Here is a 66,322-nt window from a genome sequence, read left to right on the forward strand (position 1 = left end):
ATTTATAGGAAAATAAAAAGAATTTATAAATAATGAACTCTAGTTATATTTTTTCTTAATTTTTCTATTATTATTATAATATTTTATATTATTATGAATTATTTAAGTAATATATATTTGTTTCAATTTAAATACTAGAAATATTTATTATTATAGACTGTTACCTATTTTGTTAATAATAATAATAGGGTAAATGACAAATAGCCTCATGACAAGGGCACTTAATTAAAAGAGGGACATCCAATTTTTTTGTCTTTCAAATAAATCCAGTTCATTCAAACTTATTTGCAAATAAGGAAAATCCCTTCACATATACCAAATTACACCCAATTCATTGAAACCTAATTCAACTTTAATTTCATGATTTACACCCCAATTTAGCTCAATTTCATCAATTGACCAATTTTAACCCTAATTTCAATTTTGACCCCAATTTTGACATGCCACCACCGGAGACCGCCGGTCGCCGCCGTTGACCGGCGTTGACTTTTTTTTTTTATAATTTTGTTTTTTCTTAAAAAAAATATTTTTAATTAATATTACTGTCATGGCTGCTAAATTACTGTCCCCGACAGTTATTTATTTAACTGTCGGAGACTGTAATTTAACTGTTAATTGATTTTTTTTTTCTTCAAAAATATTTTAATTAATATTATTGTATTTGTTGCTAAATTACTGCCTCCAGCAGTTCTTTAACTGTCGGAGACAGTAATTTAACTGTTAATTAACTTTTTTTATTCTTCAAGAAAAATATTTTTAATTAATATTACTGTATTCGTTGCTAAATTACTGTCTCCAGCAGTTATTTAACTGTCGGAGACAGTAATTTAACTGTTAATTGACTTTTTTTTTTCTGAAAAAAAATATTTTAATTAATATTACTGCCTTGGCTGCTAAATTACTGTATCCAACATAATTTAACTGTCTTAGACAATAATATATATATATAAAAGAAATAAAAAAAATAAAAAAAAAAATAGAAGGCAGCTCGCGAGCTGTCGAACAACTAGATTTGGGCTCGAGCTCGAGCCTTTATCGAGCCGGCTCGGCTCGTTTACCACCCCTACCTGGGGGCGAGGCATTTCGCCTTTTTGGAGCAAGTAATTCCCAATAAATTAGTAACTCTAAATGATATTGAAAATCAAAATGAGTCAAATTTTTGAATTGTTCAAGTTTGTTTCAAATTTCAAGTCGTGTTTGAGTTTAGTTAGAATAATAATAACAAAATTAAAATCGAAAGTCGAATAAAAAACTCGAGCTCAAACAACTACCTTAATGAAGTAAAAACATGTATGCCGAATTTAATCATTACGTTAACAAACCAACAAATACTCGCTCAAAATACACAATATAATACGAGAAAACGGGAAATCCACCATCGACCATCACACAAGTACTACTGCTAATCCATACATCTACACCACACTCATCGCCGTTATATCAACGCATCTTACTAATAACTTGTATATGTTAGCCCGGTTCATTTATACATTTCGACCTACGAGAAAAAAAGAAAAAGAAATACTCACTCCACAACCTATATAAAGCACTATTATCCTACATGCTCACCAAAACCACCACTACGCATTACCTGAAAAAATAAAAAAAAAAGGACTATATCAGGCAAACGTATAACACATTATATATAAATAGATATATACGTATATATATATGTAGATGAATGGATAGAGAGATACACTTTTTCCGTAACTACTCAAGAGAAAAACTGATAGCTTAGAAGTTCATTCATCTGATCCTTCACAGCTTTCCATTGATCTCTAATTCCACGTCACCATTGTTCTCCAGTTTTTCATCCTTATGCTGGAATTCAGCTTCCTGAATAAAATCGAGGAAAAGAAAAATGAACCGGTTTCAGGTTACAAAGACCGAACAAGCAAATACGGGGTGCAATATATAGCTTTGGAATCATTTGACAAGCTATCGTTAATTTAAAAACCAAAGAAGCTAACCTCATTGTCCCCTGTGATTCTTTCAACATCAACCGTTGTAACTTCTTGAATTGTGATGATTTTATCTATATATACAGTGGTCTCTCCACCAACTGGAGTTTGATTGAATTGTGTGACCGTGTGCTCAATCTTCGATGCATTAGAGTACTTCTGTGTCGAGCTGCATAAATACAAGAGACAAATGAACTCGCAAGAAAAAATTGTATGCCAACAAGATGACCATAAAATAACAATCGATGAACTTAGATTTTCTTTTTTTTTTTTTCGGTACCTTGGGGTAGAATCTTCTAATCCATTCGTTGTCACGTCTTTTTCTCTCCTCCTTTTTTTGTTACTCTGTCTTTGCTCAAGAAGTGTATCAGCACATCGTTTGAGCCACGAGAAAGGAGCAGAGAGGGGAGAAGACAACTTGTCCGACTCTACTGTACCAATTGCAGCATTATGTCCAAAACCATTGTTAATATTTCCATTTTGATCCGAAACTAATTCGTTTTCTCGATTCACAATTTTTTTAGCAGACAACTTCAGATTGTTTGACCGCATGTTAGCTTGGTGCATCTCATGCACAGTAATGGAATCCAATCTATCTTTTAGATCCTCCAATTTTCTCAAAGTTTCGATCTGAGAAAGAATCTCCTCCCGGTCAGCTCGTAGTGACTCCCTTTGTTTCTCCAGTTTCTCTCTCTGCACCTTCAATTCCTCTATCGACATATTCAACTCGGCGCATTCGTGGGCCCTCTTTTCACGGTCCAGAATTATCTTCTCTGTTCTTTCAGAATAAAGTATCTTCATTTCAGATTTCAAACCTTCTAGTTCCTTTTCAACTCTCTCTTTGAGAGAAGTCATATGCTGAAGTTCCTTTTCTTTTCTTTCCTCCCATTCGTTCTCTCTTTCTCTGAGATAATTCTCCACTTCTTCACGTCTCTTCTCCATGCAGTCATCCAACTCCTTTTTCCGTGTCTCGATATCAAGCAAGAAATCTTCACGTTCCTTCTGAATCTTACTGAACCACTCAGTGCGTTCGCTCTCAAATTCAGTCATGAAAGTCTCTCGATCACGGGAAAGTAATTGGAGATCACGTTTATATTGCTCCCTCATAGCATTCTTCTCCTCTTTCAAGCTCTCGCGCTCTTCCTTTAGATACTTAGAGACGGTTAACCTCTCATCGGCAATACGCCCTGCTTCTTTTTCCAGCTCCTCTCTTTTCTCATCGATTAACTCCCACTCAGCTTCGAATTGTGCCTTCTCTGCTTTCAAGCGTTCTGCCTCAGCCTCAAGTTCCTGCTTCTGTGCACTAATAATATCAATCTCTTCTTTAAGTCTCAATTCAAGCGCCAGTAATTCATTTGTTTCTCTCTTCATTTCTTCCATTTTCTCTTCTGCATCACTGATATGCTTTTTCTTCTCCTCCAACAGGTCGGAAAATTTCTTAAGGTCGAGCTTCTTCTGGCGGATCTCTTCTTTCTCTTGTTCGAGAGACTTTACCTTCACCTCCAACTCTTCTTCTGCAGCCAAAAGGTTCTTTTCTTTCTCTTTAACAAAACGAGATGCTTCTTCCACTTCCTTCGCTTTTTCTTTAAGAAGTTCCGACTCAACATTCAGGTCACGTTCTCTTTCTAAGATTAAATCCTCCTTTTGCTTAATGTCTAATTCTCTCAACTCCCAATCACGTCTCTTGGCATCTAATTCATCTTCCAGAGATTTGCGCTTCATTTCCGCTTCTGCCTCAAAAGCAGAATTCTTCATTGCCAAAATTGCTTCGTGATTAGAAATCACTCGTTGAGCATTATCCTGCAAGTGCATCGAAAACAAATTGAATTAAAACAGGCCCCAAAGTAATGCTAATATATGTGAGCTTATAACATTCAATTGGTGGTAATAATTAGTATTGCACAAATAGTGTAACCGACTAACAATCTAAAAAATTTGATGAGAAACCACAGTGGCTTATCAGTTATCGCTAAAGTGCATAAATAATCATTAACAACCGTTTTCTAAGAAACTCATAGTCTATACGTACAAATGTATTAGCATATGGAAGCAAATTTGTGAAATTACTAAACTAAGCAATACATGTATAAAAATTAATCAGTGATTAAATGATAATGGGTAGTAAAAAAATGCATATAAAAATATGAATAATGACTCTGATCAATGGTTATATGCTCCAATTTCCATTCCATACAATTTCAACGAGAAACCATCTTAAATTATTTCACCCACAAGAATAAACTTACAGATTCTTTGCTCGTAACTTTAGCTTGTAGCAGAAGTGCCTGTTCCTCCTTCTTGAAGAGATCACATTCCCTTTTTATAAGAGCCTAAGCGCAGAAAAAAAAACTACATGAATAACACTCTTGAGGAAACTATAAATCGTAAGACAGCGTAATGTTGCAAGAATCAATATATTGAAAAATAAAAGATAAAACTAGTCGTAAGTTTACCTCCTCTCTCACTGACAAAGAACTTGCTTTGAGCTCCAGAACTAGTTTTTCTTCGTTTAGGGCGATACGTTCTTTATCAATGCTGAGCTTTAAATCCTCTAACTCCTTCTCAAATCTCTTCAACTCTTGATTTCTGTTAAAAATATGCTCTTCTCTGCTGTTCAGCAGAGCTTGCCCATCCAATATGGTTTCTTGGGTATGTTGTAAAACTTTTTGCCTTTCCGATAATGATTGCCTCTCCAGCTGAATCTCTTTCTCTTTAGCTTCAAAACTAAAACAATAAAACGAAAATAAGACATATTGATGAATTCAATACTAAGTGATTCATCGACAGGTGTTTAACAAAAACAAACAAACAAACCCAAAATATGGACAACAATGTAGAGAAGACAATATGATAAGACTAATCAACACAAGTATGTTCAAACAACTACAATGAGATATGGGCGAGGGTATTGAGTAACTTGAAGTCCTGCAATTTCAACTTAAGAGAACTGATTCTTTTTTGAACTCGTACCAGATCACTGATTTAAATCATTCAAAGAAGATAACTATATTTCGACATAGAAAACAATCTAAATACACCCAAGAAAGGAAAGAAAGGACACCCAGCCTTTCTGGAGATAACAAACTTAACATAATCAACTAAGGGGGAAAAAAAAAACTTACTCCGCTTTAGATGACATAATTCGTCTTCTTAAGTCATCTTCACGTTCTGCAACTTCATGCAACTTTCTTTCAGCCGTACGGTGATATCGACTGGCTTCTGCTTCTAAAGATTCTGCTGCACGTGTTTTTTCCTCAGCCTCGGTCAACTTCTTCAGGGCCTCTTCGACCATACTCTTTGCCTCAACAAATTTGCTTTCACCTGCCACCTTAACCTCTGCATACTCGGCACGCATCTCGTGCAATGTCTTCTCAATCTACATAAATTTTCAATTCAGTAAGACATCAGAAATAGATACATAAACAATCATAGATACGTGAAAAGAGACCAGTACATTTTTAACGCATTCTTTCTCAATGCCAAGAGCTTTCTTGAGACTATCTTCGCGCTTTTTGGCATCAGCCAAGTCAGAGACATGAGAAGCCCGTTCACGGTTAAATTTCAGCTCGGCGGAATCAGCCATAGATTGAGCTTCCTCGTACTTGGAAAGCCACTCCTTTCTTTCCAAAATGAGAAGACCCATGTGATGCTGGTGCTCGTATAACTGAAAGAAGTAGACACGGATCACATGAAAACTAAGAAATATAGGCAACATCAAACAGATTCAACACAGATATAGAAAACTCGGTACAGAATTCAACTCATCGACATGTAAAAGGGGACTCCTTAACAACCACTAGTAATTAAGGAAAATATCACCACTAAATACAAACCAATTCAGAAAGGAATTAATGAAATAAGTCCCGCCCCGTCAGTATTTTCGAATGGAACATTAAATTAGCGAGAAACGCTAACGTAAACACCCCTTCCTCAAATAATTGAAGACAAAATTGAGGAAGAATACTAATGAAGACAGCTATAACTAAAACCACAATGATAATCTTAAAACCCTAATCACAATCCCCTCAAATACATATCAACCAACACCACAACCAAATAAGAAACAATGCCTAAACTAGAAGGTAGGCAAGAGAAAAATCAAGCATCTACCAGAATCGCAAGTGAAAATAAAAATAAAAATTAGCATATCAAACCCACTGTAATTGGCTGAATAATTACCAATAAAAACATACTACAAAAAAAAAATACATAGTAGTTGGGAGAAACGATACCTCAGCTTCTACTTTAGCAATATAGGCTATAAGTGCGGACTTGTCTCTGCGTTTGATGGACTCTTCATCGAAGCCTGCTTCTATGAGGCGTTTCCATATGGCTTCATCGCTCAAAGGGGTTTTCAAAACCCTAGCCGAACCGGAATTCGGGGAGGACAGCAAACCGGTCGCGGCGCTCCTCGGAGTCAAGGCGAATTTATCCGACCGATAATTCGAGCTCGCCATCAACTGATTCGAATCACTGATTCTAGTTTTTTTTCTCTCTCTCTCTCCAAATCTCTGCGATGGTTTTTCTGAGTTGGGGTTTTTCTCTAACTTTTCAGTTTGTTCTTCTTTTTTCTCCACTAACACAGAAAGAAAGAAAGAAAGAAAGATTAATGATTTGATTTTAGGGAGTGGGAATCGTGTTAACTAAATCGTGTGAGTAAATTAAGCCCGTTGATAAATGATACTAATTGCCTTATTAGATTCTATTTATTTATTTTATTTTTAATTTTTTTAAATAGATAATTAACTTTCAAAAAGTTTGAGTTTGCAATTTACAGTCTGGATTACGGTCAACGTTTGCTGTCAACGTCAATTTATTATATATTTTGTTTTTTTGACCGATTATTAGGTAATTAATTACTAATCACTTGCAATGATATTCTTTTATTGTCTCTAATATATTTCGTTATAAATTTTGAAAGTTTCGAGTTTTTTCGGAATTTTTTAAAGGTAATTGGAATACATATTGATCTTGGTTTTTGATCCCCATTGGATTTAAATTTTCGAAAATAATTCCAAAAGTTACAACTTTACCAATTCTAATTTGATTTTTTTTTTATTTTGGAACAAGTTGTTTTTGTTGCAATTTATGATTTCCATCTCTTTGTAGTGGATATTTTGCTTAAAAAAGTCATCAAATAAGAAGTTTTGCTAATATTTATATCACGTGAAATTTGTAGTTATTAAACCAAACACATGGGGTAATTAATGAAATAGACCATAAGAAAGCAAAATTAGTGATTGCCCTACCCCTGCATAATATTTATAGAATGTGACCAAATAAGAAAATGAAAATTTTATTCATAAATCATAAGTAAATAAAATGAAACCAACATCTTATTAACTAAATACATAGCTAGGTAATATGGAATATTAATTCAAATGAATTCGACGTTATCGAATGACGTTTTAAATTTAAAAATTATTACTTGTACGTACAAAATATTAAATTGTGAAGGTTTTTATTTTACTTTGGAAAATATATTTTGAGGAAATAATTTGAAATGAAAGTAATGTTTGTTTCTATTTTGAGATGACAAAAAATACACTGTAGCAGTCAAATCATGTTTAAATGTGTTAGAAAAATGTATTTCAGAAGAATAATTTGAAAATTAAAGTTCAATTTTTCTTTTTTTTTTAGTAGAGATTAGATAGCCAGTCAAATTACTTATGGAGGAGAAACTTTAGAAATTTTTACGGTTATTTTTTTTTTAAAGCTAAACAAACATGAACGATTTCGGGAAATAATAGTGTTCGAATCTACTTCATCTACTCGATGTCGTCAGGACGATGTCAACATGATTCTTCTTGCGTCAGTTTCCAACATTACAGGAATCTCGGTCGATCGTCGTTCCTACAACACCAGGAGCAATATTCCGACCTAGAAACTATCAAGTTAGATGATGGATTTTATGTATTGGGCCTAGTAGCCCAATAGTTAACAATGGAGTTGGGCCGTACATAAATATGTTTGGGCTTAAATTGGCATGGAGGTCTGGCCAATTAATGTATATATACCAATGTTTTGAAACCCGGACCGGACCGGCCGGTTCGACCGGTTTAACCGCGAACCGCTGTCTTGTCCGGTCCGGTTGGCACTATAAACCCGAAAGTTGCAAAAAACCGGTTTAAATGGTAAAACCCGGATTTTTGGCCGGTCGAACCGTAAACCCGGAAACCGGCTAAAAACCGGTTTTTTGTTAAATCAATAATAGATCTGAGTTAGATCTGAGTGAGATAGGGGAGGGAAGAAGAAAAAAACGAAAATTGAAGAAAATCAGTCAAAATTGCCACTAAATCAGGCAAGGGGCTTGGATAGCGCTAGTTCTCAGGCTAAGCCATGGCTCTCGAGATGTTGGGTCGGTCTCCAATGGTGGCTTGATGGGTAGTGGTGATTGAGGAAGAAAAGAAGCAGCAGTTGACGGCAGGGAAAATAGAAAAATAAGGGTTTTGTGTTTGAGGTGGGTGGGTATGGGTTGACGACTATGTTTGTGTCAATTAGACGGAAGAAGTTTTTCATTTTAGTTTATTTTATTATAGTATATTAGTACAGTAGTGACAGAGATTAACTGAAATAAAAAAATAAAAAAAGAAAAATTTAAAAGAGTAAAAAAATATATTAATATTAATATTAAATATAAATTAAATTATTTATTATGCTGTAGCCTGTAAATGTTTAATAAATTATTAATAACTGTTGAATAGAAATTAATGATGAATATTAAAATACATTTTTATAAAGAGAATATATTATAATTATTCACAAATAATTAAAAATAGAAAATATTAAAAAATCCGGTTGGACCCCGGTTCAACCGGTCCAACCGCGACCCAATAGGCTATCCGGTTCTATGTCCGGTCCGGTTTTCAAAACATTGATATATACAGTACATTTATTTATATATTCTTTTTATTAAATTAAAATCTCAAGTATTACATAATAAATTCACATTAAATGGTTACAAAAATATTTTGATTTGAAGTCATATACCACCTTCCACGTGAAATAATTATATTCTAACAACTTTAGCTATGACTTTTTTTTTACTTTAAAGCTATTTTTTCAATAAGGACGAAACTTTTAAATTTCAAATATAGTCGGTAAAGTAATTATATATATATATATATATATATATATATATATATATATATATATATATATATATATATATATATATATATATATATATATATTCAAAATTATATAAGGTTAGGGGAATCCTATGAAAAAGGTTTTGGTGTTGTGGGAGTAAGACTATATTGTCTTAAAGCAATCATAAGAACACGAGGAATATATTGACATTCCATAGTTATCATAAGCTAAAAAAAATAAAATTTATTAACTTATTATTATTCAAAAAAAAATATTTAAAGTTAATTGCAAAGCAATTGACTTTTTGAGTCCTTTTTAAGATGAAAAAGATATATGCTCATAACATGAATCTGGCAATCTACATTATCAATTACATTTTTTTTTAATTCAAAACTATTAGTGTGACATACTATTTAAAATAATAATTTACTAGTTTTTTTAATTTTATTTTTAATTTTGCAGAAGGAAACAAGAGGGCAAATATTCGAATAATAAAAACACAAAAAGCAGGTATAGTATATATCCTCTGATGATACTGTACTTGGGAATGAAATCGACTTTATTCCATATTCTGTAGGCACGCCACACCAAATAAAAGTGTCACTTAAATAAATCATTGCATACACTTTTATCAAATATGAATAAATCAACGTTTGTAGTAAAAAAAAATTAATGTTTTTAATGTTGACTAATATTCAAGATTAAAACCAACGAATTAATTTAATGTATAGTTTGACATTCTCTACCCCTTTTATTCTTTAACCACTTTCTTATTAAATTCACAAATAATATAAGATGAGAAAAAAAATAAAAAACTATTCCCATCTCCTTTTTATAATGTGAAAAAAAAGGACCAGAATCCAATAAAAATGTTCTAATAATAATAATAATAATAATAATAATAATAATAATAATAATAATAATAATAATAATAATAATAATAATAATAATAATAATAATAATAATAATAATAATAATAATAATAATAATAATAGTAATAATAATAATAATAATAATAATAATAATAATAATAATAATAATAATAATAATAATAATAATAATAATAATAATTAATTAATTAATTAATTAATTAATTAATTAATTAATTAATTAATTAATTAATTAATTAATTAATTAATTAATTAATTAATTAATTAATTAATTAAATAAAAACCAACCATTATGGCTATTTAACTTGCATTTTGATGTGAGTTTAAGGGGGTGGGGAGGCTTATTTTATGTTACACCGGGTAGATCTTTATCATTGATATATATACATAAACACACACACCAATATTGATGTTTGTAAATCAACGATAAAAAATCACCTGATGTAGTTTTTATCGGGTCTAGCATAAAAATAACCGGAGAGGAGAACCCCATTTACCACCCAAAGAGTGAGCAAAATAAAATAATGATAATCAAACCCTAAGTAATATCTATTCGTTGACTTCAGTCATAACCCAACCAACAATTTAAAAGATTGCTACGACATCCTCAAATTGGGATCATGGCTGAAAATTAAACTAATCTACACGATATTCAATTTTAAAATCATTCATTTAAAGTTTGTTTGAGCTATAATGCACTCACATATCAAGCCTAAAACACATATTTTATTCAACGAGCTATGTAGTTCAGCTCGATCTCGATTCGTGCACGATTTGATTAAAATCCATTTGCACTCATCTTGACCACTAGTTATAAAACCAAGTCAAACACGACTCTAAGGTGGTGTTTGCAAATGCCTTTTGAAAGTGATTATGCGGTTTTTTTGCTCATAATCTGTTTTTACGTGTTTGCAAAATCAACTTTCGCTTTTGTTTCTCTTAAAATAATCTGCTTTAAACTATTTTTTAAAAGCACCCATAACCCTGTTTTTTCTATTTAAGTTCATTTTCTGGAATATTTGCAAACACCCCCAACTTTTAGAAATAAACACTTAAAACTAACTTAAATCATAATCACTAACTTCTACTTTTAAATAATCATTTGCAAACACCACCTAAGAACTCAATAAAAATAGCAAATTAATCTAAACAATCGATACATTCCTCTCGACGCAATTTATTTACACCGCTATAATTAATATAATAATAATTATTATTATTTATTTACTTTTGCCCCTTTTTCTCTTTCTAGATGATGAAAAGTCAGTCACTAAAAGTGGAGAGAGTCTCTCAACTTTTAAACGAAAGAATGATGTTTTCTATATGAAAGTCTGTGTAGTCCCACATAATAAAAAGTCTTGGTAAATTAAATAAATTTATGGAATAATAATTTTTTGGAAGAAGTATTTGTTAATAGTAACAAGATGAGGGGTTCTTTAGCAATTAATTTAAACGCGGGGGTGTTGAATACAAAAGTACCGAATTTCCATAGCTCGTAGTTATTTCTTGCATCCTCATAATTGCTTTTTCGGCTTTAATTTTCATGTAGCGTTTTCCCCATTTATTTCAAGAGTAAAATTTGATTATAGTTATGGTTGAGACTGGATTGAATTTTGTCGAAAATTTCAATCAATCCATTTATAATGGGTCGGTTTATGGTTTCTAATATCATCAAAAGTTGGTTGAACGATAATTATCGGTCAACCAACTAACTATATTAATAAAATTTTATTAAAATATTATTTTAATCTTTAATTATTTTGAATATATATACTTTTATCAAGTTGCTATTAATTATTTTGAATATTTATACTTTTACTCCAAATTTCGGATTTTCTTAAGTGAACTAGGTGATGCAAGCATACCTATCAATCGACTTATTCAGTACTAAATATTCGATTGTCAACCATTAATCGACTGAACTCAGTCTCAGTCCTAATTATAGTTGACTCAAAATAAGCTTGCTTCTTGTGTTATATATATATATATATATATATATAAAAGATGCATAATATTTGCTGATAAGGATAATACAGTTACATGAACGCGGATTGTGTGAGCAAAAATGAGGAGGGTGGGAGTAGATATCCAAAAAGAAAGTTACAATTAGAGAAGTAAAAGAAAAAAAAAATATTAAATTAAAATAAGGCTTAAATTTGGCACTTTGCACCATTGAAAATAATTTATGATACTTTGCACTCTCGGAACCTGTTTAATCGTTCAAACTGCATTCTAGTTTATTTTTCGTCATGAATTTCAATTGTCGACCTATTTTTTTACTATCAATAGAGTCATTTTTCGCTCGAAAATACATTAGCACTTTTCAACTGAAGAAAAAGTTAATTGAATAGACAAAAATGACCATGTTTGACGATCAAAAAATATGTTAAGGACGGAAAATTATTGCAGATAAATATACTAGGATGCACTTTGAACGATTAAACATGTTTTAAGGGTGAAAAGTACCATAAATTATTTTTAGGATTGCAAAGTGCCAAAATTGTATACTTTAAGGGTGCAAAGTGAAATTAAGCCAAAATAAAAAAGGGAGGGAAAATCAGTGAAATTGTGTGGAAAACATTACGGGGGGCTGAGCGGAAAGCAAGGAACTAAGAACGGACATCACGAAACCTTATCCTCATCAAATTTCTACCCTCCTTCATCATTGCCACTTATTAATCCTCAACCAAATCAAATTACCAAATCATTTGGTGGGCCCTCCCTCTTTTATTTCCCCACACGGCATCGTTTCTAATAATACAATTACTACTGCTTGCAAACTTAATGTAAATTACCTCCAACCCAAATTAATTGTCGTTTTGTAACTTTGTACAAATATATTATTCTCAATATACGTGTTTTGATTTTGGGAAAAAAAAAATTACATTATAAATATTCAAATAACTTTGATAATTAACGATTTTAAAATTGAATTAATAAGGTTAAAATATAATAAATTATATGTGATGTTGTATTGAAAATTTAAAGTGATAAATAATATAAAATATTTAAAAAAAAAAGACGGTGGAACAAATGGGTACTAAAATAATCATTATTATTAGGTAAACGCGAGTGGATAAAATCATAAAGACAAATTGCACTTCCCTCTAAAAAATGCATGCTTTAATTTGGACTTTCCCCCTTAAAATACAAAAATATAATTGTTTGTATTTAAAATATATAACTCGGTGCATTTTCCTCCAAATATATATTTTCGGTCTAATTCTTGCTGACTGAAGGGTGTATACGTCATTTTACATCTTATGCTTGGGAATCCTCCTTTCAAAGTTACTTAGGGTTCCCAAATCAACAAAATTCTCTTCCCAAATTGATGAAATTCACTTCAAAATTAGATGATTTTTCTTCCAAATTCGACAAAATTTGTTCTTTGTTCTTCGTAATCATTGTATAATATACGGTGAAAAAGGGTTAAATGACGTTTACAGCCTTAGAAGACGAAATTAACCTTCCAATGTACTCAAATCCGACTAAAATTAAACCGGAAATACACATTTGAGGCAAAGTGCATCAAGTTGTATATTTCAAAAGGGGACAGCCTCTTTTTCGTATTTTGATGGGGAGGGGGGAGTGCGAAAAAAGGCATTTTTTAGGGGTGAAGTGCAATTTGCCCAATCTTGAATGATCAATTGTTAATTTTGAAATAATAAAAGTATTATTATATCCATATATATATATAACGAAATAATTACGGAGAAATCGATTAGGCCACATTGCATGCTCGTTATATAATAGGCAATTAAACGTTATTGAATGTTTAAGGACCACTAATAATGTTAATGTGTGCGACTTTTGTTACACATGAGCGACAAAAAGGCTGGTTGTGACGTAACTCAATATCCAATTGTTTTCATTTATTAATTAATTAATTAATTAACTTAACCAAACTGAATAAATTAGATTTGGATTAAGGTTTGATTAGATCAGAAAATGATTAGCTACCACCATGGAATTCGTAATTTCCTAATTGCCCCGATAAAGGTCAAGTTAGGGGGGATTCCATTTAATTTAATCAAATTTCAAAATACGTCAATAATACATATAATAAAGAAAAAAAAGAACAAAAATTGTCACGATGTCAATTATGGCAATTAATTAAAAATTGCAGTATTTTTTGGTGGCCGAATACAAGTTCGGACCCAACTTTAATAAATTCCAATAAATAATTCATTCAATAATTTAAATTTTAAACACACACATTATTATAATAATGATGGTAAAAATTAAGAAGGGCAAAATCGTAAATAATAAGTAGTTGGAGGCAAATATTAAATTGAGAAAGTGAACATAAACTACTTAAATTAAATTAATATTATTTCTAACATCCTTAACCGGTGGCCTAACTTCCTCATCAGCACAGCCGACAAATGAATTATTAAATGTGTGTGTCTATGTGTTTATGAAATCTTACAGATTAGTAGGGCCCCCAAACACTCCCTATCAACTTTCTAGTTAAGCAAAGATCCTCATTCGTGTTACTGAATCATATTCCATCACCATTATAATTTATACATACGCTCCATATATCATTAATAACTAATAAGTATTAATTACTATGAAGCTACCCACCCCCTTATGCCCTGTTTGGCCTACTTTTTTTTCTTTTTCCCTTTTTACTCTTATCCCCACCTAAAAAAAAAAAAAAGAAAAGGACAATGGATTAAGCAATGATAGTGCGCATCTATATCTCATCCTCTAATATTTGACAGTGGGACAAATAGATTCCATCGACCACAAACTTGTTCATTAGAAAAGGGGAAAGTGTTAGTCATCACCTAATTAACTAAAGATTTAGACAGTCCGCGTATGAGACGGTGTAAATATGTGTTAATTGATTCAGATTCAAATTTTGTTCATAACAGTTGCTAGGCCGTGTTTGATTTACGTTTTTCGTATAATTTGCAAGCTATTATACAAGAGTATTGTATATGTTTACCGGGTAAATTACAATCACCCCCTGAGGCATGATCAAATTATGAAACCCCCCTCTTATTTGGGCAATTACAACCACTCCTCAACTTTAAATCTTCTTACACGTCTACCCTTGCGGTTTCAAATAATGGAGTCTTCGAGATTATATGGAATATTATCACTTTTGTACCAGTTTTATCCCATTCGAACTCTACATTTTGAAGTAAGATGATTCGTAATATGTGTTTTTTGGCTTGTATATAACAGATTGTGGTGCATCAGAAACTGTATTTTTACACAAAACGAGTACAAACTAGAGCATTCCACGAAATCTAGATGATTATGTTGAATTTGAAACCATAAGGGTGGCAGTGTAAGAAAAAATTATAGTTGCGGGGTAGACGTAATTATTCAAACAAGAGGAGCTTTTTCTTAAATTAACTCAGGGATGGTTGTAATTTATCCATATTTACCCAATGCACTGGTATGGTTGGGTGACCGTGCATTTATTAACTGGAAAAAAGAAAAGTAAGATTTAGACAGATATAAAACCAAATAAAGCAGACATGGTGGTAAGAAGAAATGTCATGTGGTCTGCTAATAAACGGTGCTATGATTCACATGAATCGACCTTTCCAAACATGGGATTGCTTATCTTACATTACTTTGGAGGATAAACCTTCCTACTTTTGCTTCTTTAATTAATTTAATTCTTATCCACTCTTAACCGGCCACAGCTAATTATTAACTAGGCTACAAATTAAATCAAAATACATTTGCTTGAACTTCTTCGATTTTATGATATTTGATTTATTTTAATACTTTATTTTAATATATATCGGAATTAGATATCGATCCCATTTTCCTTTTATATGAAAATTTATAATTTTAGAACCACTGTTTGCATGCATTTCGATTTCATTTGATTATTTCGAAAATAATAATTCCGGTCCGATTCATCTAATTTCTACTGGTAACCACGATTCGGTAAATCAAAATTGAATTCTTTTTTAATTAAAAAATAAATTTAAATATGGTAGTTTATTATGCTATAATTGTTTTTTTTTTTTTGATAACACATGTCAATTGTGTGCATAAATTATTTGTCATACAAAGTTTGAAATGTTGTCAAAAATAGAATTCATATGGAAATATAAAAGTATGACCAATTTTAGCCGAAGAAAGCGCAAAGCACAAATATGCTGACTCTTTTTTTTTTTTTTTTCTTTATCTTTTTTTAAAATGATTGATGCAAAAGTTTAGAAGATTAATAGTAAATATACAAAACCAAATGGCCAAATAATGATGAGAGATTGAGAGTAGAACGAATGAATTACGCGTACATAAAATTATAAATTATTACGTACATACATAAAAACATGCAGTGTGAAACCTAACTTAGAATATACAATATAAACCGGTAAATAAATAAATAATTAATAGTATAATTATTTGGCAGAAGAATCATTCTCTTGATGTGTGTGTGTTTTCCATGTGAATCCCCACATATTATTCATTCTCTTACATCATCGATTCGACTTATGAATTCTCGTCAAGAAATGAGTGTATGCTTCTTTTCGTTTCCTTATTCTTGGTCATAATTATTGCACACACCAACAATATAATAAGTGGGGCTCAACATACACATTTGGTCAACATTAGTGCTGTGTGCGTGTGTCTTTGTGTGTACATGTGTGTGTGAGAGAGAGAGAGAGAGAGAGAGAGAGAGAGAGAGAGAGAGAGAGAGAGAGAGAGAGAGAGAGAGAGAGAGAGAGAGAGAGAGAGAGAGAGAGAGAGAGAATTTTCAATTATCATAATTTCCTCACCCAAAAATTCCTTTCCATACTTATTGATGATGATGATGTTGATTAGTAATGATAAGAAAATAGCCACCACCCACCCACCAAATTAGCTAATTAATTCACCTCCCAAAAAAATATAAAATATTTTAGTTATTTTTATTTTGTGTCAATATATTATATATACTCGCAATATATAATTCTCTTCAGACACAAAAACAACTACCACAATTTTTTTTCCTCCTTCCCCACCAAAACCATTTTTTTCCAGACAGCAAAAACACAAATGGGTATGGAAGATTTATGCAGTACAGGATTGTTTCTAGGGTTGGGATTTTCATCACCGTCAAACGGAAATAAAAAGCCAATTAATAATAATAATAATAATAATAATAATAATAATATCGGCTCCGATCACGAGCCATCTCTGAAACTGAGCCTCTCCGGCGAGACCTTCGATCAGATTCATGCCGCCGTGAAGAAGGTGGTTAAATCCGACAGTGAAAAGGGCGGCGGTTTTAATGATTTGTACAGACAAGACAGCGGCGGTTCATCTTTCTCCGGCCACGTCAGCAGCAGCGTGAAGAGGGAGAGAGAGAATTGCAGCGGCGGCGAAGAGGGAGGTGAGCTGGACAGGGTTAATTCGTCTAGGGTTAGTGACGAAGACGATGACGTAATCAACGGTCGGAAGAAACTCAGGCTTACCAAAGCTCAGTCCGCCCTTTTGGAGGAGAGCTTTAAGCAACATAGTACTCTCAATCCTGTATTAATTCTCTCTCTAGATCTCTCTCTCTCTCTCTCTCTCTCTCTCAGATATACTCATATACATATATTATACGGAGTATATTATATATATGCTAATTAATATACAATTTAATTTGTTCATCAGAAACAAAAACAAGATTTGGCACGGGATTTGAAGCTTAGGCCTCGCCAGGTTGAAGTCTGGTTTCAGAACAGAAGAGCCAGGTAATTAATAATTTAATATCAATTCTTTTAAATCTTCATATAAACGACGTCGTTTGATTCTCAAACTAGCCGTTTTCTATGATGAATATCGCGTTTTGACGCCACGTCACGCTATCCAATTTTCTTTTCTAAATTATTTTCCTCCGCAATATATATATATATATGACTTTATTATTCTTTTGATTTTTGAAAATCAAATCAAATCCAATATATATTTCTAGGGCCCAGGTGTTCGTTAACCTTTAGTTACTAGCCATTATTTTGTGGACACGTGTTCCGTTTGTCCGAGTGAAAATTATATTATTTAATTTAAAATTTTCTGAAAATAATGATTAAATTTTCATCAGGACAAAGCTGAAGCAAACCGAAGTGGACTGTGAATTCTTAAAAAAATGCTGCGAAACCCTAACGGAGGAGAACCGGCGGCTGCAGAAGGAGCTGCAAGAGCTGAAGGCGCTAAAATCGGCTCAGCCGCTTTACATGCAGCTTCCGGCGGCTACACTCACTATGTGCCCTTCTTGTGAAAGGATTGGCGCCGCCGCCGCACCAACAGAAAACTCCGCCAAGAGCTCTTTTGTTTTGGCTCCGAAGCCGCCGCACTTCTACAACCCCTTCACCAATTCCTCAGCCGCTTGTTAGTAAATATTAATTAAACATGGAACCGTGCCACAAACCATGCTTTTTAATTCGGTTAATGGCTTTACTTAGGGCAAAGAAAAAAAGAAAAAAAAAGGATAAATTCAGCTAATTAATAGAAATTAGGAAATTACTAATTAATCATCATGTTTTCTTTTTTAATTATGTAATCGTTTGTATATCATAAATTGTTTTATTTTAATAATTAATTAAATATTGTGTAAGGGATTATTTAATTATTGTAGTGTCGTCTTTTTGTCGCAGGATGTATCTTTTAAATTGGTTGGTTTATGATTTGTAACAGATTAATAATATTTTATTTAAATTATTATTTAATTCCAATTTGTGCTTTTATTTAATTTAATTTAAGAAAAATGTATAACTACAAAAAAGTGTTCCTATATTTTTCCGAATAAAGGCTTAGATGTTAAAGAAAAGGATATAATTGTATTTATCTTATAGCCTTATGCTTTGTTCTACACTCGTAATGTTTTATATTTGTATAAATCTATACATATGTATTTATGATGAGTTTAAATATTAGTCACATGCAATAATATAGGTTTTCTCTTTTGTTTTGTTCAATAGATTATTAAATCTTGTCATAGGTTTGAATACCCATACCTTGTATGTTTGAAAGACCACTAAATAATGTGAGTAAGAAAGATTATTAAATAATGCGCGTAAGATAATGTATATGGAGGGTCAAGTTCATTGAATTCCTTCTCAAAAACCAGTCCCTTTTTCTCTACACATGAACTAGTATATATATACTACTACAACATGGGCCCTTTTGGACTTGTTTATATTTCCTAGGTACAAAAGCCGTCATCCTATCTATTCTGCCACGTGGCGAATTCTTATTAGTCCTTTTCACTATTCCTCAGTCGGTTCAAGCCTGCCACCTATCCTTTACTTCTCAGAATTGTCCCCTGCACGACTTTCGAGATGCCGACGTAACGCTTACTTCGTTAGGCGTGGAATTACTTCGTCAGCCTATCTCGCAGGTTTTATACTTCGTTAATTACCCTTTGCGGTCTATTATGATTTTGCGGTATTGGTCTTCCTTCAACTTGACTTGGACCCTCCCTCTGGGCCCGAGTCGGTCCTGAACATTTAGGTTTCATTTAATTGGGCTTGAGCCTTTCCTCTAGGCCCAAATTAGTCCGAATCAATTTATATAATTATAAATATTCATTTAAATATTTTGATCTCAAAGTGTGAAAAAAATAGTGAAGAGATAGAGGCGTGTACATCAAGAAATTGGTGAAAAAAAGTTCTCATTATAATTCAAATTTAATTTCTTTTAATTTCAACCGTTGAAAATAGGAAAATAAATAAAAAGTTAGAGAAAACAAAAAAACTATAATGTAGGAAGAATAATTGGTGGAATGATGATGTTCATGGGGGTGATGACCCCCACCATTTCAGGGGACCGGTAGGTCACGCCCCACGTGATGTTCTCGTGGCACCCCAAACCCCGTCCCTAAACTATATTCCCAAATTAAAATCTTTTTCTCCTTCATAAACTTTATTAATAATTTTCTTACTATATATTATTATTATTTATTTTATTTTATCTTTTTTTTTTTTTAAGTTTTAACGTTTTACAGTTTTACTGGCATATTATTTTTACCTCAAATATATATAATTAAATCTTTACCTCAAATATATACAATTAAATCTTTATAAATTAATACAATCGTGACAAACAAAATTTTATTGATTTAGTAAAATATTAAATTATCATATTAATAGTTTAATAGGTTTTCACTGAATCGGAATCGAGGAAATTATTGTTCAATCAAAATTATTAATTTATCGAGATTCTATCGTGTCTGATAGTATAGCTAAATCAGTTACCAAATTAGTCATTTAGACCAATTGTTGTGGTCTTTTTATGTGGTCTACTTTAGCGTTCCTTACAAATTGTATTTTTCATTTTTACTTATAAAGTATTGGTTTTATTTAGGACCTTTAAGTATCGGTAGTGGTTCGTGGACCAAACTAATAATCAGGTGAATTTCATGGAAGCTACATTTATCGCCAATTAACCTTATGAGTTATAAGGGAGAGACATACGTGTATTCCAAATTCACCTTACTCTCGTTACATTACTTTAAATATGTATACATTGTTTCTTCATGATTTCGATTTACTTGATCGTCAGGAGTATTAACGAAGAGAAATCATTTCCTGAAATTTGTTTTTGCATGTCTCTGGAGATAGGTGGGCTTCTTCTTTGAGCTTTTCTAGTTCCAAGTCCATCCCGTTCCTTTATCTTTAATCACTAGCGGATTCAATATTTTAAGTTCGCGAGCTTTTATGAGGGGGGCCGATAATGCTAATTATATAGGTATTTTTTTTTTAAATATTTATATGAAAAGTAGGGATTCGAGAAATGTTGGGGGCTATGGTCCTATACTAACTCCACCAGTGATCACCTTGAATTACTTTGAAAAAAATAATATAAAGTGGATTTATTTTTATCACAAAAATGAATATATATAATTTAACATGAAAGTGATGAACTTAAAATTAATTGCAAAATAAATTCATTTGAAATATAATCACTTGTTATTGTGGTTTTTCTTTTATTATTTTATCACAAGCTTAAACATAATTATTTATAAAGTTTCCAATCCAAATTAACAAGGCTAAAAATATCTATATTTCTTGACAAAGTTTAAATCACTAACTTTAATTCATCAATACAAACAAATTAAAGGCTTAGATCATTCATGACGTGAACCTATCTTTTTCCATGGGAATTTCGTTTATTTCATAGACAACTGGCTACATAAAATCTTATCCTATAGTATAGTAAACTAGTAATTCACCCGTGCGATGCACGGGATCAATATTTTTTAAAAAAATATTTTGGATAAAAAAAAACGAACGAAAACTTTGAACAGTTGACATACATGTAAATACAAAAAAAATGTTTTATTGAATCAAAATATACATTTGTTTGTGATTTACCTTCATATTCGCTGAAATCTTTTGTGCACACAACATTGCTCGTAATTTTAGTTATATCGCCCGGTTTCGAGTTGATAAATATCTTTATCTCAAATTTACTTTTAACTCCGGACATTGCGGCGAACAATTGCCTATGCCACCCTAATATTAACACTAATATTACACTAACAACAACAACTACAACTAATACTAAAACCAACATTGATAATACTAATACCAATATTAATATTAATATTAAAACCAACACTAATAATATTAATATTAATACTAATCCTAATATTAATACGATGATTAATACTAATAGTCTAATACTAATATCAATATCAACACTACTATTAATAATAATACGCCAATTCTAATACGAATATTTAATGTTTAAACTAATACGCCAATACGAACACTAATACTAATACTAATACTGATACTAATACTAATACTAATACTAATACTAATACTAATACTAATACTAATATTAATACTAATACTAATACTAATACTAATACTAAAACTAATACTAAAACTAATACTAATACTAATACTAACACTAATACTAATACTAATACGAATACTAATACTAATACTAATACTAATACTAATACTAATAATACTAATACTAATACTAATACTAATACTAATACTAATACTAAAACTAATACTAATACTTATACTAATACTAATATTAATACTAATACTACTAATACTAATATTAATATATACTAATAGTAATACTAATACACTTGGCAATAAATATAATTTACCCAATTTTGAATTTGAATTTGACATTGTTTTAAAATACATAAGAATCTGAAAAAAAAAAAAGAAAAGAAAAAAAGAAGTAATCAGGAGGGAAAACCCGGAAGAAATAATTGGTAAATAAAAGCCAAAGAGTATCTATAAATGGACAAAACTCTTTGAAATCCTGGCACGTAAATATGTAGTAAATGAAAATTTAGCATTATATAATAAATACATATCCGGATTTTAAATTTGAAAAATATGTGCAATATACACACGTTATTTTTTTTTTGTATATTAATAATAAAAAAGTATAAATTTCATAACATATTTAAATTAAAATTAATTTTAATTCGATTTAAACATCTAAGTGTAAAATATACTACATTTGCAAGGAATTAAAATAAATGCAAATTAAAATGATATGATCTATATTTAAAACCATATGATCTACATTTAATCATTTCCATGTATGTTGATAAATTAATTAATTGATAAGTTCATTTAAATTATTTATAATTTGTAAAAATATTATCCGAATATTTAAAAATGTAAAAACAAAATTGTAGTTTTAATTGTAATGTACTAATTTAAAACGATAAATATTCAAGTATAATTAAATTAAAAAAATATAAATATTCAAATTTTATATGGATATCCCAAAATGTTTAAAATAATTAAAATGAAATGAATTTATTTTTTCAAATCATTCAAATACACCAAAATTTCATAAATTGTTCAAATGTATATTTAAATTACAAAATTAATAACATAACTATTTAATTAAAATTTTAAATAAAAATAATACTAAAAAAAAAATCAAAATATTACATTTTTCGGAAAATTAAAATTTAAAATAAGATAATAGCTTTCGATTTTATAGAATATAAAATTTTGAAATAATATATATATATATATATATATATATATATATATATATATATATATATATATATATATTAGCTTTCGATTTTAAATATTACATTATTTTAAATATATATATATATATATATATATATATATTATTTCAAAATTTTATATTCTATAAAATCGAAAGCTATTATCTTATTTTAAATTTTAATTTTCCGAAAAATGTAATATTTAGAATCGAAAGCTAATATATATATATATATATATATATATATATATATATATATATATATATATATATATATATACATGTGGTAAATATTTAAATGAGTGTAGAAATGTTAAATATGTAAGAACTTAAATACGTACCAAAATCAAAATGTCAACTAATCAATTGAGGAATACACATCATCAATTGAACTCCATCTAAGCAATTTTAAGATATGACATAGACATTTGCTACATGTCTTTCATAGAGGGCATATATCCTCTTTTTATATTATATATAGATGGTAACATTTTTATTTATAATATAATAAAAATAAACAAATAAATATGATCCCAATTTATTGAAATAAAATCATAGAAACTAATATGAACGTACAAATTAATAATAATGTATGTACATATGAACAAATAAATAAAAATAAGCATTATTAATGGACACAAAAATTAACATTGTTACAAAAATATGTAAACGCTATATAATCTATTACATGATCAATCAAGTTCATTAATCTCAATTTATTTTTCATCGAAACCAAGCTTACAATCATCTCACGTATAATCAAAAGATGGAAATGCATAACTATTTTTTTCTAAATCCATCCTTACAATATACGCGAATCATATTTAGGCGTGTTATACAACGTCGCAGGCCTTCTCTCTTGCTAATGTCGCCGCGTAAAACACAAACGATGCTATCCATGGATCTGCAAAAACTAAAAAAGCAAAACAAACATAAGTTAGACTGTTATATGTACACGTACATAATAAATAAATAACATTATAAATATTCTACGACAAATAAATGCTTCAAGCGAACACATCGATAAATATTAATTGCATTATGAATTTACAAAATAAAAGGAATAAAAAAAGAGTTTTAGGATGATGACCTTAGTTTAGCATGATTATAACAAAATATGTAGATGAAGAGTGACATGAATGAGTTGGGGTTCAAATTGGGGGTATTTATACTTAATTTCCACACACTAAATAAGCAAAATAAAACGATTTTAAGGAAATCATATATTGTTTATATTAGTTAATATATATATAAATGCATATATAGTACTAAATCATGGATACATATATATTTCACCACAATTGGATATAATTAAAATAAATGTAAATTGATTTCATAAAATAAAAAATAGACATAATTGACAACAAATCCGGTGATTGATTTTATTTGATGCAAATTCACATAACTTACTAATAATTAATAAATGAAAGTCAAACTTTACATAAATTAAAATTAATTATGGTGATATTATTTCCATAAATTATCAATATATAATAAATATGATATTGATGATATATATGTATATATAGATATGTATATATAAATGATTTATATCATAAATGCATATCCGGATTTTAATAAAAATCAAAATATATGAAATATACACACTATTTTTTTTCTTTTTTCTTTTTTCGTATTATAGTAATAAAAATATAAATTTCATAATATCTTTAAAAAAAATTAATTAAATTCAAAATTTTAAACATCCAAGTCCATAAATATACTATATTTGCAAAAGGAAATAAAATAAATCCAAATTAGTATGACACCAAAATATACGGAATGTCTACTTTTAATTGATTGATTAATATGATTGATATAATCTATATCAATCAATGATATAGTTTACATATAATTATTTCCATGTATATTGATAAATTAATTTATTAATATATATTCATTTGAATTATTAATTAATATATTAATGAAAATTAGAATATATATATATATATATTATTTCCATGTATAATGATATTTGAATATATTAATAAAATATAAATTTTATTATATTTAATTTGATTAATAAAAAAATACTAAATTCGAATATATATTAGTTTTTATATATATTACATTTATATATTCAAATGAAATAATTATGAAATATATATTAATTTATTATTATATTAATTTTATATAGATATCCCAATTTGTTTTTTATTGAATGGATATTCGAATATTCCACAATACTAAAAATAAAAAAAATCATATTCCTTTATTTTAATATTTCAATATTAAAAAAATATTTTTTCTGAAAATTATTTGAATATTCGTAAAACAATTGAGTATCGTTAATTTTTTCAATAAATATATTTTGAAATACTGAAAATATAAATAAGATTTTTTTATTTAGAATTTATAAAATATTAACTTTGGAAATAATATATATACATGTGGTAATTGTTTAAATGAGTGTATAAATGTTAAATAGGAAATAACTTAAATACATACCAAAATAAAATTGACAACTCGCCAATTGAAGAATCCATCTCATCAATTGAACTCCAACAAAGCAATTTTGATAAATGACATCAACATTTGCCACATGTCAATCATTGAGGGCATAGATCCTCTTTTTATATTATATATATATAGATAGATTTGGTGTATTTTGTTGTATAATTGCTCGTAAATTTAGCGAAATATGTAAATCATATTAGATTAACTATGTATAACGAGCTCGATTTAAGTAATATTGGCATGAAAATTAAAATTCGATCACATGCACTCTCTTCTTCCATCAGCTTAAGCATTCAATTTTGATTTTTTTTTTTTTTTTTTTTTTTTTTTTTTTTTTTTTTTGAATTTTCTTCAATAGTAGAGTAAGTGATATAACATTTAATTAATGTTGTTAATTAATAACGACATCAATCCGAGCGGATAATTTTAACTCTATCAACATAAGACAAATCAAGATGACGTGTAATTGCACCATATGTCAAATTACATTTGGAGTATAGAGTAGAAGAGGTTTGTGAAGTTGGGGACAACAAGTTAAAGCGACACGTCATGCTCCACAACCCTGTACTATAGTTAATGTTAGCTGCGTGTGATGCACGAAACCCCATTTAAAATAATATGTGAATAAGAAACAACAAATAAAATAATTGTATTCTTTAAATAAGACAAAGTATCTAATTTTGTTCCTATTTGACGTTTATATCTTATTGTTTTATTTTACTCATGTAAGTCCATTTTGAATGGTTTTGCACGCAATAATTGAATTGAGGGATAATTTTGTTTTATATTTGAAACTCATGATTAGTTTGATGAGTTAAACTAGTACTTAAATAATTTAATTGGTGATCAGAATGGTCTAATCATCGGTGGTGATTCAACAAGTCGGACGTGCAAGCTATTATACGAGAGAATAAGTTTATCCAATACACCTATACGATTGGTTGTATAGGCGTGTCAAATGTGTGTGGAAAGAATGTTTATGCGATACTACAACTTGTGAAATGTTTCGAATGGTTAGTAGCATAAATCTACGTAAACAATAACCAACTAAGCACACATAAATGTGGGCATGTGTGTGTTTTTATGTATTGATCTATGCTGCACGAACACTTCTACAAGGTGAAGAGTCATCGTATTCGACACTTGGACACTCAGACACGCCTGGACACAATTCGGACACCCATGTCGGACCTTGTCGTAATTTCACTAAAAGTATGACACTCGTGTCGGACAGTGTCCGCAATTTAAAAAATGTTGGGACACGGCTCTTATGTTTTAAGAGAATGCCCTAATAAAAAATACGCATTTTTTCGTCTTGTCTTCTTTCAGAGTCCACCCAAAAGTCCAAAACTCTAGCGACAACGGCGACCAAGAACACGAGCAGCAAGGGCGAGCGGTTCTCTTATGCAATTTGGCGATTTATAAATATATTTTTATAATTTATTAATGTACCCCTATATTTTCAAAATTTATAAATATACTCTTATATGTTTTATATTTACGCGTATCCCCGCGTGTTCATATCCTAGTGTTTTGGAAATTTCGTATCACCGTATCCGTGCAGCATAGGTATTGATGAATAATGCCGAAACTAAAAAAAAAAAAAAAGCCGGAAAAACAACCATAAGCTTACACTAGAAATTGGCCCAATTACAGGGCCCGATAGGAAACTGGCCCAATTACAGGGCCCGGTAGGAAACTTGCCCAATTACAGGGCCCGGTAGGAAACTTGCCCACTGTGTTATGAATTTTCAAATGCTGTAAGAAGTCACTTTGTAAGTTTCTTCTTTGCTTCTTCCACTGATTGGTCGCTGAAATGGAGGTCAGCAAGGTAAATAATTTAGCTCCATGTTCGAATTTAGGAGTGAATTAGGGTTGAATATTTGCTATGATAATTTCAATTTTCAACAATTTATGCGCTTGGATTGCAGAAATTTACCGACCAAAGTAGATGTCGGGAAATGGCAATTACGTCGTCGTTTTGCCGCAGGATATACTCGGAGGTGATTTTATTTAATTATCTCTCTCGTTCTTAATCATCTGTTTAATGGCAGTCAAATTACGAAAAAGTCTCTCATGTTTACGTAATTACAACCACCATCAACTATGAATCTTCTTACACTTCCATCCTTGCAGTGTCAAATTTAGTGGAATCGTGTAGTTTATGTAGAATATTCTCCCATTTGTACCCGTTTTACCCTATTCGAGCTCCACATTTCGAAACAAGATGATGCATTTTTGCACAAAACTGAGTACATACTAAAGAACATTCTACGGAATCTAGAAGATTATGTTGAATTTGGCACCACAAGTGTGGACGTGTAAGAAGATTCATAGTTGAGAGGTGATTGTGATTATCCAAACATGAGGGGTTTTTTCGTAATTTTAGCTTATCTCAGAGGGAGACTGTATTTTACTCTAATTTTTTTTGAAGCAAAATTGTTTCATAATTATGAAGCTTATTAATTGGTTATGATTTTTTTTTTCATTTTTTTTGATGTAAAAAAATCAGGATAAATTGTGTGTTGTCTACAGGTAGAAGAGGTTGGATGGGAGCATCTAGTGAAATTAGGGGATGATCTACTGTTTCTTAGCTTTCGTGTCATGTATGTATATATTGCAAATTAAAAAAATAAAAATAAACTGCACTTCTGTTAAATTATTACATGTTCTTCAAATGTTAGTATGAGTATGATGTTTTTTTTAATGTCTGCGAATATCCAATTAAATAAGAGCTAAGGATGTGATTAACAAGTTTATGTTCGTGCTCCGTTTTTTATACCTCAATTAGATAATCTGATTTTGAGGGAATATTTTCAAACTTTTCCGATCAATAGATATCGTAGAATGTGTTTATGTGATTTTTTTATCTAGTGGTTTCATTATAAATATCGGTGTTACTTTTTAATTTTACCGTCATTTTTTACGATTATTTGTGTTTGATTTTATTGTATAGGGATGATAAAGGAAGGGTGCATATTCTGGAGATAACTCTCGATAACAACTACCCAAGGTCTCCACCTTCGGTATCAGCGGTTTGTACTTGACCGATTTTTTGGTTGTACATTTATTTCTTATCTCGAAATCTCTGACAAAGAAAAAAAAAACGAGGTGTATTTGTATTTGTATTATCTTGTCAACAGGATGTGCCTTGGAACTTGAATCTAGAATGGTCGTCAAACTCAAAGTTAAGAGATGTTCTACAGCAGTTTCAAAGGGTAATTTTGGCGTATTTCTGAATTTTATTCGATTTTTTTTTTTTTTAGTTTTTTTATGTATAAATTTGTTCATGGATATGATCTCCTGTGCATATAGCAAGTTCATATGCTCCAGGAATTTTGGTCAACTTTGGACGACATTGACCGGTCTCTTTGGGTAATCGATCCAACACATACACATCTTGCAATGTCGTACCGCCAAATCAAGATTGGTTGGTTTTTAGTAAACGAATTTCGATAAATACTTTTTTCGTCTTTATTTATCGCTTGTGTTTACTAATCCTCGTTTTGTTTTTCAAGGACACGATTGTTGTGCCATACTGTCGATAAATGTCAACGATCCTTTATCTCTACCCGAGTAGGATTCTGAAATATAAATTTTATTTTAATTTTTTTGTTATTTATATTATCTCTCAAGTATAATTGGGCTGAGATCATCTTATACTTAATTTAGACTTTGTTCTGGTAGGTGTCGTTTCCTAGGTTCAGACACCGAAGTCAACTCTCTTAGAAATATTTGGAAGCGAAATAGTAAAAAATGGTATGTATTTCTCGATTTTGAAATCCTATTTTTGAATGTTTGCATCTTTTATATCATATTGAGTACTAAAATTCGGTAATGGTTCTGTTGTTTCGGAGAACATGGATAGCCTCTTTCTCGTTTGTTGTGCTTGCATATAGTAGATATTAGATAATATTAATGCTACTAAAATTTCCGATATATTTATGTGATCTAATAGTTACTCTCTATTACAAAACAATAGGAAGAAAGACAAATCATTTTCCGAAAATCTTGCTTGCGTTTTCGAGACTCAGTTACCACAACCTCCACATGCCCGACAAAACGAGGAGCATGCTGAATGCGGCATTTGTTTTGCTCAATATCTTCCCACAGGTAATTCTCTAATATATGATTTATCGCAAAGTAAATAAAATAAATAAAAACCCGGTTTTTTTTTTTTTTTTTCTTTCCTCCTAGATGATGAATTTGGTGCTAAGAGTGGAAGTGCAACTGATTGTACGTGTGAAAACGGAAACTGTAAGCCAGAGTTCCACAGTGTTTGTCTCGTCAAATGGCTCCGTTCTATTGCAACAACTAGGCAGTATGTTATAATTCTCTAATCCCGAATCTCGCTCACGAATTTCTATTGTAATAAAGAATATATATTCATAGTTCGTTTTTTTTTAGGTCGTTTGATGTGCTATTCGGAAATTGCCCTTACTGTTCGGATCCAATTGCAGTCAAAATCAGCACCAACAAGTATTAGTAGTAACATCTTATCGCATTACAATTTACGGCATCGATAGAAATGTTTTATACACCTCACAATTTTTTACCCTCGTTTCGAGACAATAACAAAGGGTTTCCTATTACTATGCAAATAGCACAATGAGGATTTTATTACATCGGTAAAACCGAAATTCTTGATCGTCGTATGTAGTTATCTGCTCAATAATTATTGTAGGACCATTGATCTTGTGAATTGGAGGTTAATATGAAGCAAATTACTTAATGTAGTAGATTCAAGTGGGCTCTGTTTTCTTGTCTGCCCTGTCTGAATTCTTGCAGGTGAATTTGTTCTTGCATGGGGTCTCTTTTTTTTTTTTTTTTTTTTTTAATTTTTTTTAGTGAACTTTGAACATATATACATATAAGTTACAACTCCATCCTTATATATATTCTATATCTGTGGTGAAAGTTACAAATATTTGTTATTGCCATTTCAGGAGGGGCTATGTTCCCTTTTGGTAACCAATTTCTTTTAAGGATTGTACACTTGATATATATACACATGGTCCACTGTTGAAACTAGAAAGTAACACGAACGCGTTTACATTGATTTTGGTCGTTTTTAGTCGCCGTAAATTCATATTTTCTTAAATCTCGTGATTATATTAAATCATTTGAAATATGAAAAGAAAAAAAAATTCAAACCAAAACAGTACGAGCAGATATTACTAGGATTCACTTTTTTCGACTAATTTTCGAATTAGCGAAAGAGTATAACTATTTTCGGAGAATCGATATACGCAGTAAGGAAATTACTATTGATGATATATATTCATGAAAGAACAACAGCTTTTCTTAATTCAAAATATCTTCAAGTACAGTAGAAAATACATCGTTTTCACAATCATGCAAAATAACAACAAAATGTACCAAAGCAACCGACACCCCACTTTTCACAAATTACATAGCTTGAAAATTATATATATATATATATATATATATATATATATATATATATATATATATATATATATATATATATATATATATATATATATATATATAGGTTGAAATATTTCCCTTTAGACCCCTCAATAGTAATTAGTAAACATGCAAAAGCCAATTAGAAATTGACCACTCAGTCCTTTTCTGGCGCCGACAAAGAAAGGCGCCCGGCCACCGGAATATACTCAAATCAGATTCCGGCCGTACATTCCGGTGGGGTAACAGGGTAACGGGACTTGTCAGTGCAGTAATCGTAAATGACGTGGTTCATGCGGACCCAACGGTAGCGCCTGGCCTCTTCGGGGCTGAGCTGCTGGTGTGCCGCCCCCTCCCACCAGTTGCCGGGGTTGGAGGCACAGCTGGCGGGGCCCGGCATCTGGCAGCCTTCGATGTCGAAATCCTTGTAGTAAGCATAGAATGGGGCTTTGCTCCAATCTATCTTCTCCAAACCGCCACGTGTCGCCCAGTCATCGGCCTCCCAGAGAGTGGAGTACACTCCCATTGGTTGGAATTTTGGGAACGGGATTCCTCTCGCCTCGTTGTTCTTGTAAACCCTAATCGGTATGTCGTCCACCGAAAACCTATTAAAAAAAAATCAAAAATTCGAAAAAAAAATCGTAATATATCCATGCATAACGTTATAAGATTAACGGATTAATGACGTAATTAAGTAATTAACATACACGACGTGATGGTGATTCCAGAAAATGGAGTAGGTGTGGAATGCCGCGGCTGGGTCAAACCAAAGGTTGACCCTTTGTTCGCGGTCACCTTTGCCATGGGCGTAGACATTTGTTTGGACCGTGTAGGGTTGACCGGACCGGTTACCCAAGAACTCGAAATCCAACTCGTCTCGAACCGTGTCAGTGTCCGAGTTCATCTATTATTTACACATAGTTACCGAACCATAATTAATATAAAATTAACCATAGTTAAGAATTCGATCAATAAAAAAAAAAAAAAAACCGTACGTAAAATGCAGTGACTGTCCCGGCAGAGTCGCCGGGAACAAGCTTGATCTTCATGCTCACACGTCCGAAAAGATATTGATACTTGGAAGCAAAACCACATCCTGAATTTCATATATTTATATTTTTTTTAATGACCATAAAATTAAGATAATAATTGAAAAAAAAAATACTAGCTAATTAATGAGATTATATTAATAAATGTACCTGAGGTTTGGTCAAGAACAAGTTGAATGGCTTTTCCTCCTTCGAGTTGCCGAATGTGATTATCGGCCCACGCCACTCGGAAATCCTGCGAAAAAGTCGCCGGTCGAGCGTTTGCAGTGCATGAAAGTAACGCCACCGCAAATACAACACATGCTAATAATCCCAAAGCTCCCATTATTTTATTTTAATAATAAAATGTTTTTGTTGTGATGATATAATAGAAGACGAAATGTGAGGTTTATTTATACGAGTATAAGTAGAGAGAGAAAAAAGAAGAAGAGAGGAGAGAGAGAGAGAGAGAGGGATTGCTGCATTGAAATCGAAAGAGAGATACATCAGAGAATTAGCTTTCGATACAGCTAATGGTAAGCCGTCAAATGGACCCGCCATCTCTCTCTACCCAACCATATTATTGTAATTTGGATCATACAAAAAATAATATATAAATTAAAAACCAGTTTTAGTATTTACTATTATCCATACATTTGTTACTGCACTTTCATTAATGCATGTCTTTTCCCGCCAATTATTTGGCCCCATATATCTCTCTCTCTCTCAAAATGCTGTATGTAATTAATTTATATATCAGTACTTTGCAGCATTTCATTTTTGTATACTTCGCATTCTGATTTACTGCTGCATTTTCTTGCAGCCTAATATATTAAGATTCTTTATTAAATTACTGAAAAAGAAAACAAAAAAAGTGGAAGAGGCAACTAATATATAAGGGTAAATCACAAAACCCCCTGAACTTAGGTCAAATAACAAAAAACGCTCCCACCTATCCACAATAACCAAAATCCCCCTCTAATTAACTGTTGATCGATTTTTTAACTACAATCTATTATACCTTATGTTAAATAGGTGAGAAATAAAAGAAAATATATGAAATTGTGTATTCCATCATTCCATGAAAAATTACACTGTAAGTGGTTGGTGCGAGACGAAAACAAACCTCAGGGAGTTTTTGATAATTACGAATTGGTGGAGGTGGTTTTTATAATTAAATCTAAGTTTAGGGGGGGGGGGGGGGTGTTCTTAATTTATACAATATACAATTGAAGAACTAATTGTTAAAAGTGGCGAATTGTTGTCTGGTGTGAAGTCACAACTCACAAGTGAAGAAGCGCTTTTGATTTGGCACCACACAGTTTCATACAATTAGTATCAGAAGTGCTAAAAATATTAATATCTTCTTTAATAGTGCCAGACTGTAGTATCCACAGCCATAGAAGTGCTATTAATGACGTAAGATAAATTTTCTCATTTCCTGAGTAGAAATTTGGAACGGAATTTTCAATTTTTCAAAATTCGGATCCAATAGCTTCCAATTTTGGAATGATAAATTTGATTTTGACCCCCAAAATCTCCGATTTTTTATTCTTATATTAAAATTAACATTTACACGAGATTTCGTCTTCTGAAAATAATTCATTTTTTTTTTCCAAAAAATTATACTTACGATATCAAAATGTTATATTATTTTTATTATATAATTTTGTCGATCTCAATCTGAATATTTCCTTTTGGAATATATTTTTCTAACTTTTTAAAATTCCGAATTCCAAATTTTTCAGTTTTAGTTAGGTGGACCGTGGAAGGGTGTAAATGTACCTAAAATTGCTTGCTCCGACATATACGGAAATTGGGTTTATACTACGCTACACCGGATGAAATACATCAGGTCGATATTTAACATTCATACACACGCAAACACAAACCCACTCATATTAGTGTGTGTAGTAGATCAACGGTAAAAAATCGTCAAATATATCTTTCACCGAGTGTAGTATAGAAATAACTCGAAAACTGAAATCTGGCATATTGATGAGAAGCCAGCCCATGAAAAGCGCAATGCATCAAATGTGGGCCTAACTTCTATATACCTGGGCTTCAGATTTTGTCAAATGCCAGAATTTTCTCTTTTAGTTTGTTTATGGATGCAACTTTCTGAAATTGTAGGAAAACGAACTGCAATTAAACGTGCTGACGTGGTCAAAGGACCACCATTTGAATCATATCCTCTCTTTTTTTCTTTTTAATTTATTTTTTATGTTTACATATATATGGATAATCTTCTTCGGTCGAACAGATTGGTGCTAATAAATATTCCTCATTCAACAACTATCCCCTCGACTAGACATGATCACGGTTTCGGTTTGGTTCAGTTCGCTTTGGTTCTGGTTCCAATTTTGGAGGAGCGAGAACCGTACCAAATATTTCCGATTCTTTGTGGTTTGGTTTTTTTACAGTTCCCGGTACTATTTTTTTTTAATTTAAGTTAAAAAAAGTTACTTTAAAAAAATGAGTGGAAAGAATACTTCAAAGATTTAAAAAACATTAAAGTTTTTTTTTTAAATACTTCAAAAAATATTTTTTTACTTTTAAAAAAATTGAAGAAATTAGTTTTAGTTTTAAACTTAGAAACCGAACCGTTCGGAAATTTCGACTGTTGCATTTCCTTTTATTTTTTTTTTGAAAATTCAACTGTTTGGAGCTGCCGGCGTGGAATTTCATTTTTTTTTTTTAATTTTTTAATACGACTGTTCAAATAATTTAATTTAAAAAAGAAACGGTTAGAACCGCGGTTCTAACTGTCGATTTTCGGTTTCGAAAATGGGGAATCGGAATGGAACCGATTTTCTCGGGTCTAGTTCTGGTCAAACTAGTTCCGATTCGGTTAAAAAACTGTTGATCCCGGTTCTTTTTCGGTTCCGGTTCTTGTTCTAACCGAACAGGTGGTCATGTCTACCATCAACTATGAATTTTTGAGGTCAGGTCAAAAAATCAACAGAAATCTTTTAGATTCCGTAAAATGTTCTTTAATTTGTACTCGTTTTATACATTACAAGAGGTTATTTGTAAATATATAACTAGACGAATTATTTTCATAAGTAGATCTAACTTAAGTGGTATTTTTTACAATTTACTCTCCTTATAATTGATGCATGCTGGAATAATTTGAATTTTCTTTTGCTAGCTAGTTGACAAAAAAAGTACATATCATTGATTTGAGCCTTGACGGCAAGCTTGTTAAATTGGGAATAGTATTAATTTTTCTTTTATCGTTGAGGACAAATTACATTGGAAAATAATTACATAACCTAATTTATCTAGGCCTAGGGTAACCTCTATATTTATAGACGACTATATAAATGTTTAGATAAGATTTGTGGTACATTTTAATTAACAAAACCTTATATAGTAGATCCGTATTTTCGGATCCAACAATAAGATCCATTTCTGACCCGATAACTTTTTTACCTGAAAAAGAGGTATACATGAGATGTAGATTGGGTGGGCCGACAAAAATGGGCAGGGTTTCATTTGACGAGACTCTTCGCGTACTCGAGGACAAACAAATCGCTTTTATTCTTACTATGTTAAAATATATTGAAATAAATCAACATAAAATTTCGAATTGCTAAATGCGGTCAACTTAGTGTTGAGTGTGTATATGAATAATAAAGATTTTTCAGTATAACATATTAAATAAACCCCTATCACGTTTTCCCCTGCAATCACCGATTCGCTTTGATTAATTTAAATTTTTGTTAGCCTGGACTTGACAACAATTGTCTACATAATAGAATGTTGTTAATGTTTTTGTGTGCTGAATGCACTGTAAGGTTAGAGTTTGCGCATTTCCTAAGTTTGCACATTTCCTAACATCGATTTATTTTAGAACAACTCGTAGCGTATGAGATCGTACAATTTCAAATAGGATTTGAGAACAAGTTGTCCACATGGGGGAAAACTGGATATTGTTGCTCATGATCGAATATTGTGGATGTTTTTTGCGTGCTGGATACACTATATGGCTAAGTTTTCACAATTCCTAACATCGATTTAGTTTAGAACAACTGGTAGCGTTTGAGATCGTACGATTCAAATAGGATTCACAATAAAATATAGGTAAAGGGTCTGCATCAATGAATGTATGTGAGATGGACTTAGACATAAGCACAAGGCATAAGAATTAATTGAGAGGGAGTGAGGCCAAATTTGAATTAAATTTTTTTTTAACTATTGGGTAGAGAGAGATGAATATTCAATATATTGAATTGTAGGGGAGGGGCATCACACATTGATTGTATATTTACAGGACTTGGACCATACAACCACCCTTTGTCCCCCTACCAAACCCTATTTTTGGTCCCACATTCTTAAACATCCCATAGTTGGCACTTCTCCTATTTATTTCTTTTTTATTATTCATAATAATAATAATAATATCATATTTATCATATAATTTATTTATTTATTTACCGACGAAATCATTACCCTTGGGCCCAATATTCAACAGCCCATATTCATGTGGAGTAGCCCAATATTAAGGCCCAAATTTGCATAGGATTATTTATTCAATGCTTTTCTTTGACTTGGGCCGTTTTAGTCCATATATATATATATATATATATATATATATATATATATATATATATATATATATATATATATATATATATATATATATATATATATATATATAGGTCTTCAAACAAACATTAGAGCCCACTCCCAATATTGTTAGAACTTAGAACCGGACCGGACAAACCAGTCGAACGGTTCGACCGTGATCCGGCAATAAGGCAGTCCGGTCTAACCTCTAAAATCGAAAAAAAAATTGAAAACCGAGGTCAAATGACCAAAACCGAGTTCGACTCGATAAAATCTGGGGACCGGCAAATCGGTCAAAAAACTCGATTTTCGGCCAAAACATCTCAAACCACCACTGATTAGTAAGAACGACACAACAACTATCATCAATACGGCCGACATCGACTCCCATACTGAGGTAAAAGAAACACGTTTTTTTTTTTTTTAATAAGAAATCGATGGTTTTTTTATGCATTTCGTGTACGATTACACGAAATGAGACATCGCGTTTCGTACAATCCTACACAAAATGCACGATATTTTTTAATTTTGTTTCATTTCGTATAGAATTACACGAAATGAGACAAAATTAAAATGATGACTCATTTTCGTGTAATCCAACTATAAAGAAAAAAAAAAAAAAAAATGGGTATGCTGGGTTCCCATTACAGAAAGGGATTAAAGCTTAATAATGCAATTAAAAGTTAAAAACAAAGTAGATGAATTGATGAACCAGAAATCAGACGTCCGTTAGTGGGTCGTCAAGTATAGAAATCCTATTGGCTTGTTGCTGTCATTTCTTGTCCTAAAAAGGCTCTCTCCACGAGGTCACTTTTTTTTTACTTTTTTTTTTTTCTTTGTTTCTTTTTGCTCTTTGGCCTCTGCTATACTCTTCTGTCCTTCTACATTCACCTTCTCCTTCTATCCAAAACTATAAACTAATCCATATATATATATAACACACACACACACACACACACACACACACACACACGGATACATATAAACATATATGCTTGCCAGGCCACTTCTTGTGTAGCACTGGGTGAATCTCAATTCAATATAATCTTGTGCTTCATTTCTTGGTTTGAGACTCAGACAAAATATGGTGTGCTGTCACAGACATCAACGTTTCGCCATTATTTCTTTCTTCATTCTTCTCATTTCTTCCACCTCCCACTTCACATTTTTTTTCACTGCTGCTCAAGGTATAACATTCTCTCTCTCTCTCTCTCTCTCTCTCTCTCTCTCTCCAGTTTGATCCCGTACGTACATGAAGTTTCTCAATGTTTTCTTCTCCAATGTTTCAGGCAGAAAGCTAGCTCAAACAGTAGTTGAAGGTCCCAAGGTAAGAAAGAAATCAAATTCTTTTTTCACCGTTGTGTGTGTGTGTGTGTGTGTTTTCATGGTTTTATGACAGTGTCTGAAAATATTGCAGACATCAATGAAGGAAGACAAGACAGTACTATGGAGATCCCACATCGGTTCCCGGCCACCTCGCTGCGAGCGGCGGTGCGTTTCCTGCACGCGCTGCGAAGCCATTCAAGTTCCCACTAACCCCCAGACTAGCGGCGCCGCCGCAGTTACACATAACTCATCGCCGGTCTCCGCCGCCGCCGCCGCCAGGGGCGACGACGACGACTCCTCCAACTACAAGCCACTCAGCTGGAAATGTAAATGTGGAAATTTCATTTACAACCCTTAATTCATATTTTAATTAATTAACCACACTTTTGAACCTCTTACTTAATTAATCCTGTATATATAAATATTTTTTTTTTAAGTATAGTGTGACAACTGTTGTACATGGGTAAACATTGATTGCATGTGTGGCATTGATAGCACTCCTACCAAACCAAAAACTGATCATGAAGGCAATCATACGCACCTATGATTTTCTGAGCATTTTTGATTTTGTACTAGAGATTCTGATTTTCTTTTTTCTTTTAATTATATTTCACAGTACCCAATAATAATAATAATAATAAATAAATATAATAATAACCCATCCAAGTGCGTCCAAAAAAAAGTAGGCTAAATAAAGTGGGAAAACGTGACATTGTGTGTTAAAAAAAATTAACAAATGCAGAAATGGTTAACTAAATATAGAGGAGGCAGATGAAAGATTTATTTCAACTGTAAAAAAGCAGATGGAGATTCTTTCTTTTAATCAGTATCTTTCTCTCTCTTCTGTATATGTATATTATGTAGTGATTCTAGAGAGAGAGAGAGAGAGAGAGTGGGGGGTACGTATTAGTTTACTTTCTGAAACAAATAATGCAAAGAGAACACGCAAACATGATATAGGTATGCATGCAGGTGATAGCTAGCCAACCTAGAATTCAATGCCTTCTCTTTTTTTTTTTTTACCCAAAACTGGATTTTATTTTCTTCATTTAATTTTCAAGATATTTTTGCTTTCCAAAGCTAACTTGTCATCTATTAGTAATTGATATTGGCCTTTTCATTTAGTCTGCTAATTTGAATTATGATGTCATTAATGTATGAATTATGATGCTTCTCCAGAAACGCAGGAAAATTTATGAAAAAGTTGGAATCACTGGTAAAAAGAAAAGAAAGGCAAGTAAATTTTTTTTTTAATTTACCCGATTTACCCACCTCACCAAAAACTCGGTATCATCAGTAATTGGTATTCGATACGGTGCAGATAGCACACCGGAGGGTGTATTTGTTAATTTTTCCTTTTTTTTACTCTCTAATTTATTAGTTATTCTTTATTTTCTACACTAACCCAGCCTATGATTTATTTGAACAAACACGAAAAAAAAAAAAAAAAACCCAATGACAATTGTATCTCGATGAAGACTTCAATTTGTTAGCATATTTTGGTTTGACAGGAACCGAATCAGTGAGAAACCGAATTCAATACGAAATAAAATCAAACCAAATTGTCCGGTTTAGATGGATAAACACTAGAAAAAATTTCTTAATACCGATATTTCCGACTATAAATTACACACACATACACGGAATACGACTATATGTTCAGGACAACCCCTTTTTTACCGTCCTCGTAAAATCTAGAATCCGGAAAGCCCTTATTGCTCCAACTTTTGTTGTGTTCTAAAATCGAATGTCTAAAAGCTTTGATGAAGACAATTTGCTGAAAGGCTGAATCAATTGCATCCAAAGTGGTTTTTGATTCCAAAACACTTTCGAATCAGACAACCGCCCCACCCACCCACCCGCCTTTTTTTCTCTATCCAAAGTATTCTCTCACATCTGAATTTTCCTAAACAAGATTCTGTTAATCTTTTTACGGTGAAGGCAAAGCTTGTACCGATAGCGAATGAAACACCGCTAAAATTACAGCCTCTGCCATTGACGGTGTGCAAAGATTCGGTGGTACAACTAATTTGTCGAACAGGAATACACCAACGAACAAACATTGAAAATCCCATTTGAGATCTGAATTCATCTACATATAGCTCAAACTAGTCGAAGTATATAATGTCGGCGTAATATATTCACAGGTGAATGTTCTTATCAATGGAGTAAACACGAAAATAACTAGCCCTATACAGATCTAGGAACATTAAACTAAAATTCAAGAACTACTGTCTACTACACAAGACCATATTTACGTAACGGAGTATATCAATCTAGTTAACGAAAGAAATGTTCTAACATATTTACGTTGCAGCAACAGTTAGGTACCAGAAAAAAACCCGACAGTTGCTGCAAGAGCACAACCAAGTAAGTAAATAAGGGAACTTGTCGATTCTTTGGCAATACAATGAAAATACACTATCTGAAACCAAGTGCTTAACCATAAACATGTATACTATACTAAAACGTCATCAAACGCAACCGTATCTTCTTAAACACTATAACTCAATTCTCATAATCGAACATTTAAATCATGAATGCATCCAAAACAATGGTCACCACAGCTACCGAAAATTATAAAATCTTCCATGATCATAAATACCAGGTTATAATTATTCGTCCACCAACACGGTTATAAAACAGCAAAAAGCATTCATTCATTCATCTAGCAACAAATATAAAAACCGCAGTGCAAAACTATAGATACATGTTCTAAAGCATGTACAGAGATAAAAACCTGGTTAAGAAAAAAACCCTGCGAAAGCCATTCCATTAGTTGTCCTGCACCCCAAATTTATCGTTACAATCAAACAAAACCCTCAGTGCTGCGACCATTGAATACTCTTGATATCGATACCATCCTTATACATCTCGTAAAGAGGGCTCATTTCCCTCAGCTTCTCCACCTGCTTCACCGTCAGATCCACCGCCCTATCGATTTCGTCTTCTGTGGTAAACCTTCCGATCCCGTATCGTATAGAAGTATGCGCCATGTCTTCCTCGACTCCCAAAGCTCTCAGCACATACGAAGGCTCCAAACTCGCACTCGTGCAAGCGCTGCCGCTAGATACAGCCACCTCCTTTAGCCCCATCAGAAGGCTCTCACCTTCCACGAACGCGAACGAAAGGTTCACGTTACCGGCGTACCGCCTCTCTTCACTACCGTTGACAACCACCCCTTCGAGCTTGCCTCGAATTCCGTTCAGCAGACGGTCCTTCAACGCGGTTATCCTCTTCTCGTCGTACTCCATCTCCTCCATCGCCAGCTGGCAGGCGGCGCCGAAGCCTACGACTAGCGGCGCGGGTACTGTGCCGCTCCTTATCCCTCTCTCTTGCCCGCCGCCGTTCATTTGTGGCTCAACCCTAATTCTCGGCCTACGTCTCATGTACAGAGCTCCGATCCCTTTCGGACCGTAGATCTTGTGGCCGCTCAACGACATGAGGCTTATGTTCATTTTGTCGACGTCGATCGGAACCTTGCCGAGGGCTTGGGCGGCGTCGGTGTGAAAAGGGACGTTGAATTCCTTGCAGATTTTTCCGATTTCTTCCATGGGCTGAATCACGCCGATCTCGTTGTTGACCATCATGACGGAGACGAGGCCGGTGTCGGGGCGGATGGCGGCGCGGAGCTTTTCCAGGTCGATGAGGCCGTCGGGGTTGACGGGGAGGTAGGTGATGTCGAAGCCCTCCTGCTGGAGGTGGCGGCACGAGTCGAGGACGCACTTGTGCTCGGTCTGGGTGGTGATGACGTGGCGCTTCTTGTCCTTGTAGAAGTGGAGGACGCCCTTGATTGAGATGTTGTTGGACTCGGTGGCGCCGGAGGTGAAGATTATTTCCTTCGGGGAGGCGTTGATTAGGGCTGAGATTTGGGCGCGGGCTGATTCGACGGCGTTCTCGGATTCCCAGCCGTAGAGGTGGGTCCGGGAGTGGGGGTTTCCGTAGCGGGAGAGGTAGTAGGGGAGCATGGCGTCGAGGACTCTAGGGTCCACCGGCGAAGTCGCCTGCATATCGAGGTAGAGGGGTCTGCCGGAGATTTTGACCCCCTTCATCGATACGCCGCTCGTCTCCTCTTCCAGAGGCTCCACCGCCGCCGCCGCGGCGGTGGAAAGGGGGTGGAAGGGGGAAGCGGTGCGCTTGCAGAGTCTACCGCCGCGAATAGCGGCTGAAAGAAGCTTCGAGGCCATCTTCGAGTATATCAGTCCGCAATTTCAGGAATTAGACGATGATGGTGATAAAGATTGAAGCTTTGATTTTTAGGTTTCCGGCGAGAGTCGATAGCCAGTGAGAAGAGGAGAATGAAGAATATAAAATGGAGTGGCCGACTCAAATTGAATTCACCGTCTCTCAGCCAAGCCAACCCTGGAAATGTGATCTCTGCGCTCAATAAGATGACACGTCAGCGTATTGGATTCTTTCAATGTGATTTTGACTTCCGATTTGGGCCTTCCCAATTGCTAATATTTACAATAAGCCCAATTATGCGTCATTCCTATAACAGAGGAGAATCGGACGGGCTTGGCCCACTAGCAAAATCCTTGAATAGTTCATAAATGATATATTAAGACCACCTTGAAGTATGGTCAAATTACAAAAAAATCTCTTATAGTTGGATAATTATAATTACCCATCGACCATGAATATTCTTACACGTCCACCCATATGATGTCGAATTCAACATAATCTTTTAGATTTCGTGGAATGTTTTCTAGTTTGTACTCGTTTTGTGTGAAAATGTAGTTTCCGACGCACCACAATCTATTATATACAAGCCAAAAAACACATCTTACGATCATATGGTTTCAAAATGTGGAGCTCGAATGAGATAAAATGGTACAAAATTGAGAATATTTCATATCATTTAGAAGATTCTAATAAATTTGATACAACAAAGGTGGATGTGTACAAATATTTATAGTTGATGGATGCAGGTTGTTGTTGACATCAAACTTAAGTTTAAATTACGAATTAATGGCCTAAATAAATTGGTTATTAATCCGGATCTCGAATGAAAGTCCATAATAAATTTGGACTTATATCAAATTTTAGAGATTAAATTTCAAATTAATAACCCAAATAAACCGGTTATCAATTTGGATCTTAAATCAAAGCCCGTAAGAAATTTGGGCTGTATATCGAAGTCCACACTAAATTTGGGCTCCACGAATGGGTAATGTGGATTAACTCAAAATAAGTACTAAATTCTTATTCATTTGGGTTAACTATTTGAGCTTATAAAATCTAGTCGTCCACATGAAGTTGCAAGAGTTCAAGCCCAACCGCCCAAGTTTCAAGTCAAGAAACCCTAAACCGAGCGTATAAAAATACAAGACGAGGACACAAGCATCAAGCAAGGCGTACATCAAGCACTCAAAAGCTCTCAAGTCTCGAGCTCTTGCCACGACGAAGAACAACAACCGCGGAGGTTCTATATCTTCATCAAGGCATCATATCCACAAGACCTAGAAATCCCCAAATCGATTTCTAGATATTCATATCTACTTCCGCAAATCAAGGAAGGAATCAAGCTCTCAATTCAAGAACAAGCTTCGGCCTTTGGATTAAATTTAGGAGAAGAATCAGAGGAATCAACAAAGATTGTAACCCATTTCGTTTTGATTAAATATATTTATTTGTTTCTATATTTTCTTGTCTTGTAATTTATTTTGCAGACATTTAAATTTGAGATTAACAGTTGTAATTATCGAAATATGAAGGATTTTTTCATAATTTGACCATACCTCATAATTTGACCAAATATTAGATTAATTAATAACTTTTTTTTTTGATAAATAATTAATTAATAACTTATTTTCTATGAATTCAAAATAAATATATTATTTTTAATTTACAATGAATTGAAACCCAATTAAATTCATCAGATATTACGTGGAGTAACATTTACAAAGATTATTAATAAAATAAAGTGTCGGTCCGGTAACAATTAACATACTCCAACGCGCGTGCGAGTCCGTGAAGACAGTCGAAAATCTCTCTCTCTCTCTCTCTGTATATCTATGTCAATGTATACATACAAATAACACAAAATATATATATAGTAATATATGTGAATTAAATACAGGCAGAGTAGTGGTACACATTGAAGCAGATTCCAGATCTGCACAGCGGAAATCATCTTTCTTCCATTTCACAATTCCTTTCTGAAAGTTTCATTTTAACCTCTGGAAAAAAATTCATTTGCTTCTCTTCTAAAAAATATGTTGATAGGGCAACTGACTGCCGCTTTCCCCTCTTCGCCTTTTCACTTTTTCTAAGCAACCCATAAAAACAAGTCATTTCATCCACATTACACCTTTTTTATTGCATATTTATCACTGCGAAAGCATCGCTGAAATCAGGGATCTGTACACCTCCATCATCATCAGGTTCGACCTTTTTTTTAATTTTTTAATTTTTTTTTTCATATTTGTTCATCAATTCTGCAATGTGATCGGCGAAGATGTATGGATCTGTTATGAATTGGGAATTTGTTCTGTTTTATAGGCTTTAATTATTCATTGCCCTTTTTTGTTTTGCTAATCATGGCAATTTTTGAGTTTTTTGTTGGGTTGTCCAAATAATTTGTTGATCAGTAGTTATGGTTCAGTCTCAGCATTTATTATGAATCAAAGATCAAATTGATTGAGTTTTGTTGCCTATATAAGAAGCTCTTTAATGCAGGCATTCTGTTTTGTTTGGATATAGAGTAACAATCTTTAATAACACTTGACTTTGTGAATTACTTAGATCTGATGACATTAATAAGTGAATTTTACAGCAGATTCAAGATTATATGGTATTGACAAAACATCAATTGTCGTTTTGTACATCTGGTCTGCATTAACAAGGTGGTGGTGGTAGTGGTTCCTAGGATTGGCCACCCTTAAACAATTGCCCTTGTCTGTATCTAATGTTCTTGAAAATAGGTGTTTGCCTTTTCTGTAAATTTATATTGCAAATGATTCAGCTAAACTTACAATTTTTTTTGATGATTTCGACAGGAAACATTTGCAAAAATCGGGTTCTTTTTTGTTGAAGCAAAGGAAATCATGTTCAGGCAATCGCCTCGAAGGAGCGGGAGAAACAAAGGGATCAAAGTGAAGCACGTGCTGCAGATATGTCTCTTGCTCGGTGTTTCGATATGGCTGCTCTACCAAGTGCAGCACTCTCGTGACAAAAAGGCATCGTTAGAGAATGCGAAAGTTTTGTCCAAGATTGAAGAGGAGAGTGATCGTATCAAGTTAGGGAGAAAGGATCTCCAGCCGAAGATCGAAGAAGAACAAGAAGATGTTTCTGAAGAGAAGGAGAAAGAGGATGACCATCAAACGGAGGAGAAATCGCATTTTGACGATGAAAATAAGCCGGAGGATCAGTGGCATGAGGGAGAGAATTCGGTGGATGACAGAAAGGACATTGAAGATAGTAAGGAGAACGAGAACAGAGAAGAAGAGAATGAGGATAAGACGACGGACAGTGAAGAGAAGGAAACGGGTAGAGACGAGGAAAGTGAAACGAGTACAGAAAAGGAAAATGAGGAGCATGAGAATGGGAAAGAAGAAAACGGTGGTTTGAATAGTGAAGAGAAGGGGAATGAGGAGAAAGGAGATGATGTTAAAGAAGGGGATGGTGAAGGGATTAAAAGCGAACTAACGAGAGAGAATGATGGAGATAGTGAAAGCAGAGAGGGAAAACGTGAAGAAGAAGTAACCGGAGAGAATGAGATCAAAGAGGGCAAGAGTGAAGAAGAAGCAGGTGGAGAGAGTGAGAGCAAAGAAAATAGTGAAGAGAAAACGGAAGATAGTGACAGCAAAGAGAACAGAAGTGAAGAAACAACGGGCGAGAGTGAGAACAAAGAGAACAGAAGTGAAGAATCGACGGGCGAGGGTGAGAACAAAGAGAACAAAGGTGAAGAATCGATGGGCGAGAGTGAGAACAAAGAGAACAAAAGTGAAGAAACGATGGGCGATAGTGAGAACAAAGAGAACAAAAGTGAAGAAACGACGGGCAGAAGTGAGAATAAAGAGGGTGAAGAAACGACGGGCAGGAGCGAGAACAAAGAGGGTGAAGAAACGATGGGCAGAAGCGAGAACAAAGAGGGTGAAGAAACGACGGGCAAGAGCGAGAACAAAGAGCGCAAGAGTGAGGAAATAAGTGGAGGAGGTGAGAGCATTGAGAATAAAGGTGAAGAAACGACGGGCGAGAGTGAGATCCAAGACAGCAAAAACAAAGAAACAACGACAGAAAACGAGAGCAAAACTGAAGAAACAACAGGAGAGGGTGAGAAGAAAGATTATAAAAGTGAAGGAACAAAAGAAGAGAACGAGATCAAAGAGATCAAAGGAGAAGAAAAAACAGGAGAGAACGAGAGCAAAGAGAACAAAGGTGAAGAAACAACCGGAGAAAACGAGCAGAAAGAGAAGAAAAACGAAGAGAATGGTAAGATAAATGAGAAAGAAAGTGAATCCTCACAAGAGAACCCAATAGAAGAGAAGGGAGTCACACAAAAGAAGAATGATGGGAAGGAAGAGATCAATGGGAAGGATGAAAGTGGTAGCAGCAACGAGCACGAGGAACAAAACAACAAACACGAAGACGGTTCAATCGAAAAATCTAGTTCATTAGAGGGATCCGAGGGTCAAGGAAAAACCGATGAAAATAATAATGACTCGAAGGAAAATAATGGAGCTGGAGAAAGTGTCTCTAGTAGTACAGAAAATAGCGACACCAGTTCGAATTCAAACAGCGGGAATGAGAATGAGGTGGACAACAGTAACTCTTCGAAGCCGGTAAACGACCACGATTCTTCGGCAGAAACAACTGAAGCCAACGAAGAAAAGCACGAGGTGAATAATGAAAACCCTACCACATCAACTGATGATAATAATGTCGTTCTAAAGGAACAAACGGAAAAAATTGACACAAGCAATGAGAAACCAGATTCGGATTCGGAAAACGGGATTTCGAAGGAATCATCTACAACAAACGACTCCGAAACTACAAATGTGAACGAGAGTAACTCATCTGATGAGAAAACAACAAATTCGTTTAACGACAGTAATGGATCAGTGGACGAAGGGCAGAGTAAAATGGAAGGTTCTTCAGATGAATCGTCGACTTCTATTCCTCAAGAAGAGAAAGATGCTCGAACGGACCTCGAGACCCTTCCGGAAACTGGGAACGAAGGCAACAACCTCGATGCCACTGCATAGTGAGATATTTTATTTTACGAATTATTTGTAGTTGTCAAAAGTTTTTTGTTTCTTTGTGTTTTTATCTTCTTTTTTTAGCTCTTGCAAAAAGCAAATGTGATAGTATTCGAACTTTCGTCAATCTCTTGCATAATGTACGCAGGTGCTACTAGCGTCGCGTTGATGTGAAATTTCGCATCAGTGCTCGTTAATTCTTTCTTTGTTATCTCAATTTTTTTCTGTCAAGTGTAATCTCAATTTTTTTTTTCTTTTTGCAGTTTATAGTTGTTAAAGGTTAAATTTGTGTCTATTGAAAATAATATATTAATTTTGTTGTCCAAATAATGTTTTTGAATTTAATTAGCATAATAATCTCAGTGCCATGATTTATTTTCATGCTATTCGCATTGCATTATAGTTATTAATATTATTTATTAATTACCAAATCTAATGAACCAATGGGATGAAAGGAAAAATAAAATAAAATTAAAACTGTTAAATAATTTTCTTGAAGGAAAGTCAAATTAGTGAGTTAAAAATGAGAGGCTATTTTGAGCATCAGAAGTTGGTGTAATACGGAAGTCAAAGCAAAAGTCTCCATCAATAATACAGTTATGATGAAAATCGTCCGGAGATCCAAGCGACTCCACCACATCTTCCGTGCTCCATCCCGCACGCAATAATCTGCTAGACAGTGCCTTCACGCGCCTCTCCACGCAGTCGATATCGCGTGGTTCGGCCGTACTGTTATTATTCTTATTATAATCGCAGCCGTCCATCATCATCATCTCCCTAACGTCCTCCTCCTTCCACCCTCCATCTCTCAACCTCCAACACACCTCCTCCAAACACCCACCCAATTCCCCACTCCACCACCCACGCGCCGCCTCACTCCCCCCTGATCTCTCCGCTATATCCGTCCAGAACTCGATCCTCCGAGCTTCCGTCGCCGCCCATGCAGGCGCCGCGAACAGACTCGACAACGTCTGCCTCCGCGAAACCTCCCCGCCGCCGCTCATTCTGAACTGGATCCGCTGGAAGAAGCCGGAGATGTCGAAGCTCCACAACCTCACGTTCCCTCCATGCACGTAGAACACCGGGTTTCCGGCGACGCACGGCGCCGACGAAATGTAGAACCGCCTGTAAATCGGGACGAGAATCGGCGCATCCTTCAACAAAATTCCGGCCAATCTCGCCGCGCCGTCTGCATCTTCCGGCCGGTCGCCCCATGAATCGATCCAGAATTCATTCTTCGAAACCTCCTTGCAAATCCCAAGGATCGGCAGATTCGCGAGAATCTCAAGCTGTTGTTTGGAGGAGGATCGCCAATTGGGGAAACCCGGACCCACCGGCAGGCCTTCCTGGAGGATGGAGCGGAGGTCCGGCGGGAATGTGAAACCAAAAGACGACTCGACGGCGGAGAACTCGGCGTCGGAGAGGCCGGGATCCACCGGAATATTCGATGAGGTGAGGTAGTGAATCAAATTCTTCGCGTAGGCAGCGTAGGAGAAACAAACTCTTAACGGTTTTGGATTCGCGAGATTCATCGGGGTGTGCGGTGGCTCTGCCACGGCGGTTGCCATTAATGGAATTAAGCTGATAAAAGGCGTGTTTGTGTTTGTGTTTGTGTAAATGTAGATACAGATATGTGTGCGTATAATAGGTGTGAATCTGATGATATATACAGAGAGGAGTGAGTCAAACAAACAAATTGTGGTTGTTTGTGTGTATATATATATTTAGGGCGTGTTTGACGGAAAGGGTATGCTATATATAATCTGAAAAATTCTCTGCGCGGGAGAGGAAAATCGGGTTCTGCACTTGAGTTTTTGAAAGGTACTGTTTGACTCGGTCTTCTTTTGGCCGTTGGATTTTGTTTTGTTTTTTTCGCATTGCATGATTACGTAAACCAGATTCGACACTGCTAAAAACTAAAATTAATAAATAAAATGATCCAGGCTCAAGCTCGTCAAAATGTATGCGAGCTCGACACTTCAGTTGGGCTCATTTACACTCCTATTCATTAGTGATTACTACTACTTACTATTTAACACATTTCTTTAAATAGTAAATGGTTTTGCTAAATATTCAAATAATCCTAATTTCTTTAAAACTTGAATCAATTATAAGCTCAAATTTATTGGAATGAATTGTAAGAATTTAACAACCAACACAACAAATTGCTCAAAGTTATAAACTAGGGATCTAATTTAATATTAGTGACAATTTTGATTTTTGAATGACAAATTTGGACATGTGGTTGCCGCCGGTAGATATAATAATAACTTTCAATTCAAGAATTTTGTTTTCTGTCAAGCCGGCATCATTTACTCTATGTCCGACATAGCCTCCTGCTTTTTAATGAAATTTATGTACCATTAATATTATTACAACATGCACACATAATATATTATATATATATATATATATATATATATATATATATATATATATATATATATATATATATATAAAGCAGTAAATAATTAAAAAAAAAGTAATTAATTACCAATTTCTTAAATGTATTCATACGTTGGCAAACGGCCCCTAAGCAATTCAAGAACTCTGTTCATGGATGGCCTGCTCATGGGCAATTCAGCCGTGCATAAGAGAGCCACATTCAAAACCTTCTCCACCTCCCCGTACTCGATCGTGTTTTTGTTCATTCGAAAGTCTAATAACTCGTCCAAACACACCATATGCCCATTGCCACTATCGCATCCACCTTCAGATGACAATGCAATCTCTTTCACCCACTCGACAATGTTTTTGTTCTCGCCGAATAATGAATCGTTTGGCCTTCTACCGGTAATTAATTCGAGCAAGACTATCCCGAAGCTATAAACATCACTCTTCTCAGTCACTTTCATCGTGTACCCATATTCTGCAACACATATACAAACATATTAAAACGAACATTTTATTGACTTTATTTAAAAGACAAAATTAGATAAAGGCTCAATTATTTAATTAATCATGACAGACAATTAGATCATCGATCACCTGGTGCAATATATCCATAAGAACCGGCGACACGAGACATGACTTGATTCTCTAAGTCGTCGTGCTTCAAGACCTTGGCCAAGCCAAAATCGGCTACTTTGGGCCTCAACTCCTCGTCCAATAATATATTATTGGACTTAAAATCCCGGTGCACAATAGCGGGCACACAATCATGGTGCAAATACGCGAGCCCTCGTGCCGCCCCGATTGCAATATCGAACCGTTGGGGCCAATCGAGCAACACCCCACCTTTCCGATCGCCATACAAAGCATCCCCCAAACTTCCATTCTCCATGTAATCGTACACCAACACCTTACAGTCCTCAGTGATGCAACTACACAACAATCTAATAATATTAACATGCTTGATTCTTCCCAATGTTTCAATCTCGGAACAGAACACTTCACTGGACTCTGCAGACGACGACCCTCTTGTCTCCCAGAGGCGCTTAGCAGCCACCGCTTGCCCTCCCTTCAACCCGACCCGATAAACCTGACCCGACCCGCCTGACCCAATAAGGTTCTCGTCTGTCAGTGAGGCTAATACATCTTCTTGGTTGAACCCGATTCTCGCAAACGATGTGATTTTCCAAGACGGCTTACTTTTAGTACTTGCACCAAAGTTGATGATTTTCTTGGTTTTGTTAAAGAGATAAAGAAGCGAAACGACGAGTGTGAAAGCAAGAGTCGATAAGACTACGACGAATACCAAGCTTGAGGCCGGTTTAGTAGATCTCGAACACGGAGGAAGCGGTTTAAGATCTATACTGCACAAATCTGCATTGCCCATTAGACTTGAGAGAAAAAACTTGGTGTTGAAACCAAGTGGAACTTCTCCGATAAGCCTATTATTCGAGACGTTGAATTCGTTTAGTTTGAGATTAGTCAGCTCCGCCGGAATTTCACCGGATAAAAAATTGTTGGAAAGGTTCAAGAATGTTAACACCGGCAAACTCCCAAGATCGGCCGGAATGATGCCGGAGAATTGATTCCCCGATAAATCCAATTGTGTTAGCTCCCTCCAAGAGGCAACTCCTTTCGGAATTTCGCCGGTGAATCTATTCCTTTGCATGTGGAGCTCTTGTAACTTGGTCAATTGATTCATACAAGAAGGCAACTCGCCAGAAAAATGGTTGTCACTCGAATCGAATCTTTTCAACTCTTCCAAATCGCAGATTTCCGCCGGAAGCTCACCGGAGAATTTGTTATCGAAGATCAACAACTGTTCAAGGCCTTTTGCACTTGAAATCGAGGGTGGAATAGAGCCTTCTAGTTTGTTGTTCGTCAGCTCGAGGTGTTGGAGTCCGGCGAAACTCCATAATCCGTCGGGAACTGCTCCGGTGAGTTCGTTTTCTTGCATGCGCACGTACGTTAAAGTGATGCATTCGCCGTATGAATTCGGTATTTCGCCGGAAAATTTGTTCCCAAAGATTATCAAACTCTGAAGATTTTTCCTGTGACATAAATTCCGAGGCAACCGGCCTTCTAAACTGTTGTTCGAGACATCAAACAGTTCCAAATCCGAATTCTTACCCAAAGATTCCGGCAGAGCTCCGGTGAGTTTGTTGTTGAATAGCTTCAGACTATAAAGAACTGAGTTTGAAGACAGAATTTCTGGGATTTCACCTTCTAAGAGATTGTCGTTGAGATGCAACGATTCCAGCGGCAGAGCGGCCAGGGTTTCGGGTATTTTTCCGGTCAGATTGTTTTCCGATGCATCGAAACGGAGCAAAGAAGTAAGATCGGAAAATGTGTCCGGCAATTCGCCGGAGAGTTTGTTATGAAACAATTCAATTTGTTCCACATTTTTCAGCCGGCCAATGCTTTCGGGGATTCTTCCGACGAGATTATTCTGCGATAAGTTCAAGTTTTTGATAGAGACAAGATCCCCGATAGAATCAGGAATTTCTCCGACGAGGTTTGAGAATGATAGCATCATGCTCTCAAGTTTCGTTAGACGTCCGATTTTTTCCGGCACCGGACTTGGGAGGAAAGGATTTACAGAAAGAACTAGCTGAGTTAACTCAGTTAAACTGGACAAAAACTCGGGAATCGGCCCGTTTAGTAGATTCGAACCAAGAGACAGAAACTCGAGTCGACGTAAATTGACAAAACTCGCCGGAATTTCACCGGAAAAGTTGTTGTAGGAAAGATCCAACGTTGTTAAATTAAAAAACTCCACCGGAAACTCAGGCAAGTTGCCGACAAAATTATTCGACGAAAGGTTGAGAGAAACAAGACGAGAGCATAGAGAAACAGAATCAGTACTAATACGCCCACCGAAATTATTATCGGAGAGGTCGAGATTTTGAAGGGTGGAAATCAGACAAAAATCCGCCGGAAAATCGCCGTAAATGTTAAAACCCGACAAATCAATAGCAACTACCTGGCTACTCCGTCGGTCGCAAGAAATGCCAGTCCAGTCGCATGGTGAGTTCTGAGTTGACTCGAGCCAGTCGTCGAGTTTTCCCTGGAGTTGACTGTTCTTGACTCGGAGCAGAATCGCAGCATCATCCGAAGAACTCGTCGAACGAATTAAACTCATCAAGAAAAACGCGGTTATGATCAAGAGGAGATCACAATAACGTTTCTTATGGTAGTAAGTCATTGTGATGTAGGAGTGGTTGAGGAACAGTGAAAAACTGTTAAACACTGAAACTTTGTCCAAATTGTTTTTTATGAGTCAAACATAAGAGATTTGTCAGTGGGATTTTAATTTTGGGACAAAGTTTGAAAAATTGCACATGGGGTACGTGTAAGTGTGAAGAATGGAATTTTTCTAGAAGAGGAATTTAGATAGTGCTAATGATTTTGTTCTCCACTGTTTAATTAATTTGGATGATTAAATAATAACTTTAAAAAAAAAAAAAGGAGGGATTGATTCTTGATTGTGTTACTTGGAAGAATATATTTGATGCATAATTATCATTCAAATTTCTATAATTTTTTTTTTATTTATATTTAAATCTTTTTCTCCCAAGACTAATCAAAACTACAGTACTGAATTGATTTTTTATGCATATTTTATCAATATTTTTTTATTTGAGATGAACTCGAGCTCAATTTTATCGAACATAAAAATGTGTTCGAGTGTGGTTCGTCATAATAATGTCCTCATCACTGATTACGGCCACTTGTTCGACTTTGTGGTCAATTAAGTCAACACATACTTTTTCAGTTGGCTTCGGATAATTTTGTATCTAATTGCATTTTCTTTTGAGAATAATCTAAATAAGCCTCGTTTGCTTGCGACTAGTATGTTGGATTGACTAAATAGTAGGAGTTACTAAGATATTTGATTGGTAAGATTCATTATTACTCAGAGTCCGCTATAAAAATGAAAGTCTGCAATCAAGTGCTAATAACTTGGCGAAATTAAAATACGTTATTTCAGGAAATCCCCGTAAAGAGAGGGTGACAAAGAACTTGTTCAAATTATTTCAAGAAAGGTTCCGGCAGATAATACCTACTACTCTTTAAAATCCAATGAATGGATATATTAATATTAATATTAATATTAATTAGTAAAGTATATATAATTAAGATAAGTATTCTGCACAAATGAACAGATTAGGCTTGGAGTTAGGCTGCTGTCCTCTTCACAGAAAACCGGAGATTCCGAAATCGAACCGATTAGGTTTAAAGTTGTGATTTTTTATATTCATTTTTTTTTAAGAAATTATTGTTATAGTTTAAGTATTGGTATTACAGGAAACATAATAAATATAAACAACAAATTTATTGCCGTGCGCTTTTTCTGCAATTTTTGTGTTTTGAGTTTGCCTAATTCATACTAAAAATGGTCAAAAATTACATTTGAGGTTGAACAGTATTATTAAAACTGAAAACGATATGTATCGCATTCTATTAACTATTCATACATACTTCACATGAGTAAAAATACACAATTAAGAGCAGATAATTAATGATAAAAGATGGGTGCTAAAAGCACTTATCGTTTCGAAAATTCGAAAGCATCTCTCACAAAAGTTAAGCCTCTTTTCGCAGGCTTATGTTCATTTTGTATGTTAGTCCTCAGGTTTTTTTACAATGATAACAGCACCACCAAAATAATGTATAGAAATTGTATCTAATTAAGTTCACAACTCAAATATGGCAAAAGATAAATATATAAATTTAAAGGCACAATAATTAGAAATAGTGCTTCCCTTATTTTCTTGAATCTTTATGATTACAAAAATACAGCAATAAGCCAATAAATATCAGAATTGGGGCCATGAGGCAATGGCCACTCACTTCCGAGTTGAATGCAAGTGTATAATTTTATATAAATCAAATATACATACATATAGGTAAATATTTATAAATTAATTAAGTTGGAACCAGTCAAATTCTATTAATTTAGCTAATTATTATAAATTATCAAAACAATTTTAGCATGTTGTTATCTGTCGGGACTGAAAAAAGATATTATTTCAACGAAATTATAAATCAATCGACTATTAATATATCGAGGTTATACCGTTACCACTACACGACTTCAAATTATACACATCTATGCAATGCAATTAATTAGGTTACATTGAAAGGGGAATTGCAAATTTCCAAAATTATTTTTTGTGGAAATGTAGAGTAATATTTGATCAAGTTATACATATGTTTTAAAATGATAGTATGATAATATTTTGCATACCATTTAACTACAATTCTTGTATTAATAATAAAATTATAAATAATTAAAAAAATCCTCTTGGCATTTGTTAACCATATTTGTTTCAGTTCCAGCAAACTATGATAGCTAGCAAGAACTTTAGAGCAGAAAATTAAAATTCCTACTCATGAAATGCAAAACCTCATACGGTTAATCGATTATGACGGCGACAAATATAGTTAATTTTAATTAGTCCGACGATCGAGTACGAATTTATTGGAAAAACATCGATCGAGAGAAAAAAAAACCATTAATTTCTTGAAATAATTAATTAGTTTCACAAGAAATGTAAATTACATTAGACAGAAAACCTTAATTCAAACTTGTCCTCTAATTAGATTCATTAATTAAGCAAATTAAACTAGACATTAAGTCTATCAAAGTAAAAAAAAATGACTAAGTATATATATTATTTAATTAATTAATTGCCTGGCTCCATTCTGTTTGCCTCTTCCCTTTAACCAACAAGAGCCCTCAAAATACTACACGCAAAAGCAAGCTGCAGCTCCGCCTTGAGACCGCTACAAAACGACACTCCTCCTCCGGCGGTGCTTTCCGGTGTCGTCGTCGTAGTCTTCATTTTCCGGCAAGGGCAGATCGGTCATTGCATGCAGAAGATGAAAATCAACGGAAGTCTTGAATGGGAGAAGATGAAGCGATGATTCTTCTCCTGCACTCATTTTCACATTTGGTTTCCAAAACATATTCCACCAACTCTCTCTCTAAAATGCTTGTGTTTGTGTCAATATATATATATATATATATATATATATATATATATATATATATATATATATATATATATATATAGAGAGAGAGAGAGAGAGAGAGGAGAGTAGTATAATTACGATTTGGCCCTTGAGCTACCCTTTTGTGGTTTCTCTCTCTTCCACCATAATGTGGCGGAGGAGCGGAGGCGTTGGGGAGTGGGAGAAGGCGGAGAAGGTGGGGTGGTTTTAAAGGGGGGACCCGCCGGAAGAGGAATGGACATATATTTTTTGTCCATTCTATATATATATATATATATATATATTATTTTATTTATATTTTGTTTTATTTTATTTTATTTATAAGAATGGGTTTTGTATTGTTACATTGTTTTGTTTATTCACGCCCATTTACTGGTTTCCGGCTTTCGGGCCGGTCAAGACACGTCAACTTGATTTTACTTCCTCAACCCATTTTGTATTTGATATTTTCTAATTTCTTAAATAAAGTAATTAATGTTTTTTTCCCTTCGTAATGAACTTATAAAGTTAAACAATAGATTATTCGGTGAATTATTATTTATTAATTTAACACTTTTTTTTATGGATGGAGAATTTCAAGGGACAATAATTTAGGTTGCATTATATGCCAAACAACATTGAAATGTATTTGGCTTGTATGGTTGATTTGTCGTTTTATTTGGCCCCATAATTAATAAATAATCAAACAACTAATATTTTTAGTCAAGAACACTCTTCCCTGTTCTAAACTTTTTCAACTCATGTACAAGTATATAAAATTTTGTCTAGTAAAGAAATTAATTTTATTGTTTAAATCAACTTTGATATTTGGAGTTATAATCCAAAGTTGATTTCGATAATCTCCATTCTTGTAAATAAATACTCCAAAATATTTAATTTATCTCTAATATTTAATTAAGTTTATTTTCAACATTACTATTATTATTATTATTATTATTATTATTATTATTATTATTATTATTATTATTATTATTATTATTATTATTATTATTATTATTATTATTATTATTATTATTATTATTATTGTTATTGTTTTTTTATGTTTTCTTAACATCAATAACTATTTATTGACGCGACGATGTTCGAAATTAGTATTATTGTTAATCCATAATCAATAAGAGACAACAGGAATTAATTGTTCATAACGTGATATGTTTCTAAAGTTTAGGCTTATCACGCGTGTTGTCTTTCTAATTCTTTTGATTTAGTCTATGTTGCACGGAGACTTCTAGAAGGTGAAGAGTTTTCGTATCCGACATCAGGACACTCGGACACACCCGAACACTTCTCGGATACCCGTGTCGGGCCGTGTCGTAATTTCGCTAAAAGTAGGACATCCGTGTGGGGGCAGTGTTCATAATTTTAAAAAAGTTGGGACGACACTTCTCTGACGTTTTAAGAAAGAACCCTAATAAAAAAAATGCGCATTTTCTTTTCTCTGTAATACACATTTACTTTGTTTTCTTTATGAGTTCACCCAAAACTCCAAAAGTCTAGCAGCGACGGCGATCAAGAACACGAGCAACAAGGGCGAGCGGTTCTCTTATGCGATGACGATGACTACTTATACATATTTTTTACAATTTATAAATATACCCCTATGTTGTTTTATTATTTATAATTATACCCCTATGTTTTTTATATTTACGCGTATCCCCGTGTGTCCGTATTCTAGACTTTTGGAAATGCCGATCACCGTGTCCGTATCCACGTATCGTCGTGTTCACGTATTCGTGTCCGTGCAGCATAGGTTTTAGTCCATTATTAATCGCTGGTTTATTAATTAGATTCATGAATTGCAAAATTTTTCAAGATATTTTTTAGTTATATATGAATATATATATTAGAAATTATTACATGTTTGAAAAGGAGAGTATGGGTATTGTGCCTTAAACGTCAAAGAAGTCCAGCATTCTGAAAACATCAATCATTTGCACCTTTGAATTACTCCACAAATTATTCTTCTTTTTATTTATTTATTTTTTCCTTCTAGAAGGCCACCACTTTCTTACAAGTTTCAATAACTTGCCTTGTAGTCTGCTCTTGCTCACTCTACATAGTGGGCGTGACATTTAATTATCAACTACTTTTATATGCAGTGGCGAAATCAGTATAAGGCTATGGGGCTATCGCCTCCAATAATTCTCAAGTGTCTATTAATTTGTACTATAAAAATATAAAAAAATGTATATACTAGCATTAACAGTTCCCACTTCAGATTTTTTTTATGTATTCGGCCTCCTCGACTGAAAATCCTGACTCGTATATGAATCGTTCATTTCATTTTAATTTGGAATTTGCATAATGGTGACAACTCATATTCATGTTTTTGAGAGATTTGTATTTAACTTGTCCTTTGGATTCTAGTTTTTTGTTTTAAAAATTTATATTATGAAAAATGATGTGGCCAATCATTAAGTTTGAAATAATTGAAATTATGAAAAAATGATTCATGTATGGGCTATTAGGGGTTGGGTATTTTTCTACTCCATCACAAATGGCATGAATGAAGGGGTGAAAATTGGAACGTAGGTTTTGCATTTCATTGGTTTAAATCAGAAAATTTTCGATTTTGAAACAATATATTTCATTCTGAATTAAAAAAAAAATGATTTGTGATATTTTCAAGTTCTTTAGATACAAATTGGAATATATATGAAATATCAAAAAAATAATTTATGATATTTTCAAGTTCTTAGATACAAATTGGAAATATATATGAAATATCAAATTTCCGTTCGACTTAAATTCTGAAAATAATTCCAATAATTTCAAATTATTTTTTGAAATTACACTTACAATATTAATATTTATTTTACATTATATGTTAATTAAAACAAATTATTCCAAAATTTGAAATTCTGCCTATTTTCCTATATAGAGAACTAGTAACTCACCCGTGCGATGCACGGGGATCAATTCTAAGTACAATTTTTTAATGACTAAAACACGCCGATGAGATAAATCAAACACATTTATGAATGAAAAGGATGTTACTGCAATGATGGGGTGATATAAAAAATAAAAATATATTTTAGATAAAGTAATCGAACGAAAACTTTGAATAGTCAATAGTTGATATATAATACGATATCATCTAAAAAATTTAAAACTATGTCAATTCCATTTTATTTAAGTACCAATATAAACAAAATAAATGATAAAAGAAAATATAAAAAATGAAAATTGTGATATATAAAATAAGATATATATTATCTGATCCAAATGGTACAACTATCTCGTTCAATACACTCGGATCCTTAACAAAACTTAATTATCAAAGTAGTGTTTTACAACACATCCATTGACATCTCCGATCTCTTTGCGAGTAACAAACACATTTTTCATTGTTCAAATGCAATCAGTGATACACATTACTGAAACATAATCACTTAAAGGTGTAAAAATAAATACAATTTGTACTAAATCACCTCGATTCTAAAAAAACAAATTTAGTGGAGTAGACAATAAAATTTGCATAAAGGGCAAATAAACTAACACAGTAAATAATTATATATATAATAAAAACAACAAATGTGTATTTGAATCACAATATACAATTTTCATGATGTAAATTCATATTCACTGAAAATTCCTAGTAGACATTATCGCAAGTAATATTAGTCGTCTATTCCAAATTGATGATATCTTTATGCCACCTATACTCTTAATTCTTCATATTGCGACGTATAATACTCCATGCTACTTCTAATACAAATACTCATATTAATATTAATACTAATACAAATATTATTATTAATACTATACTAATACTAATATTAATACAAAAATCAATACTAATACTAATATCAATATTAAACCAATATCAGTACCAATACCAATATCAATATCAATACTAATACTTATACCAATACTCATACCAACATAAATACCAATACAAATACCAATACAAATACAAATACAAATACAAATACAAATACAAATACAAATACAAATACAAATACAAATACAAATACAAATACAAATACAAATACAAATACAAATACAAATACAAATACAAATACAAATACAAATACAAATACAAATACCAATACAAATACAAATACAAATACAAATACCAATACCAATACCAATACCAATACCAATACCAATACCAATACCAATACCAATACCAATACCAATACCAATACCAATACCAATACCAATACCAATACCAATACCAATACCAATACCAATACCAATACCAATACCAATGCCAATACCAATTCCAATACTCATACTAATACTAATACTCATACTAAAACTAATAATAATATTCATACCCATACTAATACTCATACTAATACCAATACTAATATTAATATTAATACTAATACTAATACTAATACTAATAGTAATACTAATAGTAATACTAATACTAATACTACTACTAAAATACTAATACTAATACTAATATTAATACTAATACTAATACTAATACTAATACTAATACTAATACTAATACTAATACTAATACTAATACTAATACTAATACTAATACTAATACTAATACTAATACCAATACTAATATCAATACTAATACTAATACTAATACTAATACTAATACTAATACTAATACTAATACTAATACTAATACTAATACTAATACTGATACTAATATTAATACTAATACTAATACTAATACTAATACTGATACTAATACTAATACTGATACTAATATTAATACTGATACTAATACTAATATTAATACTAATACTAATATTAATACTAATACTAATACTAATACTAATACTAATACTAATACTAATACTAATACTAATACTAATACTACTAATAGTAATAGTAATACTAATAATAATACTAATACTAATACTAATGCTAATGTGCTAAAACAAAAACCAATATCAATACCAATACCGATATCAATACTAATAGTAATAGTATTAGTAATAGTAAGAGCATCTCCAAGGTTAAGAGCTATAAGAGATTCTAAATCTATAATAGCTAATGAATAGCGTTGTACCACTTGAGATTTTACTATTCTACTACAACCATATCATTTGATAGTTAGCATTTATTGTATGATATTAATTTTCAACTATTTTATGAATTGATATTTGTAAATTGTATTATATATATATATATATATATATATATATATATATATATATATATATATATATATATACCTAAGTGGAAAGAAATCTCTAGAACCAAAAGAAATAAAATCAGATACACAAAATCTCATGTACAATAAAATATTGGAGGATTGATTTTAGCTGTCGAGCAATAATTTATCTTCTCCGTTGGAACATGTTTTTTTCTTCACAAATGCTATATGGCTGTGTTTTAGCTGAAGGGGAAATGTGTACGTAACCCATCATAATACTAATCCTTATGTTAATCATAATTATAATTCAGAATACTAATCATAATCATATTCCAATTATAATGCTAATGGTAATCATAATATTAATACTAATATTAATCTTAATTCTAATCATAGTACTAATATTAATGTTGATACTAATATTAATCATAATCACAATCTTAATATAATTTTGATACTAATCCTAGTATTAACTATTATCTTAATACGAATACTAATAGTACAACGCTAATGTTAATGCTAAAGAATCATTGATGCTCAAATCATAAAATATATGCAAATAAGCGTACAACTAATTACTGTGTGCATAAAATTAAATTAAATAATTTAGATAAAAAAAATACGTAAAAAAAATAAGAGAAACAATTCGCATTTAACACATGGATTGACATTGTTCATATCAGATCACATCTGCAATAAATTTATAAATATCCACCATGTTGTGTTTCTAAATTGTAATAAATAAAATTATATTTCATAACACGTATTTGACATCCATCTATAAAGAAAAATATATAATTTATATTTTAATTTTAGATATTGAATAAAATAAATTTTATTTGACATCCATCTACAGTATGAGCATATACTTGACGAAATTTGATAAGGATTAACGAAATGGATAAAACAATAACGATTTAAAAAGCTACATATATTTTATTAAAATTTGATTAAAATAAATATGAACATTACCATAATAATATAAATAAAATACTATGGTACATATTTCGAATTGAAAGTGAATGATAATTTCATATGAGTAGGATTAAAAAAGCTATTTATATTTTGCTAAAAATATATTTTGTTGTGATTAAAATAAATATAAACATTACCATAGTAATGTAAACAAAATAGTATTGTACACATTTCCAGTAATAATGGTAAATAGTCAAATCTAAAATTTATTTAACTATATTCAAATAAAAAAAACCAACCTTTAATCCATATTATTAAATCAATTAAAAAAAGAAATAAATCTTAAATCATGCATATATTTTTATAACTTATTTTCATTGTTTAACAATGTAACGTATCTGAAAACGGGTTTCGATGTTATTAAAATGTGTAGATTCGAAATACTATTAAAATTTGACGAAATTTGATAAGGATTAAAAAAATGCTACTTACATTTTACTAATTTTTTTTTGTGATTAAAATAAATATAAATATGGCCATTATAATGTAAACAAAATCCTATTGCACATATTTTAAATTGAAACAGAATAATAATTTGATATGAGTATGATTTAAAAAACTATTTAAAGTTTACCAAAATATTTTTGTTGTGATTAAAATAAATATGAACATACCATAATAATGTAAACAAAATACTATTGTACATATTTCGAGTTATATTGAATAGTCAAAAGTCAATTCATTATATAATAGCTAACAAAAGTCATATATATATATATATATATATATATATATATATATATATATATATATATATATATAGTAAGCATTCGAGGAAATACTTGTAGAATAGCAGAAGTATTAAAAATGATCGATTATTATATAATAGCAAAAAGTCAAATTATTATACAAAACAAAAAAGGCCAATATGGTATCGAATAAATATACAGAAAATATAGACATATTTTTTAAGAACAATACATAATTAAATGATTTGTTTCACTATAAATCGAAAATGACAGATTACAGTAGAATATAATGTTTAAACTGACAACTTCTAAAAGATATTACGTCCTAATTATTTGAAAAACTTACTACGCGATCCCCTGATAGAAGACATAGGCAATACGACACGGTTCACCGTTTTGTTTTGATTAGATTTTCCACTCAATGTTGCTTCTTACAACCATTTATACAGTTCATCGTTTAAATCTTTGTGATTCGTCCGATAATATTTCAATCGAGTTGAATCGAGCATGTTGAATCCATCAATCAGTGGTCGTTCTTCACCAACCGGAATAATTTCCTCGTGAAATGTCATCTTATAAATCTGCAATGTAAAACTATTTTGAGTCAATATTAGAACACAACTACGACCAAACATTAACATATATTAATGGTTCACCATTAAAATAAAACGATATATTACAGTTTACATGTATAACGTAACAACAACATTATAATAAAATGTAAAAGAATATCAAAATAAGTAATAAAATAAACAAAATTAATATCAATATATATAACTGATTTTGTCTTGTTAATACCAAAAAACAGAAGAAAAAGGCGACCAAAGATGATTAAAACAAAGAAAAAACGAAAGGACTTGTGAGCAATGTAATGTTATGATGCGAAAAAAATAAATGAAAAAAATGGCATATTTATAATGTTTGGGGTGTGATGTAAGAGGATTTTTTAGGTATATTTAAATTAGGAAAATAAATTATTATTATTGATATGATTATCATCTTGTAATTAATGAGCCGGATTTTTTTTCTTTTATTATTGATTGATTACAAAATAATATGTGAATTATACGTTATTTTGTAGTGACAATTTGAAGGTAAATCGTGTAATTAAATATAGAATTAAAACTTGCTACATTACTATTTATGTAAGAAAATCAATACCGCTTAATTTTCGATTTATCACCGATTAATCACCACCGCACCGATTAATCGTGAGTTGGTGTCTGACCGCCTCCGACCCGATTACCGCTTTTTACAACATTGGTATTAATATTAGTATTAGTAATAGTTAGGGGTGGGTTTTTTTTACCAAATTGCCCTACCAACCCGATGCCCTACCGTACCGTACCGATTCTCTACCGAAAAATCTCTACCGAATTATTACCGTACCCTACCGTACCCTACCGAAATGTTTTGGTAGGGCAACGGCACTTAAGATTATTAAAATGGTAATGCCCTACCGTACCGAAATATTATTAATAAATAAAATTTTATTTTAATAATTCAATTTATTATATATAATTGATGTTAAAAGTTCTTATATTATAATTTTATTTAAGAAATATTTTACATTAGGTAAATTTAGAACATATATTAGGACACTTATATTTTAAAAATTAATTTTGTACATTTTAAACATGTATACCTTGAATTGCTTTGAAAAAAATGATATTCAATTTAGACTTAAATAATAGATAATATAAATTGGTAATTACCATTACCATACCCTACCGTACCGAAATTTTGGTATACCGAAATCGGTATACCGAAGTTTTTGGTAGGGCAATGGTAATGGATTTCATAATACCGAAATTTCGGTATTGGTAGTGATTCGAGGGGTTTGGTACGGTTGCCCTACCAAACCCACCCCTAGTAATAGTTGTGGTAATAGAAATGATGTAGTCTATTATAAATTATTTATGTATTTAAATAATAACTATATAAAATCGTAATTCATTTCATTTAAATATAGCAAAAACTACCATATATATATATATATATATATATATATATATATATATATATATATATATATATATATATATATATATATATATATATATATATATATATATATATATATATATATATATATATAATTCCACTTTCCACCCCTTAAATAGGGTATTTTGACACCTTACACTCTTGAAAAAGTTAATAGCACTTTGCACTATCGAAATACAATAAATCATTAACAATGACATCACGAATTAATTTTTAGTTGAACTTTTATGAAGATGCAAATTGTAAAATCAAAATTTTAATTTTTTCAAAAGAAATCGAGGTTTTAGTATCTAAGAACCAATCTATTCAAAATTCAAATGAACATGTTTTCTAAATTAGGGATTCTCATATAACACAGTAAGTGTTAATACATAGAAAATTAAAAAGGAGTTACTATGTAATGCAATTCTTCTTATTGAATAAAAATATATATTTACAAACACTTCAATAAAAAAAAAAAATTTAATATCATAAATAGAATATATCTATAGCATTATATAAAATTGATGAAATCAATAATAAAAGAATGATGGAAGTAAGTTCAAACATAAGGGTGGAAATCAGACGATTCGGATCGAAATAAAATATAAAATATATAATAATATTAATATTATAAGAGTGATTTTTAGAGAAGAATTTTTTGGAATTATCCTCGAAAATTAAATTTGGATTGGAATCGACAAAAATAATTCGGCTATTCTATCAAAAATAAAATGATTCAGCTATTTACGGATTAAAGTAAATTCATTTTTTATTAAAAAAAATAATTAGTTTCTTTATTAAGAAAGAAAGCAATGAAAAAAAAATAGTAAAGCATGAAGACAAATAGAATAAAAGAAATCAGAGTAATCAAATGCATTTTTTTCTATATAATAAATACATCAATAAAAAGAGTAATCAAATGCATTCTATATACTTATACATATAAATAAAGTTTCAAGTTTTTTTTTCTTAATTCAAATTCTTCACTTTGTTTTCTTGTATATAGCTTTTGTAGAGTCACTCCAAGGCAGTTGAGATGTTCTACCACGGGAGGAAAAAATAACACTAAATCCAAAAAAAAATATGTTAAAAAAAATTCAATACACTTGGTATAGAGTAATATATGAACACATATTTAAAATAATAATAATTTAATTGTTACATCTGCTCCTCGAATAAAATCATTCTTGCAGAATGATGCCCTTTTATGCAAACCGGCGAAAGAAAGATGATTGTACTTTAGTTTTTGTCCATGTAAATAAAAATAAACAAAAAATAGAAAAATATATCCATGAGTTAAATGAGTGATGTGAGATATATACAAACATAAATTAATTTTTAATAATAAATTAACTATATTAAAAACAATAAAATCAACATAATTATGGAAAAAAATCAAACGAACACATAATAGTATACAATCTATGTAAATACGAATAAATAATAAATATGAATATTATATACTAAAGAATTTCAAAATATACAAAAAATATACAACAGAATTACGTGAATCGAATAAACTAAATCCGATGTTACACAAACAATTTACAAAAAGAAATTTACGAATTAACAAAAAAGGAAGGGGGGGGGGGGGGGTGGAGAGAGAGAGATAGATGTATGATTGAAATTGTGTAGGTGATGAATGAGATAGAATGGGTGGACTTGGTGATATTTATACTTATTTCTTGATACATATAAAAGTAAATAATATATTAATAAGGAAACAAATATTAATTGTAAAAATAAGTTATGCAATTAACTAAATATTCAGATTTAATTATGTGAAGAAATCTTTTAATTATTGATATAATTAATTACATGAATTTCATGAATAATGAAATGTAATCTTTCAAAAATATGTTGGCACATTTAACGGATTTGTTTTTTAATTTAAATAAAAAATGATTTGTTAAATGCATAGCTTACCAAATATTGCATAACAAAAAATCGGATTTTCAAATGTAATCAAAAAAATTAGATTAAATATAGAAAGCCAATCATAAAATTAAATGCATATTCGAATTTTAGATAATGTTCAAAATATATGAAATATACACACATTTATTAATTTTAATTTTAAAAATAAAAAATATAATTTCATAATACATTAAAATTAATATATTAATTTAAATTCGAATTTGTAAACACCTAAGTCTATAAATATACTATATTTCCAAGGATAAATGCAAATTAATATGATATAAAAATTTATGTAATGATTGAATTTTAATTAATTTTTAAAATATGATTGATATAATATATATTAATCAATGATATATGCTATA

The 66,322-nt window shown here is 32.2% G+C and overlaps 9 protein-coding genes across 10 annotated transcripts; 4 read left to right on the plus strand and 5 right to left on the minus strand.

Annotated features, from left to right (window-relative positions):
* Positions 1-1,272: 1,272 nt before the first annotated feature.
* On the minus strand, positions 1,273-6,655 carry LINC4 (crowded nuclei-like protein). Its single transcript, XM_088821664.1, has 9 exons — positions 6,194-6,655; positions 5,416-5,625; positions 5,084-5,337; positions 4,415-4,685; positions 4,208-4,291; positions 2,242-3,761; positions 1,971-2,130; positions 1,698-1,836; positions 1,273-1,591 (listed from the first exon to the last, which is right to left on the minus strand). Exons 1-8 carry the CDS (start codon positions 6,416-6,418, stop codon positions 1,759-1,761), a joined length of 2,802 nt encoding a protein of 933 aa, XP_088677790.1. The 5' UTR covers positions 6,419-6,655; the 3' UTR covers positions 1,273-1,591; positions 1,698-1,758.
* Positions 6,656-16,867: 10,212 nt separating this feature from the next.
* On the plus strand, positions 16,868-18,512 carry LOC105973744 (homeobox-leucine zipper protein HAT22). Its single transcript, XM_012998787.2, has 3 exons — positions 16,868-17,434; positions 17,561-17,640; positions 17,988-18,512. The coding sequence occupies exons 1-3, from the start codon at positions 16,958-16,960 to the stop codon at positions 18,277-18,279; spliced, it is 849 nt and encodes a 282-aa protein (XP_012854241.2). The 5' UTR covers positions 16,868-16,957; the 3' UTR covers positions 18,280-18,512.
* An 8,539-nt stretch (positions 18,513-27,051) lies between these two features.
* On the plus strand, positions 27,052-30,127 carry LOC105973723 (zinc ion binding protein). Its single transcript, XM_012998764.2, has 11 exons — positions 27,052-27,179; positions 27,280-27,351; positions 27,884-27,954; positions 28,305-28,383; positions 28,492-28,566; positions 28,664-28,778; positions 28,867-28,924; positions 29,036-29,107; positions 29,331-29,461; positions 29,546-29,669; positions 29,756-30,127. The coding sequence occupies exons 1-11, from the start codon at positions 27,165-27,167 to the stop codon at positions 29,832-29,834; spliced, it is 891 nt and encodes a 296-aa protein (XP_012854218.2). The 5' UTR covers positions 27,052-27,164; the 3' UTR covers positions 29,835-30,127.
* Positions 30,128-30,673: 546 nt separating this feature from the next.
* On the minus strand, positions 30,674-32,269 carry XTH6 (xyloglucan endotransglucosylase/hydrolase 6). The gene is made up of 4 exons (XM_012998776.2): positions 31,978-32,269; positions 31,774-31,874; positions 31,486-31,682; positions 30,674-31,383 (listed from the first exon to the last, which is right to left on the minus strand). The coding sequence occupies exons 1-4, from the start codon at positions 32,150-32,152 to the stop codon at positions 30,993-30,995; spliced, it is 864 nt and encodes a 287-aa protein (XP_012854230.1). The 5' UTR covers positions 32,153-32,269; the 3' UTR covers positions 30,674-30,992.
* A 4,906-nt stretch (positions 32,270-37,175) lies between these two features.
* Positions 37,176-38,095, plus strand: LOC148768317 (EPIDERMAL PATTERNING FACTOR-like protein 2). The gene is made up of 3 exons (XM_088821669.1): positions 37,176-37,565; positions 37,668-37,705; positions 37,796-38,095. The coding sequence occupies exons 1-3, from the start codon at positions 37,463-37,465 to the stop codon at positions 38,060-38,062; spliced, it is 408 nt and encodes a 135-aa protein (XP_088677795.1). The 5' UTR covers positions 37,176-37,462; the 3' UTR covers positions 38,063-38,095.
* Positions 38,096-40,281: 2,186 nt separating this feature from the next.
* NFS1 (nitrogen fixation S (NIFS)-like 1) lies at positions 40,282-42,132 on the minus strand. Its single transcript, XM_088821668.1, has one exon. It carries the CDS (start codon positions 41,889-41,891, stop codon positions 40,527-40,529), a length of 1,365 nt encoding a protein of 454 aa, XP_088677794.1. The 5' UTR covers positions 41,892-42,132; the 3' UTR covers positions 40,282-40,526.
* Positions 42,133-43,607: 1,475 nt separating this feature from the next.
* LOC105973754 (uncharacterized) lies at positions 43,608-47,234 on the plus strand. 2 transcript variants are annotated; one of them, XM_088821667.1, is made up of 3 exons: positions 43,608-44,090; positions 44,706-45,716; positions 45,789-47,234. In XM_088821667.1, the coding sequence occupies exons 2-3, from the start codon at positions 44,754-44,756 to the stop codon at positions 46,911-46,913; spliced, it is 2,088 nt and encodes a 695-aa protein (XP_088677793.1). In that variant the 5' UTR covers positions 43,608-44,090; positions 44,706-44,753; the 3' UTR covers positions 46,914-47,234. The 2 variants fall into 2 exon arrangements, with proteins under 2 accessions (XP_088677793.1, XP_012854251.2); XM_012998797.2 differs by having other exon boundaries at positions 44,706-47,234.
* Positions 47,235-47,356: 122 nt separating this feature from the next.
* On the minus strand, positions 47,357-48,694 carry LOC105975871 (uncharacterized). The gene has a single exon (XM_013001114.2). It carries the CDS (start codon positions 48,473-48,475, stop codon positions 47,417-47,419), a length of 1,059 nt encoding a protein of 352 aa, XP_012856568.2. The 5' UTR covers positions 48,476-48,694; the 3' UTR covers positions 47,357-47,416.
* A 468-nt stretch (positions 48,695-49,162) lies between these two features.
* On the minus strand, positions 49,163-52,621 carry HSL2 (HAESA-like 2). The gene is made up of 3 exons (XM_088821670.1): positions 49,896-52,621; positions 49,402-49,776; positions 49,163-49,243 (listed from the first exon to the last, which is right to left on the minus strand). The coding sequence occupies exons 1-2, from the start codon at positions 52,501-52,503 to the stop codon at positions 49,409-49,411; spliced, it is 2,976 nt and encodes a 991-aa protein (XP_088677796.1). The 5' UTR covers positions 52,504-52,621; the 3' UTR covers positions 49,163-49,243; positions 49,402-49,408.
* Positions 52,622-66,322: the final 13,701 nt, after the last annotated feature.

The sequence above is a fragment of the Erythranthe guttata genome, chromosome 8 (genome assembly GCF_056151865.1).
Source record: "Erythranthe guttata isolate IM_541 chromosome 8, IM_541, whole genome shotgun sequence".
Taxonomy (NCBI): domain Eukaryota; kingdom Viridiplantae; phylum Streptophyta; class Magnoliopsida; order Lamiales; family Phrymaceae; genus Erythranthe; species Erythranthe guttata.

Bases quoted from the DNA above. Each gene is read 5' to 3' on its own strand.
- LINC4 (XM_088821664.1), bottom strand. From the start codon at position 6,418: ATGGCGAGCTCGAATTATCGGTCGGATAAATTCGCCTTGACTCCGAGG. The intron at 5,626-6,193 runs GTATCGTTTCTC...TACTTCTTTCAG, and splicing joins TTGCTAAAGTAGAAGCTGAG to TTATACGAGCACCAGCATCA. The intron at 4,292-4,414 runs GTAAACTTACGA...TTCTGCGCTTAG, and splicing joins CTTTGTCAGTGAGAGAGGAG to GCTCTTATAAAAAGGGAATG.
- LOC105973744 (XM_012998787.2), top strand. From the start codon at position 16,958: ATGGGTATGGAAGATTTATGCAGTACAGGATTGTTTCTAGGGTTGGGA. The intron at 17,435-17,560 runs GTATTAATTCTC...TTTGTTCATCAG, and splicing joins AACATAGTACTCTCAATCCT to AAACAAAAACAAGATTTGGC. The intron at 17,641-17,987 runs GTAATTAATAAT...AATTTTCATCAG, and splicing joins TTTCAGAACAGAAGAGCCAG to GACAAAGCTGAAGCAAACCG.
- LOC105973723 (XM_012998764.2), top strand. The intron at 28,925-29,035 runs GTAGGATTCTGA...TTGTTCTGGTAG, and splicing joins GATCCTTTATCTCTACCCGA to GTGTCGTTTCCTAGGTTCAG. The intron at 29,670-29,755 runs GTATGTTATAAT...GTTTTTTTTTAG, and splicing joins TCTATTGCAACAACTAGGCA to GTCGTTTGATGTGCTATTCG.
- XTH6 (XM_012998776.2), bottom strand. From the start codon at position 32,152: ATGGGAGCTTTGGGATTATTAGCATGTGTTGTATTTGCGGTGGCGTTA. The intron at 31,683-31,773 runs GTACGGTTTTTT...TGTAAATAATAG, and splicing joins GGACAGTCACTGCATTTTAC to ATGAACTCGGACACTGACAC. The intron at 31,384-31,485 runs GTATGTTAATTA...TTTTTTTAATAG, and splicing joins TGGAATCACCATCACGTCGT to GTTTTCGGTGGACGACATAC.
- LOC148768317 (XM_088821669.1), top strand. From the start codon at position 37,463: ATGGTGTGCTGTCACAGACATCAACGTTTCGCCATTATTTCTTTCTTC. The intron at 37,566-37,667 runs GTATAACATTCT...CCAATGTTTCAG, and splicing joins TTTTTTCACTGCTGCTCAAG to GCAGAAAGCTAGCTCAAACA. The intron at 37,706-37,795 runs GTAAGAAAGAAA...AAAATATTGCAG, and splicing joins CAGTAGTTGAAGGTCCCAAG to ACATCAATGAAGGAAGACAA.
- NFS1 (XM_088821668.1), bottom strand. From the start codon at position 41,891: ATGGCCTCGAAGCTTCTTTCAGCCGCTATTCGCGGCGGTAGACTCTGC.
- LOC105973754 (XM_012998797.2), top strand. From the start codon at position 44,754: ATGTTCAGGCAATCGCCTCGAAGGAGCGGGAGAAACAAAGGGATCAAA.
- LOC105975871 (XM_013001114.2), bottom strand. From the start codon at position 48,475: ATGGCAACCGCCGTGGCAGAGCCACCGCACACCCCGATGAATCTCGCG.
- HSL2 (XM_088821670.1), bottom strand. From the start codon at position 52,503: ATGACTTACTACCATAAGAAACGTTATTGTGATCTCCTCTTGATCATA. The intron at 49,777-49,895 runs GTGATCGATGAT...TATGTGTTGCAG, and splicing joins TTATGGATATATTGCACCAG to AATATGGGTACACGATGAAA.